Source organism: Equus przewalskii, chromosome 15 (assembly GCF_037783145.1).
Source record: "Equus przewalskii isolate Varuska chromosome 15, EquPr2, whole genome shotgun sequence".
Classification (NCBI taxonomy): Eukaryota; Metazoa; Chordata; class Mammalia; order Perissodactyla; family Equidae; genus Equus; species Equus przewalskii.
Genome location: NC_091845.1, coordinates 81,329,547 through 81,394,350, shown reverse-complemented (window position 1 = coordinate 81,394,350; position 64,804 = coordinate 81,329,547). Strand labels below are relative to the sequence as shown.

Sequence of the window (64,804 nt, the reverse complement as noted above, 5' to 3'; positions counted from 1 at the left end):
AGTCCAAAAGGAATCGAAGGCTGTCAAAAATGGACAACTCCAGGACTTAAAAACAAGCAAACAAAACAAACAGACAAATAAAGCCTTAATCCAGGAGGCACACACAGAAGTCAGGGAGCACAGTCAATTTATTAATTAATGCCTTCCGGTGTAATGTTTTTGGAGTCCTCCAGATACTGCCTCCAGTCAGCCACGCTTTTCCAAAGCCCACACAAGAGCAACGTTCCTAGTTTATGAATGACGATAGTTCTCTCCTTTTCAAAATGAGGAAACAAATGTGTTTTACGCAAAGCACTATTTGGCCGTTGAGCTGTTGTTTAGAATTACACTGACACTACCCAAATTTCCAGCCACATCAAAAGCTGTCCAGAGAAACTGCAGGCAATCCTTCACTTGGTAAAGGGAACGTGTTCCAACCACCTCTTACTAAGGTAATTTTTGGGAATTAGGAATCTATCATCTAGAAATAACATTATATGTAGTAGTTAAGTTCCCCAAATAGCGCACAAATATCCCTTTACTTCCGGGTTCTGGGTAAGGGCCTTAGGTTGTGTAAGATGGGAAGGAAAAGGGTTGCCTTTTCGGGGAGCCCCCACCCTTGGCAGGCAGCACCCACGCTTTGCCTCGATCAGCTGTTAAAGAGCTACTGGTGGGCAGAATAGTTTAAGCGCTAATCACCAAAGAATCACCACGCTTCAAAATCACACACGACCTTGCTCCTAGTCGTCCTATCCTTTCCTCCAGTGTAACTGGACCAGCCGCATGGCGGGAGCAAGGCAGTCGCGGAAGGGAACAAAAGTCCTGCGTGTGACAGACATCACCTTGAGTCTGGTCCTGCAGTGTGCCAGCCAGGCAGCCGTACACCTACGTGGAGTCCTCCTGAACCTCCTCAGGTTACCCATCCATCACCTGGCAGAGCTGTGGTGATGGCTAAGGGGAGCACAGTGTTCCCTGCCTTCCCATTTATCTATTTTAACTAAAGTGTCTGCAATTTACGGCCATTTATAACCAGCTAAAGGAAATGGCACTTTTAAACCTGATGGTTATTAACTAATAAAATGGAGAAAAGTAGCTAAGATTTTCTAAGGGCCTATTACATGCCAGGCACTGTGCTTCATATGAATTCCTGGTGGGTAACAAGACGAAAGGAAAACAAAGGGAAACCAGGCTGCCTGGGAACCTGTCTTTACCCCCTACCCCCCGCACCCTGCTCCGTGTTCCCAATTTTCTTCCTACAGATGATCCTGCTTTGATATCTTCCTCTCGTCCTTTACTTTTGATTTCTACGATGAGAGATTTTGTAACCGATGTCACAACAGCAGTGACTGAAACCTTCACAGTGGGGCAAAAATGGGAAAAAGCAACACCATTTGTAAATACTGCATTTTAATGTGACAAACTGTTTTAGATTTTTAAAAAATACCTAAATGAACCCCAAAACTAGTCAAAAGAGCCACTTAGCACCTACATCTAATGGAGACTCCCTCAAGATAAAAATCCTTCTTAGGGGCCGGCCCCATGGCATGGTGGTTAAGTTCACGCACTCCACTTAGGCGGCCCGGGGTTTGCAGGTTTGGATCCTGGGTGTGGACCCAGCAATGCTCATGAGCCACGCTGCAGTGGCATACCACATAAAATAGAGGAAGATTGGCACAGATGTTAGCTCAGTGGCAATCTTCCTGAAGCAAAAAGAGGAAGATTGGCAACAGATGTTAGCTCAGGGCCAATCTTCCTCCTACATGCACAAAACCCTTCTTAGAAGAGAGCAGTCTAAAGTCTAAGTCTTTAAAGTTGGTTGTATTACATAAAAACCTGCTACAGCACTGGGCTCCTGAATTGGCACACAACAACCAGTCAGGACCCATCAGTCTCCCCTTCCTCAATAAAGGCGCAATTGATCTGTCTATGTCTTCCGTGCTCTACTTTTCCCTTTCCCACTGAACCTGAGTCCATGAGACACTAGCGAGACTCACTTTCCAGTGAAATTTTCAGTGAAAAGCATGCAGCTCTCGAACGAGGCGGGTCCTCCATGCATCACTGTTTCCTGGCTTTCTGTCTTTCTTTGGCCCCACTGCACTCTCACAACACAGACTCCAACTCTGTTTACTCTGAGATGTACTGGAAAAGACTTGACCAGATTCAAATGCCACTCATTCATTCATTCATTCTTTCATTAATAAATACTTATTGACTCCCTCCTCTATGCTAAAAATGGAGGCCCCCTCTTATTGGAGCATACACTTTAGTTAAAGAGATAGCTATGAATCCAATAATGACACAAACAAAAGTTAGATTTCAAACGTGAGAAGTGTTTACAGGGGACAGACAAGGTGCTAAGTCAGTAGGGTTACTTGATTTGGTCAGGGAGTGAGGGAGTGATGGTGGATTTACTATATGAAGAATAAGGAGGAGCAGAAGGAAGAATATTTTAAGTCGCGGTACTAACATTTGCGGAAGTTCTGTGATGGAAGAAGGGGAGGACATGACAATCTCAAGTGACTTGAAGAAGGCTAGTGACTAAAATTCAGACGGTGAGATGGAATATGGTACAAGATGAGGATGAATGGGGCCTGTAGACCATGTTAAAGATTTTAGACTCTGTCCTATAAGCAAAGCATCCAATAAAAGCTTATAAGGAAAGAGTTGGCTGAGTAAAGATTAGATTGGTGAGAGGGCTGGAGAGGATGCTTATGGACCAATTAGTAGGTTACTAAAGTGGTTTAGGTGACAGGTAATCGTAGCTTGGATTAATGTGGTACTCATGTAAAGGGAGATTTAGGAGGTAAAATCACCATTACTTGATGCTGGGTTGAAAACCGAATTCAAGGGAGAAAGGGGATTTCTGGCCTATACCATTTACTGACAGAGAGAACCTCAGAAGGGGATCTGATTTGGGGGTAAAGAGCATGGATTTGGTTTTATACATACAGAATTTATTTATTCATTTATTTATTTTTTAAAGATTGGCACCTGAGCTAACATCTCTTGCCAATCTTTTTTTTCTCTCTCTTTCTTTCTTCTTCTTCTCCCCAAAGCCCCCCCGTACACAGTTGTATATTCTAGTTGTGAGTGCCTCTGGTTGTGATATGCGGAATGCCACCTCAGCATGGCCTGATGAGCAGTGCCATGCCTGCGCCCAGGATCCAAACCAGTGAAACACTGGTCCACCAAAGCAGAGGGCACAAACTTAACCACTCAACCATGGGCCTGGCACCCGTATAGAGTTTATAATGCCTTTGAGCCTTCCAAAAGGAGATGTCAAATAGGCAGGTGGGCATCTTCTCGCTAGTGTATTTCTGAAGAAAGAGATGTGTTTATGAGAATTATATGGACCCACAGAGATCTGAATAATCTATTTTACTTCAAGGATGTCCCTAACAAATATAAAACATGCATGGACGGTGAATTCATTCATTCATTTATTTAACTAGTATTTCATGGAATTACTTCTATGCACCAGGCACTATTTTAGGCAGTGAGGATATGATGCTAAATGGCAATTATTCCTACTCTAAAAGACACATTAAAAAAATATTTGTGATGTTCATATGTGCTAGGTGCCTCTGTCAGCATGAAGTCCCGTCAGTGAACAAAGCAGCAAGGGACCTGCCCTCTTGGAGCTTACATTCTAATACAGATGGATAATAAACAGACAACAAAGATATCCTATAATCACAGGTGACCATCAATACTGATGAAGCATCTGTTACTCAATATCTAAAATGATAAGCTGAATTTATTGCTTGCTGAGGCGAGGGAGAGTTGAGCTCGTAAGACACAGTTAATACGCAAAGAAGAGAGCTTATGTAGGGTTTTGGAAAAAGTGTGGAGTTTAGAAGCTGGCATGTTGACTTTAGCTGTGGAAACATGTTGACCTGAGTAAGATTCTTGCTGACTGGCTGGCTCTCAGAGATCTGTTCCCTGGACTGAAGCTGCTGCTGATGATCCAGTTTTCTGAAGTTGATGGCAGGGGACGTTACTGGTTTTCTTTCAGAAGTGCATGCACTTTTGTCATCAATCACTGATTGATTAAACACATTTAGTCCTGGTTTTGATTGTGACTCACTGCTATGCTGAACGAACTGTCAGTTTTTCCTAGGAGAGTGAGAACTTTATATTCCCAAAACCATGAAGAAAATAATTCAGGATAAAGAAATAGAGAACAAAGGAGCTGTTGTTACATTTGAGCAGAGAACGGAAAAAAGGCAGCAATGCCTAAGAATATTTGGGAAAAGAGAGTTCCAGGCAGATGGAAAAGCAAGATGCAAGGGCTCCGAGTGAAGAGCCTGCTGGGAAAGTTTGAGAAACACAGGATGCCTGTGCAAGTGGAGTACAGTCAACAAGAGGTGTGAGATGCAGCGGGAAGAGCGGCCAGAGCCTAGATCATAGAGTCTTGCAAGGCAAGGTCTGGAGGAGGAATTGACGAAGCGTGGCACTTGGTTGGATGTGGGATGTAAGGGATACTAAGAACTCAAGGACAAAGCTCCAGTTTCTGTTCAGCCCCACTTTCCATTGTGGGAAATGGAAGCTATGACCATGCCGCTCATCAAAACAGGTGCAATTCAGTGCTACAGGTGCTGTGATAAAAGAATGTACTTGAAGGCACGTAAAAGGGAAGCATTCAATACATTTAGGGCGGGAGGTTAGAACCCTTAGAGAGTAGATAACACATGAGAGGACTGTGTGTCCTCCCGGCCAGGTGGGGTCAAAGCCAGGACCTATAGGCCTGGGAGAACATTCCAAGCCAAGAGCGGAGCACAAAGGCATAGAAGAGAGAAACATCCTCGGTACCACCAGGAACAAAGAGGCCACAGGAGTTTAGGACGCGCCTACTGAGATCAGGCTCCTCTTGGGCAGTGAGGCCGTAGTTTCCCACTCTGCTGCGCGCAGGTGTCCTCTAAGCTGTAGCGCTAGATCAGGATTCAAAGAAGAGCTGCTTCTCTCGGATGTATGGAATTTCTCTCTACTTGACGGAAGCATCCTCTGAGGGCTTTGAAAATTGTTTTGAAACTAGGCTGAACTCAGAAACTGAGTCTGAGTGAACCAACAGATGTGGAGGAAAACACCCCCCAAAACAGAAAGAAATCTTGAATATCCTTTTCTATCCACAGTATCCTAGAGGAAAGATACTAACACTCGTTAAATAAATTAGAGAAACCCATATTTCCCTGCAAAAGAGAGGATTTGGGAGGTGATCTAAAGAATCAGAGCATAGCCCAGACATCAGATAGAGCAGCTCACTAGAAACTAAAATTCAGATTTATCTGAACCTTAATTAGAGGTTTATCTACATATACACTTATTTTAGATTTGTTGTTTTTATCAAAATGAGAATAAACCTAGAAAATAACGTAAAATTTGAATACTTTACTCATCCTATTTTTATAGTTCTGTCATAGTGTCTTTAATTGTTAAAATTAGAGGAAAAGGAAATTATTGTTTATACTATTTTGAGTTCTCAAGTTGAGCAGTTTTTCCTTTATATAAACTTTGACTTTTTTCCTTTCTTCTAATATTTTGTTTTGGAATCTATGGATTATCTTAAAAAGAAAAATCCTTTTTAATAAAAATTCTCTAAATTTAAATGGATTTTGTCTATTTCTTATATTATAACATTTTTTGCCATAAAAACAGATGAGTATTGTACTTAATGACACACATTGTAGTTCATCCAACTGTCTAGATGTTAAATTTAGCAATCACAGATTTAAATAATTTAAATTAAAAAATTTAAGGAATCTATGATTTATTTTAAAGAGAAAAAATAATTAAAATCTTGTTAAAGAGAAGGAGAAAACCATGTTAGGATTAGCTGACTGAGCTAGTATTTTATGACTATCTGTCAAATATTATCAAAATAATTGAAAATGCATTTTTCCGAGCATTTTCCATTTAATTATAAATACCTGATTTTTAAAGATCAATTCCAATAAAAATATAAGAAGTTTCAAATATGAAAATTTGGCATTTTGCCTGAAACAAAACTAAACAGGATGAAATGATTTATTTCATGAATGTCTAAAAGTTAGCATTAATGAGCACATTTTAGACATTGTGCTAGACTTCTCGCATACAATTCTCATCTAGTTCCAATGCAACAAAATGATTATAAGCCCAAAAGCACAGATGAGGAAATCAATGCTCAGAAAAGTTGAGTAACTTGCTAAATATTACAGAGCTGTTAGCGTTTTGTCGACCTTCTCCGATGGACATATGAGGAGACTAGAAATGGCGAAAGGAGAAAAACTTCGAAAATCTATTGAATGAGACTTTAGAAACCTAGGAAAGGGGCCAGCCCCGTGGCCGAGTGGTTAAGTTCGTGCGCTCCGCTTCGGTGGCTGGGGTTTCACCAGTTTGGATCCTGGGCACAGACATGGCACCACTCATCAAGCCATGCTGAGGCAGCGTCCCACAAAGCACAACTGGGGCACTCACAACTAGAATATACAACTGTGTACTGGGGGGCTGTGGGGAGGAAAAAACAAAAAAACACTAGGAGAGGTGTGTTCTCAGGCCTTTAACACCTGTGTAAGTAACATTCTCATCAATACTATGCGCTATCTCTATTTGAAAAAGCAACACATAAACAACTTACAATCTTGTTTAAGATTTTAAGACCACTGACAGTCTATCTCTGGTGTCATTTTTGTGTATACCTTTGTGGTTACTATTCCACATAGCAGATTAAGTAGGTAAAGGGTAAATCTGAAAAAAATTTCTTTGAAAAAAAGTTTAATTTTATTGGAGCGGTTTTTTTTTTGAAACTTTCTCAAACATAAATATTTAGAAAATATTTCCTGGTAGAAATACATCATAAAGGCTATCTTAGTCTACCATTTAACTGCTTTTTCAAAATTAATTTCAGCATAATTAAATAATCAATAAGTATAATCTCAGTATTCATTTTGGCACCTATGCCATATTCACAAGTACTTTGGATGTTTTAAAATGTATTACATTTTTAAGTATGTTGAAAGCTAGCGGTAAAAAATACATAGAAAGACAAATAGAGAAATTAGAAAGCTCTTGCTTTTTTAAATAAGCAAGTTGTTCAAATCCCAGTCATACATACAGATAACATACTTTTATGCAGTCTTTCATGCTGCAGATGGCAGCAACACTTCACATTATCAGCTCCGCTTACCTACACCAGAAGACTCATGGAAATACACTTTTTTATTAAGTATTCACTTTGTTCTTTCTGTAATCTTGGAAAGAAAACGTGCTGATTTTGTACGTAAGAGGGTGAAATTTGATGTTATTTTTCTTATCGAACAAGCAACATCCATTTTTATGGATGCATTATGCACAACATAAAAGTTTAGTAATTACTATTTTTGATGAACAGACTGAATAGAATTTCAATCAATTTAATGAAAAGCATTTATTCCTATTTTTCCAAGGAAACTGAGTAACTGTCTCTTATCCAATAGTTAAATAAAAGCAACCATAAAGATTAAGCATATAATGGAAAGTAGATTCCCAAATCTGATTTGCTATTCCTCACATAAGAGCTAGACAATTATTGCACAAAATCTAAAATTATTTAGAATCCTGCAGGAAACCTCTTCACTTTGGCCATTTGTATGTTGCATCTTGATCATCTTCACAGGAAACACACAGGCAAAGCCCCAGCACATCCATGGAGCCAAATCTCTTGCAGATTTGGTGACTCAGGCTCATCAAGCAAGGGTGAGTAGGTCTGATCATGGATGGGAATGCCCCACTATTTTTAAATAGACTTTTAAGATAATAAAGTGATAGGAACACAAAATCCATAATGAATATTCTGTCTAGAATGGTGGGAGGAGGGAGAGCAGAAGCAGGGAAAATGCAATGTAAAATATAGAGAAATCAGCTTTCTCCTCTATGGGTGATTTTCAATCCAGGTTGAATGTTCAAATCATATATTTTTAAATACCAATGGGGAGAGATTTTTTTTTAAAATACCAATGCCCAGGCCTCATTCCAGACCAATTAAGTCAAAATCTCAAGGAGCATCTTCTGAACCACTGAAGTCTTTAGTAAAAACCTGCTCCTTGATACTAACATGCATCCAGTGTTGCAAACACTGAGTTCCTAGTCACTGCTGACAAAATGGTATCAGTTTTATTTTTAAGCACAACTCTCAAAGTAGACATTCAAAAGCTTCAGTGATCTGGCTCTGGTTTACCTATATAGACTTTCCGGCAGTACAGTCATGTCCTCTGGGATTCCTGTGCAGATCCCTAGTCTATTCTCTTTAACTCACATTTCCAATGTACTGAATGATTGCAAAATCACAATAACAGTCGTGCTGTCATCTATATATCGGTAGAATTCTTGAGAGTATTTCCAAGTACTTCCACACATATGAATGACCTGAGCAGGGCCTCACAAGTAAGCAGGATTTCAATGGTGCAAACAATGGAGATGGCAAAGTACAACCTCCAGATAATGATGTCATAGAAAATGAGAAGAAAAATTAAATGACTTTCTTCTACTTTATGTCCACAGGTCTTTTTTACTCTACCAGTTTATGTAAAAATACTATTAATAAGTATGTAAAATGTTCAGTCATGGTGAATAGATGAATAAATTATGGTTCACATATAGGATGTAATTCTCTTTCCTTAAACTTAGATTGTAAGTCAGTTAGATGATAGCCATAATACATAAATATATAAGCAGACAGGATGGAAAATATCTATATTATAGTAGGTAAAAGAAAATCAAGTTTCTTTCCAGAAGTATGAAGAATTATGATCACTTTTTATAAAATCAAAAATAATTACATGTGGGGTGTGCATAAAAATAGAGAAGAAACAGAAGTGCAAAAGGCTAAAGTTCCTATTTGTTGTAACGGAAGTACAGGTATACAATCATAAAGGTCATACAAAACATTTTTAGATGTATGTTAAAAAGTATGACAGCCAGAATGTAGGTCCTTACACAGACTTACTCCTATTCTAAAACGAATTGTTTTCTCAGCTTCTTGTATCTAGGCGTCTCATGTAACTCAGGTCTTGGCAATGAAACATAACAAGAAGTCTACTGGTGTTTCCAGTAAAGCATTTACTTTCCTCTTCTGTTAAAAAGGGAAGATGTAGCTGGCTGTATTTTTCTACCTACTTCCTCCTTGGAACATGAGGCAATACCTAGAAATACAGCAGCAATCTTGAGACAATGAGTTGACAAGGCAATACTCTAAGGATGGCCACTCAAATAATAGCAGGAGCATGGGTCTTTGCTGACATGATAGAGCTGTTGTGCTTGTCCTAGACCACCTGCCTTCAAAGTTCTTACGTGAAATCATAATGTGCTTAAGAGATCATTTAGTTCTTAAGCCACTAGTATTCAGGTAGACTGCAACATGAAGCTGAATATATTGCTATCTGATATAACTATTTAGAAAAATTAAAATATGATTTTAGGTCACATACAAACAGAAATTTAGGTACAAAAATAAAACCATAAAATTCGAGAAGACTAAGATTTTCTGCTGTGCAAAACACAACATGAACTAAGAACATGGGAAAAAAGTTTGGGACATAAAAGAAGACACTGCTTATTCATAATGAGGAAAGAGCTTTTGCCAATATATGAGACAAATATTTTAAAAGGAAACAGGCATAATAATGAACATAAACTTCATTAAAGAGAAAATATTCATGGCAGGTAAAACTAAAATTATGTTCAAATTGTCTATTAAAGAAATTAGTCAGATTAGAAAAGATTCGAAAGTCTGAATTATCCATTGTTATCACAGGCTCAAGAAAGCAGCACTTTTTATACAATATTGGTGGAATATCACATTAATATTAATCAGGAGGAAAATTTGGCATCAAGTGCAAAACATTTTAAATGTACATATTAGCTGAGCAAGCAATTTTGTTTTCTTGGAATTTACTCTATAGATTTAGGTTGTTTATTTGAGATCTTCCTTGTTTTTTAATAGAGGAATTTATTGCTATGAAATTCCCTCTCAGAACTGCTGTTGCTGCATCCAATAGGTTTTGGTATGTTATATTTCCATTTTCATTTGTCTCAAGATATCTTTTGAGATCTCTTTTGATTTCTTCTTTGGCCCATTGGTTGTTCAGTAGCAGGTTGTTCCTGTGTATTCACAACTACCAATGGCAAACTAATTAGTCATTAAATACTATAAATTCTGTCTTCTTATTACCTATTACTTCTCTCTTCTCATCTCCATTTCTACTGTCACTGTCTTATATCTGAACCTGCTTACTTATGTCCCTGGCATCAGCCTCTCCTTCCTATAGTCCATTCTCCATATAATAGATAGATTAACTTTTTAAAGCAAATGTTGCAAAGCTAACACCTCAACAAACCAGAAAAAGAAGAACATACTAAGTGCAAAGTTAGAAGAAGGAAGGAAATAACACAGATCAGAGAAGAAATAAATGAAGTGGAGACTAAATGAATCAAAACAGTCAATGAAACTGATAGCTGGTTTTTTGAAAACAGAGACAAAACTGACAAGCCTTTAGCTAGATTCACCAAGAAAACAATTCTATCTTTTTATTGAAATAAAATCAGAAATGAAAGAGGAGACATTACGACTAACCACAGAAATACAAAAGATCATAAGAGATTACTATGAACAGTTATATGTCAACAAATTGGATAACCTAAAAGAAATGGAAAATACCTGGAAACATACAACCTATCAAGAAAGAATCATGAAGAAATGGAAATCTGAACAGACTAATAATGAGTAAGGAGATAGAAGCAGTCATCAAAAACCTCCCAACAAACGAAAATCCAGGATGAGATGGCTTCACTGGTGAATTCTACCAAAGATTTAAAGAAGAATGAATATTCATGCCTCTCAAACTCTTCTAAAAATTAGAAGAGTAAGGAACACTTCCAAACTCATTTTACAAGGCCACCATTACCCTGATACCAAGCCAAACAAGGACACTACAAGAAAAGAAAATTACAAGCCAATATCCTTGCTGAACATAGATGCAAAAATCCTAAATAAACTATCAGCCAACTGAATTCAACAATACATTCAAAGGTTCATACAACATGGCCAAGTGGGATTTATTCCAGGGATGTAAGAATGGTTCAACATTTGCAAATCAATCAATGTGATACATCATATTAACAAAATGAAGGATAAAAATCATATGATCATTTCAATAGGTGCAGAAAAAGCATTTGAAAAAAATTAACATCCATTCATGATAGAAACTCTCATCAAACGGGATGTGGAGGGAAAGCATCTCAACACAATAAAGTCCATGTATGGCAAGCCCACAGCAAACATCATACTCAATGATGAAAAACTGGGACTTTTTCCTCTAAGATCAGAAACAAGGCAAGGATGCCCACTCTCACCACTTTTATTCAACCTAGTATTGGAAGTTAGAACAATTAAGCAAGAAAAATAAATAAAAGGCAGCCAAATCAGAAAGGAAGAAGTAAAATTATCTTTTTGCAAATGACATGATATATATATAGAAAAACCCTAAAGACTCCACCGAAAAAATGTTAGAAATAATAAATGAATTTAGTAAAGTTGCAGGATACAAAATCAATATCTAAGAATCAGATGTGTTTCTATACACTAATAATGAACTATCAGAAAGAGAAATTAAGAAAACAATCCCATTTACATTGCATCAAAAAGAATAAAATATCTAAGAATAAATTTAACCAAGGAGGTAAAAGACCTATACACTGAAAACTATAAAATATTGATGAAAGAAAGTAAAGAAGACACAAATAAATAGAAAAATATTCGTGCTCATGGATTGGAAGAGTTAATGTTGTTAAAATGTTCATATTACCCAATACGATCTACACATTCAAAATTCCAATAGCATTTTGCACAAACTTAGAATGAATAATCCTAAAATTTGTTTGGAACCACGTAAGACCCTGAATAGCCAAAGCACTCTTGAGAAAGAACAAAGCTGGGAGCATCAAGCCTCCTGACTTCACACTAAATTACAAAGCTATAGTAATCAAAACAGTATGGTATGGGCCTAAAATTAGACACATAGACCAATGGAACAGAATTGAGAGCCCAGAAACAAATCCACACATAATAGTCAATTATTTTACCACAAAGGAGCAAAGAGTATACAACAGGGAGAGGATAATCTGTTCAATAAATGGTGTTGGGAAACCTGGACAGCCACAATGCAAAGGCGTGAAACTGCACTGCTATCTTACACTACACACAAAACCCACTCAACACAAAGCCATAACCTCCTAGAAGAAAATGCAGATGGTAAGCTCCTTGACTTCAGTCTTGGTGATAATTTTTTGGATTTAACTCCAAAAGCAAATGCAACAAAGGCAAAAATAAACAAGTGGGACTACATCAAACTAAAAGGCTTCTGCACAGCCAAGGAAACCACCAACAAAATGAAAAGGGAACATACCTAAAGGGAGAAAATATTTGCAAATCGTATGTTTCATAAGGGGTTAATATCCAACATATGTAAAGAACTTATCCAATTGAATAGCAAAAAACCAAAAAAATCTGATTAAAAAACGGGCAGAGGATCTGAAGAAGAAATACAAATCACCAACAGGTACATGAAAAGATGCTCAACATCACTAATCATCAGGGAAATGCAAATCAAAACCACAACAAGATATGACCTCACACCTGTTAGAATGGCTATTTTCAAAAAGATACGAGATAACAAGTGTTGGTGAGGATGTGAAGAAAAATGAACGCTTGTGCACTCTTGGTGGGAGTACAAATTGGTGCAGCCACTATGGAAAACAGTACAGAGTTTCCTCAAAAGTCTGAAAACAGAACTACCATATGATTCAGCTATCCCCATCTGGGTATTTATCTGAAGTAAGCGAAATCACTATCTTGAAAAGATATTTATACCTCCACATTCATTGCAGCATTATTTACAATTGCCAAGACATGGAAACAACCTAAGCATCCATCAACAGATGAATGGATAGAGAAAATGTGGTGGATATATATATATATACAATTGAATATTGTTCAGCCATTAAAAAAACAAGGAATTCCTGCCATTTGCAACAATATGAATGAAACTCGAGGGCATTATGTTAAGAGAAATAAGTCAGACTCAAAAGACAAATATTCTATGATGTCACTTATACGTGAAATCTAAAAAAAAAACTGGACTAATAGATACAAAGAACAGATTGGTGGTTTCCAGAGACAGAGGTTGAAGGGGTGGGCTAAATGGGTGAAAGTGGTCAAAAGTTGCAAACTTCCAGTTATAAGATAAATAAGTCCTGAGATGTTATGTACAGCATGGTGACTATAGTGAACAGTATTTGAAAGTTGCTAAGAGTAAATGTTAAAAGTTCTCATCACAAGAAAAAAACATTTATAACTACATGTGGTGATGGACATTAACTAAACTTATTGTGGCGATCATTTTGCAATGCATACATACATCGAATCACTATGTTGTACACCTAAAACTAATACAATGCTGTATACCAATTATACCTCAATTGGAAAAAAAGATGATTGTGGAAACTATGTTCTGTGAAGAATGACTATTGGTACATAGCCTCGAGAAGGAAAAATGTGGGTGCTGAAATATGGAAGTATAGATAAGCTTATTCTAAATTGCTCTGTAATACCTCAGATTTCTCACCTGTAAACTGATAGAATGATCGGACATTTCTCACAGGGTTATTGTGAGGCTTAAGTGAGTCACTGTTTGTTGAACACTTAGAATAGTTCCTGGCATATAGTAAGCGCTATAAAAATGTTAGCTACTGTTATCATTTTTCTTCCTCCAAAGTGTTTAACAAGGACCAATGATGCACATAAATAGATTTTTCTCTGTATAAGAAAGAGCTTCATCATAATTAGAACTTTCCAACCTCTCTAAATAGTGAAATGCCTCACCTGTCAACTTATATGCCTCCAAGTCAGAAACAGAGTATTCCAGTCTTGAGAAGGTCAGACCGCATAACCTCCCAGACTAAGGAGGGAACGCTGATGAGCTGACCACGGCCATAAGCATAAATGGCAAAGTGCCTTCGAAAGTCACCCTTGAGCACACTGCACATATTTGCAGGAGTGTCAGGAGCCTTCTTTGTTCCCCTCCCGTGGCTATGAGCTGGAATTACTCATGCATTCAGTCAGTAATGTCTTCACGTTGGTGAGTATGTGTACACGGTGAGATTTATGACCATATGGACAGAATACTGAAATTAGGATTCCTCAGACATAAAGAACAATGAGGGCACAGGTCCAGGAGAAAGCCACAGGAAAACAGTCAGGCATTGACAAAGTGTTCACTTCACAAGTTTGTCTGAAATACCCTCCTTTGTAGAGGCTAAGCAAATGCACTAGTTGGGGAATATGTCACTGAAAGCAAAACATCCCTAATCTGCCTGGAAAGTTCTGATCATCCATGGGAGAAAGCCAACAAGAGTACCTAACAATATTTCATTCCACCTAGAAAATCTACAGAGGGACATAGAGGACTGCTACGTGTGGCTGTATGTCATTTTGTGTGCCTGTATATATTTGGGTTAGTAAGAACTTCGCAGAGACTATGTCAATTTTCATATTAAAACACTTATATTGAAAGGAATGACGTAAGAGACACCAGGATTCTGTACAGCACTAAGAAAGTGAGCCCAAATAATTCTTCACAAAGGAAATAGTCCATGTCATAAATTCAGTAGTTACACTAAAGTTGTGAATTCCAACTTAAGTTAGCCTAAATTTTACTGTCTCAAACTAATCAGTTACTTGCACATGGAAAGCTCTCAAAGCCATTCTCTCACATCCTACATTTGGCAAACACCATAACATGGAACCCAATGATGATTTCTACATGTAACACCTGTAAATTTTCATCTAATTAAACAACATCTACTATATATTGAGTAATGTAGCAGAATCCTTGATTGCTAAAAACAAAACCCACTCTGGACAGTTGACGCGTTAGATAAATATCTTGAAGGACGTGAGGTAGTTTGCAAGGTCTTGGGGAGGGCCAGAAAGTCTGATACACAGTAAAAACAGTGTCCAAACTCTTTGAGAAACTCTCCCCAAAATGCAGGACATGTGTGGAATTGTGAGAGAAGGAGAAAGGCAGGAAGGAAGAATTAGGGATTCATTAAAAAAAGTAGACATTAAGGCATCAACGTTGTGTAAAATGCAAGCTCTTTTCTTCTGCTGGACATTTCATTCATAAACTCAACTGTTAGAGCTGGTGCCTTTGGAAATAATTAAGTTGAAAGTAAAATGTGAATATACCACAGTGAAAGCAAAATCTAAGGAGACGCCACAGCTCCAAGAACGCAGATGCTGCTACACTGAGACACTATCTGAAAACTTCCAGTTTCAATTCAGTCCAGAGGTACAGATAGCTGTGAACAGAGAGTCCATTTGTTTGGGTTGTAATTATGGCTTTTATTGGAGTTTAAATGAGCTAAGCAACATAGACACTAGAATTGTGGCTGTCATTGTAACTGAGAGGCTGACACAACGGACTGTGAACCCGGACTCAAGTGTTGGGCTTAAGGCCTTTAGGACTAGGCTGAGTCAACGCCCCAGCAACATGGATGATACATAAAGGAGACAACACAGAGCTACTCCTCCTTCCTTTGCCTAACAAAGATGAGGGAAGTCATATCATTGCTACCTTCCATTATCAGTTCCCAATTTTCTACAGGAGCTATTTAAAGCAAAAGATAAATCAACGTTGGGATAAAATTAAAATCCTAGCTTTCTGAATTCTTCCATTAGAAACTATGAGTCTTATTTACCATGTGATATTTGCTGAAAATAGGGATAAATTCCTTTTTGTCAAGAGAAAACTGAACATTCTTTCAAAAATAGCTTTGGTGATAACTGATAACTTGTATGTTTTATGTTTTGGTTAAAATATTTTTCAGATAAAAGTAGTTATACAGATGGAGAAAGTATTTATTAGAAGAGGAAAACAGTCTTTCAGACTAAGTGTCAAACATTCTACAGGAAAAAGCAAAGTCCTATTGTTCACCACCCAATTTCCTTAGTACATAATAGCACTTGATGATGCCAAACTTCAATACATGAGAAAAATTAGGAATAAGTCCTATATTTGGAAATAATTTGAATTCTCCATTATTACTATAAATAATAACCAAGTAATACGTTATCATTTCAGAGAATTATAACTTAGATTCTCTCATCCAAGTAATATTTCCAAGGAAGTAATTGCAGAATATTATAAAATCTATAGGAAAGTATCATACAAAATTATAAAGAAAAATGGTCAGGGTTTGCAGAACATTTTATTTTTAGAAAATACTTGTCAACAAAAATAATCCACAACCAGTCTATAAATGAAAATTTGGGTGAGTTTATTCTGAGCTGAAATCTGAGGACCATGGCCTGGGGCCTTTCTTCCTGAAGGAAGAAAGGGCACCAAAGAAGTGAGGTATACAGAGTGGTTATATACCCCCACACAGGATGTTTCACATATGATTGAAATGTCCCTCCCACAATAGTCACAAGATTGCCCTGTCGGCACAGCGCTTGATGGACACAGCAGGTAGTGGGTCTGCTCTCTCGGAGGGCGGGCATAGCAGGAGGCAAGTCTGTTGTCTCGAGCTGGGTGGTCACAGGTGAGGGCAGCAATCAGTTCCTAGCCTAAGGAAAGATGCTTAATCCTTAAAGAAATGCCAACGTTGGGAGGGGGAGGGAAGTTGCACCTTTATCTCAAGGGCCTTTGCTCTTGCCATAGGGAATCTCTAAAGCAGATATACAATGCATGCTCAACAGCCACAGTCAGGCCCTTTTGGAAAGACAAGGTCAGGCCGAATTAGGTTTACACAAAATGCCTTCCTCATATACCCCAACATATCCTATTATTTGCCATTTTTATTTGTCATACTAAACAATCAACTGAAAAACTATCAGGTATTCAATAAATTATGAGATACTTTCCTATAAACCAGCAAGAACAAATTTGAAAGGTCCATGGCAAAAGATCCCATTTAAAATCAACCACAAATACTGTAAAATGCCAAAGAATGAATATGAAAATAAATGTGCAAGAGCTAACCTTCAAAGAAGTTACAAAACTTTGCTGAGGGTCATAAAAGAAGACGTGGATAAATGGAGAGATGTTTTGGTGTATTGTCCACTTGATAAGCTGATTCTAAAGTTTACCAGTAGGAATATACATGAAAAAATATGTATCATTAAGAAAGAGCAGTAAGAGAGGCTTATTCTAGATACCAAAATATATGATAAGGGCCGGCCCAGTGGCATAGTGGTTAAGTTAACACACTCTGCTTTGGGGGCCCAGGCTTCGCTGGTTCACTTCCCAGGTACAGACCTACACACCACTTACCAAGCCATGCTGTGGGAGGCATCCCACATACAATAGAGGAAAATGGGCACGGATGTTAGCTGAGGGCCAATCTTCCTCAGCAAAAAGAGGAGGATTGGCGGCAGATGTTAGCTCAGGGCTAATCTTCCTCAAAATAAAAAAAGTTTGTAAGAGTTTAAAAAATCAGCATAGATATACAACTTGTGTATCCCCGCCACGCCACTAGACTGCACTACTTGCACACAAGCGCCGTCTTTTTCAATTTTTATTCCCCAGTGCATAGCATAGTTCTTGATATCATAGAAGAAGCTTGATAAGTATTTGCTGAATGAAAATCAATCTTAACCTATTTCCCAGAAAACATATGCCAATTTTTTCTTTATATTTACCCCCACGAATATAAATGGAATAAATCCCACATGTAGATTTATTTGAATTATTTAACAGTGAATATATACATTTCGTAATCTTCATACGATTCTGAATACTTGTGAGTAAATTCTCATATGATTTAACACAGCTGTACCTATTAGGAGATATGGATCTATCATTTCAAGTTAATTCTTCGGAACTTCATTTAATACACAGAGGAAATTTGGAAAATTTCTAGGCTGTTAGACTAGTTTGATTAAAGTTGGTACATTTCCTAGCAATTGATTTCTAAAGCACAGTAACAATAAAACAGGAATGAGTGAATGAATGAATGAAATGTGTTCATGTTTATCTTCTACATTGGCCAGATTTAATAAATTCAATATATCAACGAAGAAAACCCAGAAGTCACAGGCAGGAACCAAACCGAAAAAGATAACCAAAGAGCCAGCTGACCTCACACAGAAGTTTGCCAAATCTTTTAGGTTTCCAGCTGGTAGAAATGAATAAGCATTTCTACATTGCAAATATGATATTTTCAACTATAAATAAAGATTGCAGGTAGTATAATTCACATCCTATGTCTGGAACGTGGAATGTCGTTAGTGCATTGTGCTCAGCCTTCCACGGTGATAAATTCTCCTCCTAGTTTGTCTAGTTAGCTGGACTTCTCCCCACTGGTACAAACTGCTCATTTAATCTGGCAAACCTTACTCCATAACACGACCTTAGTGAAAAATGAGAAGGGTCAGAAAGAAAGAATACATTAGCAATGAATCAAAGTACATTATCTACCCCTGGTAGATAATAATGATGACAAAGCTAACACACACCGAGTAGTTTGATAGCTAGTTGTTACTATGTATTAGGCAATATACCAAGCACCATATATTAACTAATTTGACTCCATATAAAATATTTTTATCTCCACTCAAGAGATGAGACAACAGATGAGGAAACTGAGGCAGAGTGGTGGAGCTGGTACATAGCATTTTTTTGCAGAGTTTACACTTGAGTCAGTGCTAAGTCAACGATGCACATGTATCATATTTAGGTGTTTGTGAACAACTAGTGAATGTTAAGAAGTTCGAAACTTTGTCATGGCCCATTAACCAATTAGTTCAGTGAATGTAGCTGTAAATAGCTACACATCTTTATATACCTTTGTGTGTGTGTATGTGTGCGTGTGTGTATCCATGTATGAACGGGGTCATCAACTTAGAAAGGTTTTTCTTTTTGAGAGTGAAGGTGGAGGAGCTAATGATGCTGGGCCATAACAGAGATTAAGGTGTCCGCTGACCGATCTGCCCTATCTTTTCCTTCCCTTTCTGTGTGACGTGCCCCATGTGGCTAAGAAAAGGCCCAGCAGCTGTGCCAAGATGGTGGACTACATTTATCTCACGTAGAAATTATTTTCCCCAACTGGCATCATGAAAGAGGACTTCTTTTTATATTTTGTTGCAGAACGAGTCTTTCAAATGAACACATCTTGAAACTCAATTAAATCAAGAGTATTATATGTTGGAATCATGGCTACTTTCCCTAGTAAAACAGGAGGAAAGTTGAGTTGCTAAGTCTCATAAATGGATATACTAATGTCATCGGAGCCAAGAAGCAACATATCACAATGCCTAAGAACATTGGCCCTGGAGGAAGACAGCTTGGCTTCAATTCTACGAGCTGTGGTCACATCCTTAACTCTGTGCAAACATGCATCATCCATAAAATCAGGGTAAAGTTTAACCTGAAACACAGAGAATTAGATAAGTATACGTATATCTACTCAATATAGCACTCAAATTAAAGCCTGGCATGCAAGACATACTCACCTGCTGTTTTATAGATAAAAATATGCCTACATTTTCCTTTATGGCATTTCTAATCTCTTAACCTTTGTAAGGACTCTGACTGCTCATTAACCTGTAGCCAAGAACCTCCTGAGTTTGGAGATTTGTAAGAATGGAACATTAATATAAAAATTTGAAGTGATGTATTATTTCTATTTGTGTCTGTCATTAACATTCCTAACTTATCCTGAAGTAAAGTTTAAACTCTGATAGAGAATCTTTGAATTCAGAAAGTTTGATATCTAGTTGATACCGAAGACTTTATATCATATATTTACAATTAATGTTTTTCCTAAAATAAAAATATGCTTGTATTGCATTTTTTTTCAGTGTGGGGATTATAGAGAGGACATCTCCATGTACGGATTTTAACTAGCATTTGTATCAAGGAACCCTTAGAAATATTGCCTAGGAAATCTGAGGTTTATTGGGAAACAAATTTAAAATATTTTTAAAATGATCTAGTAAGTTCACTGTATCTCTTTTTGCTTTTTATGGAATTTACATAAAAAAGGATTATCAAAGAACAACTGCCTACAAATGTCAAATATTTAACATATCTGTAATTATAATTAATTCCAACTAAATACCTCACATTATGCACAGTTCATAACGTTCATACATACATGAACATATACAATATGCAGTATAACATGAAAAGAATAGGAGAATTCAAAAAAAGAACCAAAGACTCCAGGTCCAGGTAAGATGCAGTAAACACACTGCACCCTGTCTGCCCTGTCTGTCCCGCTTCCTGTAGCTATAAAACCTGGACTGGACAAGGAGCAGCTTTTATTTATTTTTTTTTGAGGAAGATTAGCCATGAGCCGACATCTGCTGCCAATCCTCCTCTTTTTGCTGAGGAAGACTGGCCCTGAGCTAACATCCATGCCTATCTTCCTCCACTTTACATGTGGGACGCCTCCCACAGCATAGTGTGCAAAGCGGTGTCAAGTCTGCACCCGGGATCCAAACCAGCGAACCCCAGGCCGCTGAAGCGGAACGTGTGAACTTAACCACTGCACCACCGGGCCGGCCCCTAGAGCAGCTATTTAAGGACTCCGAAAATGTCATAGTAGAAGGCAGATTAAGTGAAAACTCCAAGCACTTTTGTTTATGTGGGTTTTATCTAGTGATATTTACCGTATTAAAAATGAAAACTAAGAAATTGTTAAAACAAAAAACACAAGCTCACCTTTCATTAGCTAGCAGAGAGGTGATGTCATCAGCACATATCACAAGCCTCTGGAAATTTCCACCGTGCACTCATTTGAGAAAGAGTGAAAAAGGCAAATAACATCTTAGTAATATAGGCAATCGTTTTGCCCACACTTTGAGAACTACTGCCCTGTGACCAACAAATGAAGGGCAGGTATTGTTCTGATGCACGTGCGAAACAGTCACCAAATTGTAAAACAAAGTATCTTTGGACAAATATTTCAAAAACTAATTTCATACTGAAAATAAAGCAAAAAAAAAAAAATACTCCAATGAAAGGTTAGACAAAAAATGCTTAGAAATTGAAAAGACATTTCTAAGCTATACAGACATGTGTCATTTGATGTCTTAGCCTCAGCCCTGGTTCCCAGCTCTCCATTCACAGAGGACTGTGGCAGAGTTAAGGATACCAGCCTCATGCTCTGCCACTACCCTTTACACTTGGGCTTACATTGCCATTGAGAAAGAACTCACTTTAATAACTTAGGTATTTATATGTAAGAGACTCTTTACATCAAACACACCTAATTTTTGGACCAAATTCAATCCTAGCAAGGCCATACCTGGGATAGCGGAGGTGACCAGCATCAGTACTCAAATTTCCTTGAACAGTCTCAACTCTTCCAGAGTTCCAGAGAGAAACTCTCTGTCAAATTTCTTGTTACTCAAGGAATACTCTGGAAAAGATAAATTGTTCAGCATTCATTGAGGACCATCTGTGAGAAATCATGAGATATTTACAGCTATTAAAAATTATGTACTTATAATTGCATATATTACTCTGTCCAGAGTAATATTTTTGAAACATGTAGGAAAAAATATGTAGATTACCTTGATTTTGCAAGTTAGCACTAATTTCTAATATTTAAAAGACTTTCCAGTAAAAATAATTTACCTTATTTGGCTTTAAACATGTCAGGGCCTGAGAATTTACAACATTCAAATAACAAGTATGATTTTTTCAAAGAAATTTTACTTCATTAGAAAAATATAGGGGCCAGCCCCATGGCCAAATGGTTAAGGTCGTGCACTCCACTTTGGCAGCCCAGGATTTTGCCAGTTCAGATCCTGGGCACGGATATGGCACCGCTCATCAGGCCGTGCTGAGGCGGCGTCCCACACAGCACAACCAGAGGCACTCACAGCTAGAATATACAACTATATCCTGGGGGGCTTTGGGAGAAGAAGAAGGAAAATAAAAGAAGATTGGCAATAGTTGCTAGCTCAGGTGCCAATCTTAAAAAAAGAAAAAAGAAAAATATATAAACTGTGGTTTTAGAATTTTAAAACATATGGACAAATATAACACACATGATGGAACATAAAATGGGTTTGTGCGATACTAAACTGAGGAATTTTAATTTGTGACTTAAAAATATCCAGAGATATTTTAGACCTGGCCATGGACTCCGGCAGGAAGGGATAGATTTGTCTCTTCAATAAACGGTGCTGGGACAATTGGATACCCACATCCAAAAGAATGAAACTGGACCTTTATCTTACACCATACACAAAAGTCAACCCAAAAATGATAAAAGAGTTAAACATAAGACATAAAACCCTAAAAACCATAAAACTCCTAGAAGAAAACATAGAGGAAGAGCTTTGTCAGGTTGGTCTTGGCAATGATTTCTTGGATATGACATCACAGGCACAGGAAACAAAAGTAAAAGTACTGGGACTACATTAAACTAAAAAAGCTCCTGCAAAGCAAAGCAAACCATCAATAAAACGAAAAGCCAACCTACAGAATGGGAGAAAATATTTGCAAACATATATCTGATAAGGGATTAATATCTAAAATATATAAAGAACTCATATAACTCAATAGGAAAAAACCTCAAAACAATCCAATTAAAAAATGATCAGAGGAACTGAATCGATATTTCTCCAAAGGAGACATACAAAGGGCCAACAGGCATAGAAAAGATGCTCAACATCACTAATCACCAGAGATTACTAATGAAAATTCATCCTTTCGGTTAGGCTGCTCCTTCCATGAACCCACTGCTTGCCAAGACCTGAGAAAAATAGGATTCCCTTACCAAGTGGTTCTGAGTCAGGTTCACAGAATAGCATCATCAGCATCACATGGGAACTTGCTAGAAAAGCCAATTCTCAGGAACAATCTTTACCTACTGAGTCAGAAAAAGGTAGGGCTTCACAAATGGAGTTTTAACAAGAATTTCAGGGGATTCTGATGCACACTAAAATTTGAGGACCACTATTTTACCATGTAAAAGCAGATACTGAGTTTTGAGTAGGCAACTAATAGTTTATCTCATACGCAAATATTTTCTAATTAAAGATGGTACTTTTCTCCAGAGATCATAATAAAATGAAAACAAAAACAGTTAAAACAAACAAAAAACCCCAAAGCTGTAAAAATCACAAGGACAATAAAAATATGATCTGTACAGGAGAGAAAGAGATTTTCAACAAATTTGAGAAAATAGAGAGAGATGTGGTAACTATTTTGTAAGACATGGGAAGTTATAAAGTGTTTAAAGAGGGATATAAGAATACAGAAATCTAATTTACCTCCACAGCATCCCAGAGAGACTGAGGACAGTGATGCCAAATGAAGGGGGGGATAAAGTTGAGAATTAGAAATTAAAATGAGGAGTGCTTGAAAGCCTATATCCAGAAGTCTAATCACCACCCTCAACCACTACTCCACGGAGAGAACGCAGCAAAGCTATGCACCACCCTACACAAGCTGTAGGACATTCCTTCTGTCTAAAATGGAACAGAAATGCTTGGCTTTCAAAAACAACATTCACTGGGGAGGACAGATTGAAAAATAATTTTGAAAATGGAAGTTACTGGTTCTGTACAGTTTTCCTGCCACTTCTGCATCAGAAGTTCAGCAAGCAGGAAGCTAAATGCCAACCAGAAGCTTCTATAGGCACTGGTGATCGTGGGCATCTACTTTGACTACTGCATAAGTGTTAAACCCAAGATAAATTTCAGGCCCCTTCAAGAAGGAAAAGCCAAGAGAAGACCTCCACAAAAATCTGGGCTCATAGAGTTACCACCTTGTAACATGAAAGAGAAGTAAACGCCACCACAGAGGAGGCAAGAAGACAGAGGGGACTGGCCCCTCTTGGCCTTGATGAAAGATATATACATTGTTGCAAAATTCTGAACTTGTAAGAACAGCATCGATTTTGGAGAAAATGAAAGCATTCCTAGAAATAAAGAGGAACACTTTATAATGATAAAGGCTCAATTCACCAGGATAATATAACTACTTGTAGATTTTATCTAATCACATAACCACAAAATATATGGGAAAAAGTCAAAACAAGAAAAGATAAATCTATAATTAGAGTGGGAGATTTTAATGTTCCTCTGAATAATTAATAGAACAAGTAAACAAAATATCAGCTAAATAACAGCATGATTAAGAAATTGACTTAATAGAAAAAATAAAATACCATATGCAACAGCTGAGGAGTACATTTATTTTTCAAGTGATTATAAAATATGTACAAAATTGGCTGCGTACTGAAGGGCCATAAAGCAAGTCTCAAAAAATTTCAAAGATTGAAACCATTCACAGCATGTTCCTGAACCACAAAACAGCTATAAATAATGAAAAGATAACTAGAAAATCCCAACTTTCAGCAATTAGGAATAAATTAGTGCCAAGGAAGAAATCATATCGGATGTTCTGGGGTACAGCAGGCTTTCTGAAATAAGATGCAAAGCCCAGAAGTCAAAAGTGAAAAATACAGGAAAAAATGATTAAAAATGAAAACGATGGGGACTGCCCGGTGCCCTAGTGGTTAAGTTCGCACACTCCAATTCTGCGGCCCAGGGTTTCCTTGGTTCCCATCCTGGGCGTGGTCATGGCGCTGCTCATCAGGTCATGCTGAGGCAGCGTCCCACATAGCACAGCCAGAAGGACCTACAACTAGAAGATACAGCTATGTCCTGGGGGGCTAAAGGGGAGAAGAAGAAGAAAAAAAAAAAGAAGAAGAAGATTAGTAACAGATGTTAGCTCAGGTGCCAATCTTTAAAAAAAAAAAAAAAAAAAGAAAGAAAGAAAGAAAAAAATATGTATTGTGGAAACAACGTTAAATAACATACAATCCAGAGACCCACTGGGCAAAAGAATTGTACCTTATTTAATAGAGGAGGGATTCAATCCACATTATATAGTGAGCACAACAAATCAGCAAGGGGAAAAACATCCCGATCCAACAGAAAACTCCGTATTGAATAGTATCAGACAGATAACAGAACAAAATGGTAAAATGTTCAGTAGTCAGATGAAAAATTAACTCAATATCACTAACATAAGAATTAACAGAAACAATAATAGGGTAACATTTGCCAATCAGAGTAGCAAACATATAGAAGTGATCTTCAGGAAGTACCCAGATGTGGTAAAACAAGCATTTTCAAACTTTATTGGCATAAGAACAGAGAGAGGTTTTCTGTAGTGTGTACAGAAAGATGCAAGGATGATGAGCAGAGCATAATTTGTAATTGTGAAACTGGAAACAAACTGCCCCTGGAAGGTTCGATCAACGATACAGTTCTGTATTGAAGACAAGGAGATTGCCAAAATGCATCGTAAGCTCAGAAAAGCATATCAGAGAACAGTTTGCAGAAAATAATCCTATTTATGTAAAAAACCACTATGTACATGTGTATCTACTCACGTATCCATAACAATATTCATTGAGTGCTTACTTTGTGGCAGGCATCACAGAAAACTTTTTGTATATTTTAACTTCCTAATCCTCATAAAAATCCTATGCTTAGGGGCCAGCCGGGTGGCACAGAGGTTAACCGTGCACGTTCTGCTTCTGCGGCCCGGGTCACAGGTTCGGATCCTGGGTGTGGACATGGCACCGCTTGGCACGCCATGCTGTGGCAGGCATCCCACATATAAAGTAGAGGAAGATAGGCAGGATGTTAGCTCAGGGCCAGCCTTCCTCAGCAAAAAGAGGAGGATTGGCAGCAGTTAGCTCAGGGCTAATCTTCCTTAAAAAAAAAAAAAAAAAAAAAAACCTATTTGTAGATACTAACTACCCTCATTAACAGATTAAAAAACAGGCACAGATATTGCAATTGGCACAAAGTCACAGAGATGAGACGGGATTTAAACCAAAGTGGCTTGGTTTCCTCCTTCCTTTTTCCGTCTTATTTTCTGTTTCCTTCTCTATTCCGCTCCCTTCCAACGCTCTTCTCTCCCGGCACCTCACCTCTCTTAGTAAACATCCAAATGTCTGCTAAGTAAAGGGGAGAAATGTAGGGGGTGCAGAAGGTCAGATTCGCTTTCCTCCATACTATCCTTTATTGTTTGGAGGATCTTGTGTTCCTCTCGTAACTAAAACATTAAAAGAAAAAAAAAATCACTGAATCCTTCAGTTCAGTTCCAGTCGAGGGCCTGGAAAAATTAAACACTCTAAACACAGCTGGTCGGTTTGACTCTTAAAAGGGGTTAACATCGTTTGGTGGAGAGACAGAGACAGAGACAGCAAGAAAGCGAAAGAGAAAAGGGACCATAAGGAAAAACGAGCTTGACCCCTGTCCCTTCCGAGCAGCCCACGCCCCCCTGAGAGGAAGAGGAAGTTCTCCGGCTTATAGGGCCGGTAACCCCACCCCACCTTCCCGGCTAGTAATTTCCCCAGGGCCAGGTGCTGCGGCCGTCCAGTGCGTCGCTGCGCTCCACCCAGGACTGAGCGGCTCTTCGCGGGGAGCAGCGGGCGGCGCGGCCCGAGCGCGGGCACCAGGTAGGCGCAGGCGAGCCCAATCGTGCGCGCCCCATCCGGAAACGAAACCCGGAGCCGGGGGCTCGCCCGAGGTCGCTCCGAGTTTCCTGTGGGGGCAATTCCGGGGAAGATCGTGGAACGACCCTCCGGCCCGCCCCCCCCCCCCAAGGCCGCCCGGGGTAGAGGATGGGGGCTGGCCTCGGGGAGCGACCCCGGAAGTGGAGCCGGGGCTCCTCTTAGGGTCCCAGCTGGGCCGGCGGTACCCCTGTCCAGTCCTGGGACCTTCCCAGCGACAAGGTTTGTCCTGCCTGAAACCGCCTTGCAGGCTCGACTTTGCTTAGTACATCTCTTATCGCAGCAGAGAGCAGCGCTGCATCATGGCAAGAACCTGGGCTGGGGGTATCTGCCAGCAGGTTGGGGGGATTAGAAGGGATGCTTACTAGAGCCTGCTAGCTGTAACATCTAACAGTATTAACTAGGAGTATGGCTGCAGCCCAAAACTGTGCTAGGCACCGTGGAACACCAGAATTGGGAAGATACAGTAGGTTTCTAGCAGAGAAGCTGAGAGTGTCAGCTTGGGAGCCCACCTGCCGGAGTTGATTCCTCCCTCTGCTCCTTACTATCTGTGGGCTCCCCGCCGGTTTCTTCCTCTACACCCCTTCCATGCCTGTCTCTGAAGTTGTGGAACGACTAGAAAGAGTTACAAGAATTACAGTCAGATATGTTAGGTTGACATGTGAGTTACAGGAAGATATGCATTAGTGTGATGTGTTTAGAGCCATGACTGGCACTGCAGAAAATACTCAGTTAACTTTTCCTGCTTTGTGACAAAGTTCCTAGTTTCCCAAGCTCACTATCTGGTTTCCTGTGATCTGATTTACAGAGTTATTACTGGAAGGCATGGCCTGGCCACTTCCCAGTTCCAGGTTTAGCAATAGGAGGTACATGGTTAGTACAAGTGTCGCTTGCATCATAGGAAGTGTCAGGTGATTTCAGGTACCAGTTTTTCTTCCTTGAACTTACTTAACAGCAGAACTTTCTCTTAATGCTGCCTTACACCCTTGTGGAAGGAAATGAAATAAAAAGTAAGTGAAAAGGGAAGTGAGTGGATTTCCACAGCTGGGTAGAGGAGTGCCATGTGAAGTGGCTGGTTGTGGACTGAGCAGCCTTTGCATCTGAGGGAGCTGTTCTTTCCAACTGAAAGGAGAGAAATAAACTGTACACACATTGTTGAATCAACGAGCACTGATTAAGTCTCTTGTCCTGGACAAGACAGGCAATGATCTCGCCTTCGAGAGCTGGAGAGCAGGTGGAGAGACATTGATGGTGCAAGAACTGTCCCCTGTACACCTCTCCACCTCATGTCTGATGATTTCTTCCTCTTTTGCTCTTTAACACACAGACCTCCGTTCCCTTGAATGAGTCAGGCTCCCTCTGGCCACAGGACTTCTACCTGTGTAGTCCCCTCTGCCCCTCTGGCTATAATGCCTCCCCACCACGCCACTCCCCCACACACACCACACACGCCTCCATGGCCTGGTTGGTTGAATTTAGACTTCTTTCTGCTCTCAGATCTCTTTCTTGACAAGCCCCCCCATCTAAATTAGTGCCCCATAACTCCTTCTTAAAACATCATTATGATTATTCATCATACTTAGAGTATTGTAATCATGTATTGTTAATTGTCATTTCTGTTCTAGTGATTGTTACAGTACCTTACATACTCTAGGCCTTTAATCATTCTTTGAAAAAAGGCACAAGCTTTATACTGAGTGAATATGTACATACATATTTATATATGTACACATACATTTATATATGTGTGTGTATTGCACTTTCTTGAGTAGTGCTAAATTTAAAAAGCTGAAGCACGGTAGTTACTCAGTACTAACAATTGTGCTTTTCATTTTCCAAATTTTGAATTTAATAAGCACTTAGAAAAAATTTTCGCCTGGCCTAGTAAAAACAAAATGGCCACAAGTAAATTTAAAATTCCATGCTTTCTATGTTACGTAAGATATCATAAAGATAGTTTTTTAACAAGTTTCAAAGAAACTTGACAATTTGGGAAAATGTCTTTCTTTTCCTCAATGGATCAAGGACATGAGTGCAAAGGACCTGAGTCCTGAATCCTTGTAGTTCAGCTGCTCTGAGCATTCAGTGATCATTTATTCTCTGGGCCTTGTTTCCTCACTTATAAGGAGGAAAGGAAACAACGGATCCATGTCAGGGGGCTCTGAGTTGTCAGCAGAGGCTTTTCAGGAGTATAAAGCAACCAGCCTATGATAAGGGACGTCAAGATTCGTTTGTGTTTCCTTTGTCTCTGGGTTACTTGTTAGATTTGTAGACCACTTGACCACCCCTCTCTCAGTTCGTCCCAGTGGATGTAATGTCTACTTTTTTCTCCAAGGTTTACGATAAAATGCTATCCAAATGGTTCTGAGTGTATTTGTTTTGTTTCCATGAGCCTGAAATACAGGCGTGGATTTTACAGGAAGACTCCCGTTACCCGGTTTGCATTTATGCGTTGGCCGCAGCCACCCCACCTCCGCCCATAGCCTTCCTGTCCGGTGGACTGGTGTACTCGAATGCTCACCATCTTGGCCCACCTATTTGTGTAAACTTATCTGTTTGTGGTCTACTTGTCTTTTACCACAACCACAGTTCATCAGATGAAATGTTTTTGTCCTTAGATGTCAACTCAATGTTTTTAAATGCACAAAATTGACCTACATTCATGAGCTGAACAACATGGAAATTTTCTAATTTGTGTCTTAGCTCAGCAAGCGCTGGCTCTCCACATCCTGTGCCCAGTTCCTCCTCCCTGGTCTAGTGCCTCATTCTCACTTACTCATGGGAAGGTAGGGACATAGAATTCTGGGATTGTTTTTAGAGCAGTAACATTTTTGCTAAAATAATTCAGAACATATATCCCCATCTTAGGACTCTGTGAAAAATGTTAACTGCTTTGTTCTTAGGCGATTAAGAAGTAAATTTGGGTAAATAATCCAAATCAACTTTATGCCTAGTTTATAGGCATAGTAGTTTTAGGATCTTCCAAAATTAGGGATGCTTCCCCCGTGGGTTCCAGATTTTATATTAATACTTTTTGGAAGCAAGAAGAGAGAAATTCCAGGCCCCCAAGAGATGGGTGAGAGGGTGTCACTGTCATCTGATTGTGGAGCCATAACTGGATGACCTGCACCGCTTGCCTTTCTTTGTGGTGGTGGAGGTGTATAATTACCAAATAGCCCGGAGCAGGAGGGGACTTATGGTGCCTGAGAGAGTAATTTTAACAGAGCTATACTTATATGTATATAGCATATGATGCTTCAATCTCTTCAGAAGCTCTCACCTAACAGAGTTAATCAGATTATAATTTGAAGATCTGTGTTTGTCCTGAAGTAATGAAGATTCCAACAGTACAATATATAATATGACTTTATTAGAGATTTTTTTTCTTTTAGTACAGGATAAATATGATTTTCTCTTTCTTGGAAGTCTTCTTCGATTTGTTTCCTACTAAGAGTCGTGGAAGGCATTATTTAAAAGTTATCATGTCAGGGGGCTGGCCCTGTGGCCGAGTGGTTGAGTTTGCGCGCTCTGCTGCAGGCGGCCCAGTGATTCGTTGGTTCGAATCCTGGGCGCGGACATGGCACTGCTCATCAAGCCACGCTGAGGCAGCGTCCCACATGCCACAACTAGAAGGACCCACAACGAAGAATATACAACTATGTACTGGGGGGCTTTGGGGAGAAAAAGGAAAAAAATAAAATCTTTAAAAAAAAAAAAGTTATCATGTCAGGGCAGGCCAGGTGGTATAGTGGTTAAATTCATGTGCTCCGCTTGGGGGTTCATGGGTTTGGATCCTAAGTGAACCTGATATGGATTAAGGCTGCCCCAGGTAGAGAAGCCCAGGGCATCCTCACCTATGTGCCGATCTGTATGACCAGATTCGTATCTAAAGTTATACGACCACACAATAACCAGACCCCATCTGCACTGAAACCATTTAATGACTTTTTACATCATCTTTTCTTTTTCCAGTAAAAATAAGTCACATACCCATGCCTTATAAATTTAGCCCTAACCCTCAACACATGGCAGCAGCAGCAGCTCGGACTGCCCATGGGTCCTGTCCCCATGCTATTCCATACTATTCTCTAAATAAAAGAGCACTACTGCCAGACCTTGAGAGTCCAAGAAATCTTTCTCTCGACTCTTCGGCTCGCTGTCCCCGCATCAAACCAACACACTGCTCATCAAGCCATGCTGTGGTGGCATCCCACATACAAAATACAGAAAGACTGGCACAGATCTTAGCTCAGCAACAATCTTCCTCACCAAAAAAAAAAATAGTTATTATGTTAATTAATTCACTAATTAACTTACCCAGGACTCAGCCCAGTCATTTCCAAAACTGAGTGACGTTATGTCTTGTAATAACCCATTGAGTTTGAGGAAATCAAAAGATCCTTAAGACAGCAAGCAAGAGAGTACGGGGATGAACATGGTGGGTATCATTATTCCACACGTGCTTCATTCCATTTGGCACACCTGCAGGTACACCTGTCACTTAACATTCTGCACCAGAGCTTGTGACATAGCATTTTTCATGCTTGAGATACCATGTAATTGCTAGAATTCTAAAACCTGCAGGAAAGTGAGGACCCAGACTTTGTTCTGCAGTGGCTTTGCCAACAGATACTCATCTTCACAAACCTATAGTTTGACTCAAAATATCGTAACCAAATAGGGAGGAAAAGAGCAAAGATGAACAAATGAGTGCTGTTTCAGAGTCTGTCTAGCTCTGCTTCCTTGGATTTCTGTGCAAGGAGGGAATGCTCTCTGACGCCGTGGAAGAGAAATACTCTCGTATGCATGGTTGGTGCTCATTTGGCCAGGACTGGGGAAGTATGGTGAAGTGTCATCACTGACAAGCCTCACCTGTTCCTAATATGATGCATAGAGGCATTTATGAATTTCCTCTTTTTCTGGCATGTCCTTTCTTTCCGACTGGCACGGGACTTCCCAGGCTCAAACAACTAAATACAAGAAAAAAATGTTTTTCAATTAAAAATATTTTAATTTTTTTAAATAAAAAAATTATTTTAATAATTTTACAGTCCCCTCCACATGGAAGAACTTGCCCATGTTCCTTCTCCGGGTGTTACTCAGGATCTGTCCTTGAAATGAGTGCCTTTCTGCCATTGTAGGCTAAGGGAGAATGATGGAAACAATAGTTCTTTAAAATTGCTGTTAAATTGGCTGAAGGCCATAGAATATTTTTTTTAACTAATCATATTAAAGAGTGGTGTCCTAGGAGCAACAGGGGATAGTTAAACTCTTCAGAGATGTTTAGTCCAGTGTATTAATTAAGGGATATGACCTATTTCTACTCCAGAACTTCAGTCTTTTAATGTTATATATCTGTTAAGGTTCTCTTGGCATATTGTGAGGTAATGGGTGTTACTTTTAATGTATAATCTTTGACCATGGAAATGTGAAGTTGACGAAAATAATCCTGGCATTTGGTGTGTATGAATTTACTCTCCTTTTATAGTTCTTCCCATGACAGACCCAATTACACAAATGTGGCCTAGGAAAACTTTTAGCCTCCTTTGGTTACATGTGTTTATTAGCTTACTGAACATCTTATAGATTAATTACAGAAAAACAGAAATTTTAATCTTTTTGCCCTTCTTGCCTGAGGAGGTCCACAGTGGTTGGTTTCTGATGAGTTAAGGAAAACTTGGGTTACAATTATTCTAAGAAAAGCCAAGAAATAAAATCAGTAACTCCACCTTTTTGCTTTATTCCAGGGCCAAGTAAACCCATTCTGAATTATTCAACCATTACTGAACTTCTTGAGTATATATAATTAAGAAGTGACTATAATTGAAATGTTCTTAAGAGTTTTACCAGAGTATGAAATTTTATGCTTAAAGTAGGCAACGATAAAGAAATAAAATTGAAAGGAGAGGCAGGATGTGGTTTCTTCTTGGGAACACCACATTTTAGTTGAGAATATAGAGGCATCTGTTGACTTTTATTTACCAATTCGGGTGACGCAGCAGGAGGAGTTATTAAAGGGGCACCAAGACTGGAGATGGCTTGGGAAGGGCAGGGCTGATTCACGTTAGTGTGTGGGTCCAAGATAGAACAGTCAGGTAACAGAGGTTTTGCCTCATGTCTTAACTGTAATTAACAGGCGTATGGGGGCTGGGATTTAAGGTGAAGAGAGGCAAAAGAGTGGCCGGAGAGGAGTGGGAAAGACTAGGATGGGATCAAGGCTCTCGAAGACAGAAGTACTGAGTACAATGTTTTTTATTATTACTTTTCTTAGAAATAAGCAAACACAAAGTTTCGGTGTGATTGTCATGGTGCTACAGCTGTGACATCCCCTGAGCGTGCATTCCCTGGCCAACAGCATGTCTTGAGGCTTAGAACAAAGGGTCAGGGCTTTTCAGATTCACTGTTCACGTTGGGCAGAACACGTCCACGGGACCTGGAATTCAGAGATATTTGCAGTAGTGTGGCCTGGTAGCTAACCTGTCTGTCCAGTTGAACCGCGAGTGGAGCCCAGCCCTGAGGTTGAGTACAGGGTTTTGGGTCACGTGCTCACTTTAGGTTATGTAGGTTGGAAGCCTCCAATATTTAACTGGATTACCAGGTGGGATCTTCGGCTCACAGTGTTTCCTTCCTGCTCTCTGCCTCCTTGGACCCTATCCTCCCAAGCTTTTAGAAATTGTCCTCCATCCTGGGCTGACCCACAACTTCTAAAGTCCTATTCAGAGCCGCAGCAGTGAGGAATAGGGTCAAGGCCAAAGGGTTTAAGTGACCAGATTCGGGTAGACTAGGTGAATAGAGGAGTATCCTATGTATATGTATAATGTCAGAGTATCTTGTTTCAGCAGTCATATTTGACCTGTAAATTTGTAGACAACGTATTAATATCTGGTCTTCTTTTTCAGACTCTTAAATCATGGACAAACAAAGTAAGTAATTTGCTTTGAGTGTTTGCTTTGCTCCTAACGTTAAGTCTGTTGTTAATGTGTTGTCATAATGTTTTATTCGGTTTCTGAAAGGATGTAATTTGCTTTGTGTTGTTCACGCTCCAGAATCCAGTCTGGTTCACTGCGCTGATTATAGAGATGTACACAAATATCCACTACCACTAATTTTTCCTTTAAAAATAGAAAAGCCTTAGATAAACCTAAGAAATTTTAGGCTTACTATGAAATCTGTTGTATAATTTATGCTATAGTCCATCCAGATCAGTTTTCCCTTTTCTGTGTGTGTTTTATATACATAGCAATTGTTAAGATCATATTAATTAACAGATAATAGATTTAATATGTCAATCCACTGTAATAAAATCCTCAGATACATCCCTGATATATATTTCATAACATATGAATATGTTATGATGGGAATAGATTTAAATCAATACCAATCACTATGTTCTGGCTTTTTTTCTCTCAAGAAAATTCTAAATAAGATGGGTATTTGACCAAGTATGTAATAGAAGACTTTCTCTTTTTAAAAATCTAAGGTTCTGAAGAGAAAAACAATACATTTTGGGGAAAATAAGAAAAACAAAATCCTGTTTTCCAAAGGATTTATATTCTCTCTTTTTCTTTATTTCAATGGTGAAAGAGATGTTTACCTATCACCACAATGTCAGCCTTGCTAGATACGTCAGATAGTTGTTAGGAACAGAAACCTCGGCTTTCCTTCATGAAGTTTCGTGCTCTTCTCTTAATGTTTGCTATATTAGTTTAATTTTATTTACAAAACTCAAAGCTTTCTAAATGTAAATTTATATAGTATTAAGCTGTCTTATTTGCTACATGCTTTAGGATGCTGCAAATCCCTTTAGAAAGATTCCTTTGACTGTGATCATCTTTTAACTCAGCTTCATATATATAATTGTGTGTGTGTGTGTATATATGTGTGCACAAATGGAAATAAAGTGTAAGTATGTATGTAAATATACATATCTATAGAAGTAAAAGTAAAATAGCTTTAAGGCAATGTGATAGTCCTGTGATTTTTGTAAGTTATTTTAAGTTGCATTTCCTGGATTCAGAAATCCATCCATAGTTCACGTACTCTTTGGTCTACTTGACTCCTTGCCCATTAACTTATTTTCTCTCCATGTGAATTCCCCCTGGAATTTCTGAAACCAGGATCATTGCTCTGGTACCAAAACCTCCTAAAATCTTGAATCTGTCAACCCCTTTATGCATATGTGTATTTGGTCAAACAACAGTATCTGTTAAGAGATGCCAAAATGTGACATATCAGTTAAGGTATGTCTTTAAGTCAGACTTGCAGTGTGTTTCCTTGAGATCTGTTGAGTCTGATCTTGTAGTTTCCAACTCAGATTGGGAGTGAGGGATGTGATCTCGAGAGCTAGAAAACCAGGAGCTAGGCCACTACCTGAAGCCCAGAAACAGAAGGGAATGGCTGGGATGGAATGACATGTGGTATTTCAGAGATCTGTGATAATTCGATGCATGTCGCAGTGTCCCTTCAGAGAAAAGCGCTGATTGAAGTAGAGGGTTCACTGTCACCTGAATTTGCAGAGTCTCCGTGGACTCCATTCTGTTGAGGTTATTATGAAGCCAATTGAACGGAGGAGAAAGGGGGCCCACAATCCAGCCTTCGCACTGAAACCACATGCGTTGAGTGGTCTTTGAAGGCTCATGATAGATAAGTATAGAGAAAATGTATTGGATTGAAAGTTTGACACACATTTTCTTCTGTATTGATGCCATGTCCCCATGATTCCAAAAGAAATTATTTTGAATCTAGAGTTAGTGAGCCATGAGGAAAGAGAGGAGAATATGGTATAAGTGTAATGTCCGCTAGACCATAACTTCGTGGAGGCAGAGCCAGTGTAGCCCCAGAGACTAACTCAGGGGTGACACAGGAGGATATCAGTAAGTATTTATCATCTGGCTGGAGTGGCTACTAAATGAATGACTGGAGAAACACAAATGTGAAGTCTAGGAGAGTGAACCATGTACATATATCAAGATTATTCAAAACACACTGATTAGTAGATAACAAAGTTTACTATGTTAGATTGTTGTAATTGTCGGTTGTGATTTTTGTAGGTCAAAATTAGTCAAATATTGGGGATTTCTTATGGTGCAACCTTATTGGAGTGGTTGCAGAGTAAGCATAAAAAGGATATTTAGATACTGAAATGTATGCATTATTTTAAATATTATAAAATAATTTGTATAATGTTGACAAAAATAATCCATAACCAATCTATAAATGAAAATCTGGGAGAGTTTATTCTGAGCTGAAATCTGAGGACCATGGCCCGGAGCCTTTTTTCCCGAAGGAAGAAAGGGCACCAAAGAAGTGAGGTGTACAGAGTGGTTATATACCCCAAACAGGATGTTTCACATATGATTGAAATGTCCGTTTTACAATAATCGCCAGACTGCTCTGTGGGCACAGCAATTGATGGACACGGCAGGTAGGTCTGCTGTCTCAGTGAACACAGCAGGGTGGCAGGTCTGTTGTCTCCAGCTGGGTGGTCACAGGTGAGCTGGGTGGTGAAAGGTGAGTGCAGCAATCAGTTCCTAGCCTAAGGAAAGATGATTATCCTTAAGGAAATGCCAATGTGGGGGGAAATTGCAGCTTTATCTTAAGGCCATTTGTTCTTGCCATAGGAAATGTTTTAAAGCAGATATACAATGCATGCTCAACGGCCACAGTCAGGCCCTTTTGGAAAAAACAAAGTCAGGCCGAATTAGGTTTACACCAAATGGCTTCCTTATATACTCCAATATATCCTATTGCTTGCCACTTCAATTTGTCAATAGCAATGATTATCGAAATCTTTATAATCATAATTCTTCCATTACCATCCTCACCTCCAACCAGTTTCATTTATCTCCTTCACAGTGTATATGTGGTTTCAAAACAATCATTTTCTCTAATACCAACAAAATCAGTGTATGGAAGTAAACGCTCACCACTGGGCATATTTGAAAACTAGAAATTCAGCCCTAGGAACCCCGTTGCCTCATTTATCCGAAAGGGAGTTTGAAATGGGATTCCACTGCCGAGTAACTCTGATGACAGGCACAGCTTTTGTTAAGTGAAGACTTCAGTCTATTTCAATACAGCACAAGAGCGTGCAAATTAAAGCTGTTGAAGGACAATGCATTTTTCTTTCTCTGTATTTCCATATATGTTTCCCTCTCCTTGAATTGCAGACATGCCAGGAAGAAATTTACCAGCTGGGTCTCACCCTCAATATCCCCCGGCAGCATTCCAAGGTAAAACATTTGTTTAAAGAATAAAAAAACAAAATTAATCAGTTATTGCTGTTCTCCAAAGGGTGTCTGTCTGTCTGTCCATCTATGTGTACTTCTTTTAGCAGTGCTTTTTATTAAAAGTGCAATGGTGAACTTGGCAGCCTAATTGTTCTTGATTTTTTTGACTATGTATCATTATAAAAGAAATTTTTATTTATACAGGATAGTAAAGATGTAGAGTTAATAAAAACAATAGAGAGTTTACATTTAGCAAATGAAATACAAGGTTGCACATAAATTAAACCCTAGAATACATCTATTAAATAAAAGATTTTATTGATTCTCCATCTGTTCTGAGCATTGGAATCATGTAATCACATTCAGGAGGTTTGTCCCTGGATGTTTTTGAGTCACGTATGAGCTAAGGTTAATTGTATTCAGTGAAAGTCACCAAAAAGAGACAACTGCTTAAACCTGGAAGCTGTAAGCAGTAGAAATGTACCCACCTGGGGATAATTCTCATTTTCATTTGGTAACATATGAAAGCTTGACTTTTGTATACATGCTGAACTATATCTTGCATTTCTAAGAAAAGGAATTGAGTCATCTCACTATGTACTGGGAGTACATTTTTTCCTGTGAACCAATGCATAAAAGACTTCAGAGATTTTCATTTAGACAAATGGAGTTATCAAATTTACCAGAACTTTCCTAAATGGCATAGTTCATGGTGCACCCAGATTGCAAGTAGGTGAGCTACCCACATCTTGAGAAACCATCCTGGGGACCTAGTATCAAAGGGAATCTGGTTTGGGCAGAAGAGTGTATGCATTTTGCATTCTACTCTGAGCAAGCAAATGTGCTTGGGAGCTGAACGGTCTGTTTAAGTGTCTAGCCGGAAATCTCCCCATGGAACCAGGATCTCACGCAGATGTTTGCAATTAAAAGAATGTGAGCTAGAAAAACGGCAAGGCTCAAAGCTGATAGTTCGCAAGGGTGCCTGCCCTGAAGTATTATTGTGGAAGCTCTTAAAAACGCTAGCACCAGCGCACTGTCTCAGGACAGTTAAAGCAGAAGCTCAGAAAGTGGGACCCAGGGATTGGTCATTTTTTAATTCCCCACCTGCTTCTAATATGCAGCCAGGCTCAGAACCGCTGCTCTCAATTCTTATAGGGTTGGCATTTGGAGAATTATTAGCAAGTCTATGATAGTCACCCAAGGCACTTGGAGAATGATTTAATCCACCCATAGCTAATTAAAAGTAGGTGATACATAATTAAATTGGGTTATAATCAGACTTGAGAGTTTGTGAGAAAAATGGCTCAACTTTCTATCTAAAGTCCAAAGCCACATATAGCTCAAGTCTTATGACAATGATGCTAACAATAGTGACGGCTTCAAATCGAGAGCACCGTGCGTAATGTGGATTAACTCATTTAATTCTCAGATACTCTTATGGAGTAAATACTATTAATTATCCCCATTATGCAAGAGAAAACGGGCATAGAGAGGCTGGGTCAGGCTCCAAATTCTGGCTTCTGTTCTTCATAGTTGTCTGGTGGTTTTAAACAAGTTAGTTGCTTGGAGGTTCCCCAGCCTTCTCCTTAAGTGCCTCTTAGGCCTGGCTCTCTACTCTTCAGGGAGACTGGACTGTTTTCAGATTTTTCAAGGCCCTAATGCTTGTTACTATCCCAGAGCTTCTCTCTAAAATGTTCTTTCTCCGCTGCTGGCCTCAACTTCTTTGCATCCTTTAGGTCTCAGCTGAAAGGTGGTCCTCAGGGAAGCTGCCCCAACTCCTTCCCTTCCTCTCTCCCCATCCAAGCAGCTTCCTCTGGCATGTGTAGTCATAACACCCTGGTTCTTTCCTTCAAAGCACTTGTCTCTGATTTCTAGTTTCACTTCATCGCACTGGTGTTCCCCTTCCTTAGAGTGAGCCATAGGGTCTAACATTCTCGCTCCTGTTAGGCCGTGACGGCAGGGATTGCGTCTGCAGGTCTCATTTTAAATCCCAGTGCTTGGCACTCCGAAAAACCTTGTAGATGTACATCAGATCACGGAACTCACTCTTCTGCTTTGGATCCTCTGAGGCCTGTCAGTCACGCTTGGAATAAAACCCAAACTCCCTTTTAGGGGGCTCCCTAGATGACCTGCTCCTATGTCTTTACTGACAGCAGTTTTTTTTTTTTTTTTTTTTTACGATTGGCACCTGTTCTAACAGCTGTTGCCAATCTTCTTTTTGTTTTTTTTTCCCCCTCCTTTTTCTCTCCAGATTCCCCCAGTATATAGTTGTATATTTTATTTGTGGGTCCTTCTAGTTGTGGCATGTGGGATGCTGCTTCAGCATGGCTTGATGAGAGGTGCCGTGTCCACGCCCAGGATCCGAACTGGTGAAACCCCAGGCTGCCAAAGCGGAGCGTGTGAACTTAACCACTCGGCCACGGGGCCGGCCCCCCGACTATGGTTTCTAGTCTTCCTCTCCCTGATGGGGTTCCTTTCTTTCTCACACATGCCAAATTCATTCCAAAAGTCAGGGATTTTGCATTTGGGTTTCCCTTTCTTCTGGAACATTTCCTACCAGATTTTCACATAAAGTTTTTCCCTTCTCATCTTTTAGGTCCCCATATAAATTCTTTTTTTTTTGGTGAGGAAGATTGGTCCTGAGCTATCTGTTGCCCATCTTCCTCTCTTTGCTTGAGGAGGATTGTTGCTGAGCTAACGTCTGTGCCAATCTTCCTGTATTTTGTATGTGGGATGCCACCCCAGCTTGGCTTGATGAGTGGTATGAAGATCCTCGCCTGGGATCTGAACTCGCAAACCCCAGGCCACTGAAGTGCATGAACTTAACCACTACGCCACTGGGCCAGTAACTATGTGATACTTTGCCCTCTCCCCCATGTATTTTCTCCCTCAGATCAATCTGAAATCTTTTTTAAACATTTATTTTCTGTCACCCAGAAGTTGCCTGTCAACTCTCTGAGAGCAGGTTGCCTTGTTGATAACTGAATCCTCTGACGCTAGAACAGAGCCAGTCACATTATAGATCATCTGTAAACATTTATTCATTTTAAGAAGGAATGACTTATAAAAGCTATATTTAAAAGACATTGAGGCTTAGTCTTTTTTCTGTCTTTTTAATCATGTATGTATTTTTGTCATCAGTGTTTCATTAAAAGTATTTATAAATTGCCTACTCTGGGTATTAACTTTTGCATAGCCTTTACTGATAAAATATTATGAAATACAGTCCTTTGAAATTGTATTCCGTTCCTATGGAATTACTACCCTGTGGGCCATTCATATAAGCTTATGAAGCTTCGCTGTAATCACAAATTCACATGGAATACATAGTATACGCTTATTAAATTTCTTTCTCTACTGTGCTTATTAAATACTAAAGACAATTTTGCCCATTATAACTTTTTACCTTCCTTGGTTCTCAAATTGTATTGTCCAAAGAGCTAAAGGTGCTAAATTGTGAAATTTCAATTAGTAACCTAAGTATCACAATGGAACTTTTTTTTCACGTAGAGGGTCTTAGGAATGGGTTACACCATAGCTTAGAACTTCAGGGAAACTGTTAACCCAGACAAGTGTCTGGAGAGGCCTGGAAGGAATGACATGCTCTTTACCTCTACACCAGGCACCAGGGTTTCTCAACAGCAGCACTGCAATATTTGGGGATGAATAATTCCTTTTGTCCAGGGTGCTCTTCTCAGCATTTAGGATATTTAGCAGCATGCGTGGCCTCTATCCCTCAGATGCCAGAATCACCCTCCCCTCCACTTGTGACAGCCAAAACAGACCTTGCCAAATACGTCTTGAGGGGGCAAAACCACCCCCAGTTCTACACATAAGGAGATGTCATTTGTTAGAATTCTAGAATTATCATTTTTTATAGACTCATTTGGTCCTAGAAATGCTGGCTCAAAGCCTTTATTTTGGGCCTTCTCCTCTATGTCATCTCTCTTTTCCATGAAAGCACTCCAGAATCTTTATGTAGGTGACTCAAAATCATTGTTGATTTTCTTTCACTTTCTTAGGTTTCAAGCATATTTTCATCTAAGTTTTGAACGATAAGGTTAAGGTTGTGGGCCAACTCTATACACAGTCCCAAACCCTCAAAGTAGAAGTGGATATGAAACAGATATTTCATTGAAAAATTGCTGAAAGGTAAAAACACACACTTTAAGCTTCATAGAAACAGGATTTCTGAGCTGAAATTTTACTTGGTAGATAACTGGGGTAATCCTCAAAGAGTTGATGTGTCCGCTTTTCTGTGCAGTTACAAATTATTTCGCTTGTTCCTATTTTAGGACCTCCAGGACCTCCTGGCTATCCTGGCCCGCAGGCTGGCTATCCTGGCCCCCAGGCTGGCTATCCTGGCCCGCAGGCTGGCTATCCTGGCCCCCAGGCTGGCTATCCTGGCCCCCAGGCTGGCTACTCTGGCCCCCAGGCTGGCCTCTCAGTCCCACCAGCTGATTATCCAGGTGCTGGCCCAGTGGGCTCTCCTGTCCAGCAGCAGCCAGTGTATAATCATCCAGGTAGACCTGGAGGGCTACCATGGATGCCAGCACCAGCACCTCCATCAGACTGTCCACCTGGGTTGGAATATTTAAGTCAGGTAATTTCAAACACATAAAACAGTCATAAAAAAATAAAACCGTGCTTCCACTCTACATAATAAGATTAATAAATGACTGATTCACAGAAGTCCAAAATGGTAAAACAATATTTTTTGCCAACAAATTACTCTAATTCTTCTAGGTCAGGTTTAATTTTAAAGCAAAATGCAAATGTCTTAGAAAATTGTGTTTTCCATGATCTTGAACAGAATCTGTGATAATAGCCAATAGCAAATCTTTATTAAGCACTGTTTTCCAGCCTCTGTTCCTGAGTGTAATGCATGTATTAACTGGTTTAGAAACTCTATGATATATAGGTGCTATAATTATCACCATTTTACAGAAGAAGAATCTGAGGTCCAGAGAAGTTACACAATTTGCTCAGCATCAAAACACTAAGGAAGTGGGAATGGCTTTTTATTCTGGAATCTTGGTTCTGGATCCTGTGCTCTTATAATTACCTAGGAGGTGGAAAGAAACGTCAAACTCAATTTATTTTTCAGTTCCAATAAGGGGTACCACAAAAGGAGTTAATGTTTTGTGTATAATGTGACTCACTTTTTTATTATAATTAACACAATTACATTTTTATGATGATTTTGTTCTTTGAAGATCCAATTTTATTAAGCTATCAATAAGGGAAAACATCCTGGATTTTAATGTACTGCATGTGAGGTTTCATATTTGTTTGCTGTTAGAAATCAAGTAGGGAATGTAGAAATACGAAATTCTTTGTGTCTAATCTATAAACAAATAAATGAATATTCCTATGATATTCAATTAGTTTTTAGTAAATGAGTTGTCTCTCTTGTACTCTTTGCATTAATTTAACTTCCCACAATGCACTTGGACAGCATATACTGTAAGAACTTTTAGTTGTTCATTAATTCTCCAAGAAATACCCTAAATCAATTTTTTTTCTTAATTAAGATTTTACAAAATATGTAGGAGAAGTTATCACCTACTGCAAATAATAATAAATATCAAGTATAAGTAAAAAGAAAAATTTTCATATTTATAGGAAAAAGCTCTTTAAATGAATAAAAAGGTTTAATATTTTTTAATCCTTTTCTAGAAGGATCTTTTTTTCTAATTTCTATAGGGATTCCAGTGTAAGTCAATTTTATTTGACCTGAATTTGCCCACATTAATAGTGAACACATTCAATGGATATTTTTTCAATTAAAACTATATTAACTTTGGTTACACCTAGTACTAATATAAACCATGATTAAATATTGATAATATTGGTAATTGGTTATATGCATTCTTTAAAATATAAAAACTAATGTTAATTTGGTTGGCTTAAAAACATGTGATATATACTTACAGATTGATTCTTTTTTACTATAATAGATAGATCAGATACTGGTTCATCAGCAAATTGAGCTTCTGGAAGGTAAGTCTTCAGCGTATTGATCATATTTGTTGAAAGAGAGGACATTTATGCAGATAAAGGCATATCAACAGCCACCAATATAACACTGTCCCTGCTGCGGAACAGTTAAACCTGGTCATTTACAAATGCCTCTCTTCATGCTAATGAAATAATGATTAGCAGCAGCTGGTTTCCTGAAATTAAGAGTCAAGCGGTGAAATACTCTTATGCTGGGCATCTGTCCTCATGGTGCAGACCCTAACTTAGAAGGAAACCAATCAAAGCTACTTTGTCACTTCAGTGGTTTCTCTCTTTGCCTGACTTCCATCACTTCAGCTGCTTTTTGCCTGGTTTCTGATTACCTTGAGATTGGCACAGAGCCAAATGCAATAGTTCAGCTACCTGAGTAGATTTCTAAAACCAATAAACATTTTGAATTTGGATGGATATGTTTTGGAACATCGTATTCCTGCCCACAGTTCCTCTTGGGAGCTCAGATGAACCCTATAACATTTGTTCCATGGGCTGAGGAGCATCCCCCTGGATCTGGGGCCACTGAAGTGTTGGAGGAGGCGGACCAGCAGGCCTCAAGGCCTGGCTTCCCAGAACAGCTCTCCTGCTCCTGTGAATGGGGCATGACTCCACCCTGTGTCTGCTTGGGCCCAGCATTCCTCAGGTGCAACATAAACTTAGGAAGCCGCTAGATGTTTCAGAACTCCTGCCAGGGGAAAGAGAGCCTGGGTAGATTCATGAACCGTAGTGTCTTCCTTCTAGATATAAAGAGTCTAGTGAAAACTTTGCTAGTTTTTAGCAGCTATCTGTCAAATCCTCTTCACCTCTCTGCAAAGTACCTTTCCACTGGTAGAAATTATAACATGAATTTTACTAGTATAGTAATAGACTTGGTTAGAATATATAATTGTCACCTCTTACATTTAGATTACTTCTAATTTACATTGTTAGATATTTATAATGTTCTCATTTTTGTTTGTTTATACTAAGTTTTCTCTGGAAAAGTTCTCTTTGTTGTTTGATAATTTGTATTCTAAATTTTTTTAAACGTTTCGTTCTAAAGAATTTATTTTTGAGATTATAAAACCCCCAAAACCAGACACTATACATTATATATACAAATACTCTAAACTGTATGTCTGTAGTTTTTAGACTTCTAAGTTTTATATGTATTTGTGAAATATATATGTATTAATCATGAAATATAAAGTAAGTTCCAAATTTAGTAGTTAATCATTCTTTAGTTTTAAAAAAGGGATGTCTTTAATTTTCTTTTTGTCTCAAATTGAAAGTCTATATTTTTTTTTTAAAGATTTTATTTTTTTCCTTTTTCTCCCCAAAACCCCCCCAGTACATAGTTGTGTAGTCTTCGTTGTGGGTCCTTCTAATTGTGGCATGTGGGACGCCGCCTCAGCGTGGTCTGATGAGCAGTGCCATGTCCGCGCCCAGGATTCGAACCAACGAAACACTGGGCCGCCTGCAGCGGAGCGCGCGAACTTAACCACTCGGCCACGGGGCCAGCCCCTGAAAGTCTATATTTTAACATTATGAGTAATATAAAGAGGTGAAGATTACTCAGTTTATTTTTAGCATCTGAGAGTACGACAAGCACTTGTAACTTTCCCAATTCAAAACTTAATAGACAATAAAGACAGCCATAGAATTCATATTTTTATTTGTTTTCATTTTTTTAACTAGAAGGAAATTATAGATTGTAGAAGCCCGTTTACCTCATTTTATAGATGAGCAAGCTGAACATTTTTGAGGTTAAGCTACTTAATGAAACGGTTAGATAACAGATCCCATCTCGTGAATCAGTTAGTTTTTTTCTCACGAAACAATAGACCTGCAGATGTTGAGGTCAAGGGCAGTTCTTATGAAGACAGAGCAGGCTTGTCTAAGTCAGAGAAAGACACTTAAGGGAGGTCATGATGATAGAATTTGTGAAGGACATCTCTATCTGACTAAAAGTCCATCCACACAGATATTAGAGAGTAGCTTTTGTCTCCATGTATTTCTTTTAATCACTCATTATTTTGGTGGCCTCTGACATCCTATGACCCAAGTTATTGAGGGCTAGGGACAAATGGGACCATTAATTGCTCCTTCCTGGCTCAAGCAAGGAGAGATTTCCTACATGTGGGTCTGTATGGGAAGCCCTTTGGTAAGAAATGACGTGAGTGTCAGCCTTGACACTGCTCTGTGTCCCTGTGGAGAGGTGAACCCTCTAAGGTGCAGAGCTCACTTAGGATGCCAGTGGTCCAGATGTTCTGAGCTGCAGCCTTGGTTGCCAAGCACCTTTCCCCCTTGTGTAATACCTGTCTCCCCCTCCTGAACAACTGCTGCTGAGCTAAACACAGGTGCCCTGGGCCCACGTGATGTTCTAATCTACCTTCCATTTCACTCTCTCCCTCTTCACATGGAGAGTAAGTAAGGTAAGTACATTACTTTCCCTCAAACATGGTGCAAAAAGATAAGCCATCAATATGGTATGTAAAATAAAATCTCAAACCAGTTCTTGGCTATATTTCATAAAGCAGAAACATAGCAATCATCCTATATTCTCCTTCCTAACTGAGTATATGAAAACGACACCGAGCTAGTGGACATCTTCTGCATCCACCTCGCATGGCTTTGACCATCTGCAGCATCGCACTATCTTCGGCAGCTGAGTCTGCCTTTCTGACGTGTGCCTACGGAATTACGAGGACAGGAGTGTGCTCCTCCAAGTCTCCCAGAGGGACTCTTAATGTCTCTGTGCCTTAACGCCCTCCCCTCCTTCTTTCCCTTTGCCGTTTTTTCCTCTGTCTGAATCATCTCTAAACACCTTTCCTTTTCTTTCTTCTTGTGTTACTTGAAGTATCAACTAAACATGGCATAACTAGATGTTATAGTATCTTGGGGTAAATTCAATATTGTTATAACATCATGGTCATAATGATTCCCTCTTTTCTGTTTTTAGTCATAACAGGTTTTGAAACTGAAAACAAATATGAAATTAAGAACAGCTTTGGACAGATGATTTACTTTGCAAAGGAGGATACTGATTGCTGTACCCGATATTGTTTTGGGCCTGCTCGACCTTTTACCCTGAGGATTGTTAATAATCTAGGCCAAGAAGTCATAACCATGCAGAGACCGCTGAGGTGTAACAGCTGCTTTTTCCCCTGCTGCCTTCAAGAGGTCGGTGAGCAATTACAAGGGTACTTTGTAGGTAGTTTGGTAAGAGTTTTCATCCTTTTGTTGAACCCGTATAATCAAATTAGACTTAAAGGGAAATTGGCCCATAAATTATTGGTTTATGCTTGAGAATAAATTGTGCAGGAAAAGGAGCAGGTGTCAAACAGTGAGCAGTTAGCCCCGTATCCCTGAGCAGTGTGTCTCATGGGATTGAGCATCCACTCAGAGACCAGACTTCTTGACCTTTGGGAGAACTGGGAAGGTAGGGCACCTTGGTCAAATCCCTTATCTGAAATGACCGTGAGAGGCCTGACCAAGACCAGAACAGGGGCACCGTAAAGAATATCCTGGAATACCATCCCAGGAACAAGTGGACAGAAGAATGAGGAAAGAACAGATGTATTCATCTCACAATTTTGGCCAACCTACTAAGAAGCAAACCTAGGAGAGGCCCCCTCTGAAAAATCTCAACTTCTGTGTTTTTCATTTTGCCATTTAAAAAATTAATATATTTGAGTCCTCCGTAAGAGGTAAACACTAGTATGAGAACCATTAGCTCCGTAAACACCAGGTGTCTCCTTCCTATTACTTGACAGCCCATTGGTGGAGAACATGGATCTCAGGGGAGATGCCAGGGCACAGAGAGTTTATAGGAAAGTTGGCCTTTGCCTGTGTCCCCATTGGTGTGAGACCAGCCCTGCCCGGGTCACTTAGTCGTTGCACATAGGTAGCTCTGAGAGCATGACACAGACAAAGATACAAGCACACAGATACTGGAAGTCCAATAGTGCGTTTATTTTAAAAAGATAACTGAAGTTGTTCATGCTGAATTATTTTGTTTTCTATGTCATTTAGCTTAGGAATAATATCTATCCTGGGAATACCTGAGGAAACACTGAGAGTTTGGTGGAATGCGCGCTACAGTATAAAGCGCACATTGACGTGTTATATTGTCTGCTCATACACAGTGGGCCTGGGAAGCCCTCATTTGCGGACGAGCACACGGAGGCATTCTCAAGGTGCCCAGCTGAGTAGCAGAGCCAACATTCCAGGCCCCGTTTTCTTTCCATGATCGCACCGTTACCACTCCTGTTTGAAAACTGCACCACGGATCAGAGCTGTGTTCCTACATCTAAACTACTGCTTTTAAAGGAGTTTAAATTTTTAGACATTTTTCATAAGGATGGAAATTAAGAAGTATGAGACCACTAGAGCAGAGCTTAAGAGTGAAGACTCTGCATACAGCCTGCCTGAGTTTGTGTCTCATCTTTCCCACTTTGTAGCTGGAGAATCTAGTACAACTTAATTAACCTCTCTGTTCCTCAGTTACGTCCTCTATAGATAGGGATAATAGTGGCAACCCAGTAGGGATGTATTATGAATTGAGTGGTGCTTAGAACAGTGTCTGACACTTAGAAAGTGTTCAAGGGGCCAGTCTGGTGGCATGGTGGTTAAGTTCGTGCACTCCACTTTGGTGGTCCGGGGTTCACAGGTTCAGATCCCAGGCATAGACCTAGCATGACTCATCAAGCCATGCTGTGGTAGCGTCCCACATAAAATAGAAGAAGATTGATAAAATAGAAGATGTGAGTGCAGCAACAGTCTTTCTCAAGCAAAACAAAAGAGGAAGATTGGCAACAGATGTTAGCTCAGGGCCAATCTTCCTAACCAAAAAAGAAAAAAAAAAGAAGTGTTCAATAAATGAGTTATTATTAGACATTATGATGATGATGATTTTTATATATAACTTTTTGCTTTTATAGCTAGAAATCTACGCTCCTCCTGGTGTACCAATAGGTTATGTGACTCAGATGTGGCACCCGTTTCTGCCTAAGTTTACAGTTCAAAATGAGAGGAGAGAGGATGTACTAAAGATTATCGGTCCGTGTATTGTGTGCAGATGTTGTGCAGATGTTGAGTTTGAGGTAAGAGATGTGATAGTGTTCATAGGCGTTACCTTCCTAATATAAGAATAATATAATTTGGGGGGATGTTACAAACATATTAAATAAATATACGTATTCTGATATCTCAAGAGGAAGATAATGTGCTCATATATTTACCTTTGGTCAGAAAGATGGTTGTTGCTCTGATTAAGCATCTGTGTTGGTTATGCTAAATGGAAAAAAGAGAAGCAGAGCTTTGTAGTCAAGAAATATAAGCAAAACATCGAACATTTAAACATGGTGGTTTCTGTGTATTCTCTATTTGAAATACGACATTAACCTCGTCATCTGAGTCTGACTGCAGAGCATATGGACCCTCGCTAGTCTGCAGTGCAGGCTGCCAATGGGCTAGATCCTCTTCAGAAGGTCTGACACCTTTAAGTTCCTACAAAAAGCCAAATTATGCAAAGAGAGTTTTCAGGAAAATAGCATTAAGACCTACTACCCAATTATGCTTCTCTAAGGACGCTCCTTTACCCTTGTATTAAATTCCATCCTCAGAAACCATGATATAGCTGTGTATTTACTACAGGAAGGAATTTGATGACAGCAGTTTTCCAAGAGATGGGCCAGCCTTGTAGCCCAAGTTATTTAGTGACAAATCTTTAAAAATCAGGATATTTCATAACTTAATCTTGGTTTTCTCATATTGTTAGGCAATCAGAAAATCTGGTAAATTGAGCCTACATTTTCATAGAAAAGGCACAAACAGGCTGAACCTGGGTAGTGCTGCCCCCTTGTGATAAGAAATGGGAACTCTGTCACTGTCCCTTGACTTCCTAAGGTCTTTCACTATCCAGCTTTTCTTTTACGTGATCTGCCTGGCTTCTCTAGTCACATGATTTGCAATTCCTGTTAGACCCTGGTTATATAAAGATGAGTCCTTCCCCTCATTGACTTCAGAGCCTCATGAGGGAGAGGTAATTCTAAGAAAACACGTGATGTAACAGAGACTTTACAAGGACTCTTACAAAGCGATATGCATAGTGTGTGGTGGAGGGTTGGGGGGCTGTGTACCATGTATGTGTAAAGACTTTATGGGTTTATGTATAATAGTTCTCTGTGTAGGGCTTATCATTCCTATCAAAGACGTGGAAGACTAAAAAGATATTTGTTCTTTAAGGGAACATTAACAGAAGTTTGGCTGACGTATAGTTTATTTGTGGAAAATAAGTGAAAATACTGGTGAAGCAAGTCAGACTGTATTGTGAACCTCCTATATTTAATGCTAAGGGATTTAGAAATCATCCAGCAACCCTTCTCAATGGATGCCTTAAAGCCCCCAGTTTTTGTAATGAGTTAACTTTTCTTGTGTACCTATAATGGTGTTAACTAGGTAGCATCTTTGAGGGAATTGAGAAAGTAGTGCCTTGAATCACTTTCTGTAAGCTAGAAAATGGAGAATTTGAAAGCAGAAATTATCAATATGAGGGACTGTTATGGAATGTGAACTCCATTTGAGTGCCAACAGGCATAGCAACTTGGTGTAGAAACACAGCAGGAGCAAGAGTCCTTCTAAAGGAAAGAAGAATTCAAGAGGCATTTAATAAGTGTACTGAGTAGAACTGATTCATGGATTTATGTCAGTTGAGGATTAAAGCAAATTTGGAGATGATTCTGATATCTAATGTTTGGAAAGCTGAATGAATAATGATGCCATAGGCTGAATTAAGAATATTGGAGGACAAACAGTTGTTTGTGGGAAGCTAATGATTTGTATTTGAGTCATGTATAATTTTAGGTATGTAGAGGAAAAGATTGGAGAGTTTTCAGCATACAGATGGTAGTTGAAGCCATGAGCAGACTATCCCAAGGGTGAGTAGAAGGAAGACAAGTAGACTTTTTATCCCATGGAGATGATAAATCTGTCTCTTTCCAGGATTCTTGGTAGGGGGTGAAAATATGCCTAAGTGAAACTGTTATCTCCCCAATCCAGCCTCATCTATGAGTTTGAAGTCTGAATTCATACCACTGTTGTGATTCAGGAATCTCGAAACATAGAAGTTGATCCCCAGTGGTATACAGATGGCAGAATCAAATGCTAAAGCACACTATAAGGACATTGATCTCCAAGGGCACCCTCTATTCTCACAGAAAAAGCCTATCTTCATGTGGGCAGATTCAAAAACTACATAATTCTCTAGAAACTAATTTACCAGGAACAACTGCATGTAATAGAGCAGTTTGCAATCATACAAGAAATACCTCAATAAACATTAAAGAGACAAAAGATAAAACAAAAACTGTCATAAGGGAAGAATGAGACTACTAATAAAGGACAGGAGGATTTGAAAACAAGCCAAATAGAACTTCCAGAAATGAGGAACAGTCCTTGATAGATCCTCATTGGAAAGTTTGAGTTGCAAATTAGATGCATGTGAAGAGAGAACTAGTGAACTGGCTGATCCATATGAGGAAAATAAAAAGGAAGGGGGGGAAAGATGTAAATTTGAAGGGACAAAAAAAATTGAAGGGAACGCAAGCTATAATAAACTAGTCTTGCATATACCAAAGAGGAGTTACAGAAAAAGAGAAGACAGAGAATGTGCTGAGATAATATTCAAAGAGATGAATGACTAAGAATCTTGCAGACTTGATGCCATGGATCCTTAGATTTTGAAAGTGCAAGGAGTTCTGGGTAAGAAAAAGAAATGGCACCTACATACAGCTTAAATTGCGAACTTCAAACTAAACAAGGGAATCTAAAATCAGCAAGCGGTAGAGGGAAAAGATTACCTCTAATGTAATTCCCTAACCATTAGGGATTGTGAGCATTTTATCTAGGTTTACCAGCTACTTATATTTGCTCTCATGGAATTGTCCATTCATATCCATTGCCTGTTTTATCTATTGGGTTGTTTGCTTTTTTTCTTGTCAATTTATAAATATAATTTTTGTGTTGAAGACATTGACCCTGCGTCTGTCCTCTGATTTGCAAATATTTTCCACAAATAATATATATATGTATAGCAATATAGAAATTTTAAATTTTACGTAGTCAAATATATGTATTTTAATAGTTTCTGGTTCTCCTGTCTTAGTTATGTTCTCCTCAATGTTATATTTTATCTACTTTTTTTTTTGTCTTCTTACATTTAAATGTTTAACTCACATGGAATTTTATTTGTACAATATAAGATCAAACTTTTTTCTTCCAGGTGGCTAGACAGCTGTGTCTTCACAATTTACTAAGTAGACTATTCATTCCTTCCTGAACTGAAATACCATCCATTAAATTCCCACAAGTAATGGGAGCTATTTCTAGATTCTCTTCTCTGTTGCATTGATCTCACTATCTGTCCTTACAGCAGTGCCTTATGATTCAACTGTAGTGACTTAATGATACATCCTACATCTAGTCATAGCCAAATGGTCATCGGTATCCTTCTTTATCATATTTTCTTGCTATTATCAGATGCTTTATTCCCTGTGAACATTAAGGTCATTTCATTCAATTTTTCAGAAGTTAGAATCTCCCTGGTATTGTATTAATCTGTTTACCATCTTTTAAAATTAACATATTTGTGATGCTAAACTTGTCTCATCCTAGAAGCATTCTGTCTTTTTATTCATTCGTTTCTAAGTTTGTATTCTTCATGAGACCAAATAGGTTTATTCATAAAGAACCTCTATCTTTTTTGATAAATTTATTCCTAAGTAACTTATAGGCATTATCACTATTAGGGAGGAATATTAATATTTTTAGCTACTTATTATTAATATTGAGAAAAGCTATTTATTTTTGTTTACTGTATATCCAGTCATGTGACTGGACTCCAGTATTAAGTTTAGAGGGCATTTTTGCTGCATTTACTTGGTTTTCCTAGGTATAAAATCACAGGGCAAATGAAACTATTTTAGCTCTTCAAATGTTTTAATGTTTAATGTTTACCAATTAGCTCATTTTCTTTTCCAGCCTACTTCTACAGAAAAACTGAATAATGCCAATTGTGGGAATACCTACCAAGTTGATGATTTCCATTGAAATAGCAGCAAATATTTCATTATTTAGAAAGATATTGGCTGTCATTTTTCACAGTATTTTTCTATTCTTATTTTACCTAGAGCAGGAATCAGCATACTTTTTTCCTTTTATAAGGAATAAGAGAAAACATTTTACACTTTATGGGCCATATACTCATTGTTGTAACTACTCAGCTCTGTCATTGTAGCATGAAAGGAGTCATAAACAGTACATAAATACTGCGTGTAACTGTTTCCTGACAAAACCGTTTACAAAAACAGGGGGCAGGCCAGATTTGGCCCATTGACCTTTGTTTGTCGACCTCTGACCTAAGTTTTTATTAAGAATTGATACTTAACTTCCTAAAAGGCAGAGTATCATGATTGTCACAAATACAGACACTCTGGAGCAGCAGGCCTGGGCTTCAGACCCATCCCCATGACTGCTTATCCGTGTGAAATTGACAAACTACTTACCCTCTCTTTGCTTCAGCTTTTTCACATGACAGTTGTGTGTAATAATAGTACATATCTTAGGAGAAAAAAAATTACTTCATACTTGTAAAGCATTTAAATGCCTTGCATATACTAAATGTTATATAAAGGCTTAATTAGTAAAAATACCTTTTCAGCCTCTATGGATATACTCATATGTTTTGAATTATATGATTTTCTAGTATTTTACTCTTTATGATAGTATATTCTTTTGATACTTACCTAGGTTCAATATGCTAATGTTGTATTTGGATTTTTTGCATTTATATTTATATTGTGAGATGAGCCTATAGATTTCTTTTTAGAATACCTTTAATAGTGATATATCAGTTTATTTCCAGAAGTTTAAATCTTTTTATTACATAGATTTTCTGTTTTTAAAATATTATCTAGAATTTAGCTAAAAATTATCTAATCCTGTTGCCTTTTCAGCAGTAACTTCAAGTCACATGTGACTTGACTATTCACATTTCTGAACTTTTCCATAAAAAAATTATATGTTCTACTTCCTACGTAAATGTTGGTGAATTTTTAAATTTCATGCTGTAGGAGTGAGAAAGGGGAAAGTTACCGTCCGTTACGTCTAGTGGTGAGATTATGGTGGTTAGTACGTTATCTTTTGTACATTTCATTTAAAAATATTTCAAAAATTAGAAATAACTACATTGAAAAATAAAATGTAAGATTTTATTACCGGCTTGAAATCCTTCGATGAGAGCTATTAGCAGATAAAACACTACAATGTGCAAGAAGGAATTTGTGTTAGGCTATTTTGCCACAATAGTGTTGCATAGCTTATAAGCCCTAGAGCTCAGTGGCTTAAAAAAAACAGGCATTTATTCCCATGCTCACGGGCCTGCTGGTCAGCGGGGCCTCAGGGCACATACCTAGGCTTACCTAGATGGCTCTGATTCGGGCTGTAGGTTGGCCTCAGATCTGTTCCAGGTATGTTCGTTTTGGAGCTGTAGCAACAGCAGCCCCCTGGGTCCTGCTTTCCTCGTGGCTGACCCCTGGAGAGCAAGAGCCAGGCTGACCCACTTAGCCTCGGCTAAGGCCTCTGCTCCTGTCACAGCAACTAACATTCCATCGGTCAAACAGGTCACGTGGCCAGGACGAATTATCAGTGTGCAGAGAACACTGGCCCTATAGAGAGAGGGGGGATGTTTGATGAACATGCTATCTATGCTCCCACAGTTTTCATATTAGAATTTATTTCAGATTTTTAAAGAACTCATCTACCCACACCCAAATAAAATGTCAACTGTTTTCAGTTTCCCTCATTAATTTAGCTGATCCCAGCCTGAGGCAAGGGTGTTTCTAGCACATATGGTACCTCATGTACGTTTGAAAAGGACGCTTCTCCTCCTGGGTTGATGCAACCTATGTGTACGTACTTTGGTGGGTGTGGGCTAAATTCAGTCCCTGCATGCCCACTTGGTGAGGTGCATTTGTCCGGCCACAATCTGTTCACTCTTTGTGATGGCCCAGGGCTATCAGGCAGAATTGTAAGATTAGAAAAATTTTACTTTGGAGCCCTTTTTTTCGTACACTCTTCCTCTTTTGCTGTTTACCCCCCTCCTGCTGTCTAGTCTTACCCCAACTCTTGACCCAGGGTATACCATCAAGTTACTTCGCGGTTACTTTCCCTCTCTCAAAACTGCCAGTCCTCTTTCCCAGGTTCTTAGCCATTCACATTTTCCTACTGACAGCGGGTAGTAACAGGTCCTCCCATCCCATTAAACACTCTGCCTGTGTAAACGCCCTGTGCTTCTCTTAAAGCAGAGGTCACATGGGGTTTATTTATTACTTCCTGATGGCTTCTAGAAATTTCATCAAAGAAACATTTCATATTTGTATCTTTTCTTATTTAAATTTTGTTTTAGATAAATTCAACTCATTTATTACTGTGTGTCTTAATGTAGAATAGAAAATATTTCAGCACAACTTCTTTCATATAAGATCTCTGTAGCAAAGAAACAGTTTTTTTCATGTATCTATAAAAAGATCCAGGTTTTTACATGCGTCTGATGAATGATATAATGTTCATAGTTATGTATGGCATATAATTTTAGTAGAGTATTTGTTTAATTTTATTCCATCTTTGGAAGTAGCCTTATTATTGGGTTTCTAGAATTCTTTAAGACTGTCTTTTTCTTTTTCAATTTAGGTTAAGTCTCTTGATGAAGCAAATGTGGTTGGCAAGATTTCCAAGCAGTGGGGTGGTTTTCTGAGAGAGGCATATACAGATGCTGATAACTTTGGGATCCAGTTCCCTTTAGACCTTGATGTGAAAATGAAAGCTGCGATGCTTGGCGCATGTTTCCTCATTGTAAGTGTATTCTGGTTCATCTGGAGTATAGATGGTCTCTCAATTCTCATTCTGAAATGATTCAGTAAATTGTACATTTTAAATGATCTTCTTAAGTTTATAGGTTTTATTTAATCCTCGTTTTGAAATTCCATTTTCTCCTGAATCTCTGGATTCACAGGTGACTAGTTTCTCTCTGGATGGTCTGTGCAGTTTCACATGGTAACAGCAGGACTTCATGTGTTAGGGAGAGGCCCTGGTCTTTGGGGTTTTTATTAAAAAATGGAAATTGGTGCTTTTGAGTAGACTTTGAATCTGGATTTACATGGATAAGACTTAGTGAAACAAGGAGATTTCCTCCGGAGTCATTATTAATTCATCTAATACAGGAGTGTAAACTGCAGTAACAGAATACATCCAATCAAGCCCTTAAATGGCACTGCCAATCAAGAGGCAATACATGGGCTAGAACAGTGATTCTGAGCTTGTCTTCACGTTAAATAACCCAGGGAGCTTCTCAAAAACCCAAGTGTCAGCCCATACTCCAGTTTACCTAAATCAGAAGCTCAGAATGAGGTATGTATAGCTCCCCACGTGACTCCATACGCAGCGAAGCCAAGGACTCCTGGGACAGAGCAGTGGTTTTCAACCATAGCTGCACAGTGGAAACAGCTGGGTAGCTTTCAAACTCCCCATGTCAACACTGCACCAGATCGTAAATCAAAATCTCTGGAGAGGGGACTAGCCTTCAAGCTGTTTAGAGCTGTTGGGTGATTCCAATATGCAAGCAAGATTTGGGGCCATGAGATGAATATCTTAAACATTGACTTGGGGGCACAATCAGAAAAAACTAAAAACTAAGAGAATTTATAGAAAAAGGAGCTAGTTGCTTCAACAAATACATGTCAGAATAATAAGATAAAAATAAAATAAAAATAGAGAGACCTAAGAAACATCGACTTAATGCAGTTTGTATACCGATTCAAACAAAAAACATAAAAACAAACAGTATAAAAAGACATTTACAAGGCATTCAGGGAAATTTGAACATTGACTGGCTATTTGATGATATTAATTATTAAGTTTTTATTTTTAGGTAGGATGATATGGTTGTGTAAAAGCAGAACAGTCCATAATTTTTAGGGGCACATACTGAAGTATTTCAGTATAAAATGGTATGAAATCACAAATTTGCTTTTAAATAATGGGGGGTGAGGGCAGGGGCTCTAGAGGATGGAGTGATTGCTGAACCAAGATTGTCATGTTAATAATTATTGGAGCTGGGTGAGGGGTCACTGGGATTTTATTAAGCTATTCTATTTAATTTGGGATGGGCTCAATATTTTCTATATGTGTTTTCAATGAGTGTTTATTTCACATAAAAAGTAACATTTAATCTTACCCTGGCGTGTTTGGATAGATGAAAAATGGATTGGGGGTGGTGGTGGGGTAATTATGAAATGACGATGGGGTAGATTGGGCTTCTTCTAAAGGACTTTTAAAGATTGAGCAACTTCTTTTAGACATCGGGAAGATATTGAAAATCATTTAGTTAATTAGTTAGTTTTGCTAGATATAAAGAAAATAGTTATAGGACCCGCCCAGTGGTACAGCAGTTAAGTTTGCACGTTCTGCTTCTCGGCGGCCCAGGGTTCGCTGGTTCGGATCCCGAGTGCGGACATGGCACCGCTTGGCATGCCATGCTGTGGTAGGCGTCCCGTGTATAAAGTAGAGGAAGATGGGCACGGATGTTTGCTCAGGGCCAGTCTTCCTCAGCAAAAAGAGGAGGACTGTCAGTAGTTAGCTCAGGGCTAATCTTCCTCAAAAAAAAAAAAAAGAAAAGAAAAGAGTTATAAATCCAAATTTTAGAAAAATAAATCCTGGTGACTATGTGAGAAATAGATTGACGAGAGGTAAAATTGCAATAGTGCAATTGCAAGTGAATGGTGACAAGGATTAAATTATTTCTTTGTGAACTGACAACGGAAAAGATAGATGTGAGAGACATAAAAATCTGTGGTTTGGGCAGAAGTCATAGGCAAGAGTGTGTGGTTAGACACGGAGGGAGTGAGACAAGCTGGGGAATACAGTGGACCAGTTTGGAAGAGAAATCATAAAACTGGGCCAAAAAATGCTGCGATACATTCTAACTCTAAGAGGGCTGTCATTCTCCTGAAAAAATCTAAAATTTGTGTATGGAATTCCAGTCACAGAAAGAATTATTTAATTAGAGGAGTACAAAAAGATGAGGAAGAAAGATTGAAAGAGGAACATTCTGAGAGGCATGAGAAAAAGTGAAATTTAGAGAAATTACCAGAGGATTAATTAAATTCATGCAGGTATCAATAAGTGAATAGAATTTTAGGATTGAGTTGCTTTAAAGTGGAAAGCTGAAGCTATCAACTTTTCCCAGATTGACTTACTAGGGTCCGTTTGTCTTGTTTAGCAGATATGTCATCATGTTTCATCAGATCCCTTAACATTTATGCGTCTGAAAATTGATCATTTTTTTTAATGAAAACTCATTTCTGTATTTTTGTTTTTCTCTAGGACTTCATGTTTTTTGAAAGCAGTGGAGGCAATAAGTAGAAAGCAGGAATGTGGTAGTGGATTAATGATAGTCTCCTCAGAAAACTTGAAGCCTGTATTGATTGGGATTACGGAGAAGAAAAACTCAGTGTTTTTTTTTTCTTTATTGAAATGGCTTATAGCGTTTGAATTACACTATGATGCCTGAAGCTCCAGGTATATGATTTCACTTTTCAAATTATAGAGTTTATTTTCTGTATTACTTATAAATGTTTTTATACATTTTCTTTTATTTTATACATTTTCTTTTTCATTGTGTATTTCAGAGAAAGGATGTAGGAATTTTTACATTTAAACATGGAATTTCCTATGATAAATTCCTTAGAACTATAGTCTCTGCTTTATTTTCAAGTTTTATACTAAATTAAAGACTTACTAGACTAATTTTAATATAAAAGTATATATTTTATAAATCTAGTTGCAATATATTTCATCTGTAACAACTAATGTTATTTTGCAAATACTGTATATGCAAAAAATTAAAAATGAACACGATTTCAGTTTCCTGTGTAATTATCTTCTGATAATATTCAATATACATATTATAAAAGAAAAGTAAAATGTGTATTTGTGTTTTATTCAGCAAATCACACTATATTTTTCTCCCCTAAGCTAATCTGCTACTGTAGATAAAATTTCAATATTGACAAGACAATAAATTACCAATTTTTGATGGTTTTCAGTAAAAAAAGACATGATTCTGTCCCAAAGAAGGACACGTTTAAAGACATTCACTGTAAAACTGGAGTATTGTTATAATTTTTGAAGTAATTATTTACACATGGACTGGCTAGCTCCTGTCTTCTCTCATTCATAGGACCTAGTAGTTCTGAGATCGTGCAGGTGTTAATTAAATAGAACATAGATATTCCGTCAGAGTATAAACTTCAATAATAGTCTCGTAGATTATTTATACCAACACTCAAATAAGTGAGCTAAAAACCGTTGATATGTTTCTTTGCATATTTGATTTTTATTTTTAAACAAACTGTGAATAATCAATTCAGATGATGTTCTGAACCTTACACATGGACCCCCTTCCATTTCAAATCTCTGTTAAAAAGAGCAAAAGCATATAATAATCTTTAGTAAAATCCGTTTACTAATTTCCAGTGCTGGAAACTAGCATTTCTACCTGTCAGAAATGGAAAGGAATTTTTATGCTCTATCTTGTAGGGAAGATTGGATTGAGTGAGTGGGGATCCAAACCACAAAGGAATTCATGCAAAGCAAACGTGTGCTTAGGAAGCAAGGGCTTAGAGGAGCGACTCCCTTTCCTGGTCAGCAGAATTCCAACAGCACTGTTCCTAATGTTGGGAACACTGGGATTGGAAAAGCGAAGACCAGACCACCTCTCATTAGCCTTAATAATTCACCAGATGCCAGATTCCAATGATGAGATGTAATGGGCGCTCACGTTCAGTTTATGGTTGGCACAGATAGCATGCCAGGTAAAGTGGGGTACCTGCACAGCTGGATCCTGGTGGCATTAATTACACCAGCTGGAGAAGGAGAGGGCTTTCCAAGCCAGCTCTCAGGTACCAAAACCAACCCCAAATGAAGCTAGAGGCACTGACGTTTCTCTCTGTGACAGACACATCTTGCTTTCATCACCCCCCACCCCCACCCCCTGCCTTCTTTGCATAGGATTTAGGATCTGTGGTGAAGCAAAGTAAAGCTGCAGTTAATCTGAGCAGTTCCTTCCTTTTTCAGCCATGCGAGGAAAAGCTGAGCAGAAACCCACACACTTTCTGCAGGATGCATTAGAGCTGAAATATTAAATACCTCCTCATTAAATATTTACAAAGAGAAAAATCATCAAATATGAAAAATTAGAAATTTAAATGAGAAAAATACCATGAGTTGCTGCAAATGTCTTGATTTGTAATCTCAATGAGATTTGAGGGAATGATGCATATTTATTTCTGGAAGAGGAAGTAGAGAAAAAGGAACATGGTGGTGAGGCAAAATTTTAATAAAGTTGAAAAATATGATGACCACATGTTAAAGTATGATGGAGAAAGTGCAACAGTAGATTGCATAAAGTAGAAAGATAGCACAATAAAGTAAAAAACAGATTTTAGAAATTCTCTGGGAAATCAGATAAATACAAAGTTTGAGAGAAAAGGTAATTCCTGAGGAACAGATTCATCAGCTTCAATTTATGCACAACAGGAATTCCAGAAGCAGAAATTAGATGGAGCCAAGAGAATAATGAAAAAAAAGTAAGAAAATTTATTTTCAATCAAGATAGGTGATTCCAGGTGAATGGATTTACTATATATCAAAAAAATTCATGAAAATGCCCTACTTATGAGTATATATACGCAAAACAATTACTACACACCTGCACTAGGGCAGACGTTAGGCTGGAGTAGAATGGGTTCTGTGCCCTCAACGTCCAGGATATTCCCAGAGTCTAGCTGACTTTTTCTTACTTCACTAGGGTTCAATCAATTCAGTACTCCTTAATCACAGGCATTTAAAAGGACCAAAGCGTGTGGAAGAAAAGGAAATCCTAGAAAGGTATTTGTGGCCTTTCCCCCATTTTCCCATGCCTTTGAGTAGACTCTCTCCCACAGGATGATGTGATATACAGAGATGTGGTGTCATGGATGAATTCAGAACGCAGGCTCCCTTTGCCTATTTTTTTGACCCTGAAGAGAACAAAGGAAAAGCATCACACCTCAGGTCATCATTCTGCCACCAAGTGCTAGATCTTGGCTTCTAAATACCATCCTACACTTAAACTGGGCTCTTTGAGAAATGACTCTACCCAGAGCCGTGGCGGGAAAAAGTACAAGATGAGCCTTGAACGACTTATGGTAAATCAAGGAGGTGCTCAAGGAATAATGGTGGCATGTCAAAAGGACGAAAGAACCAAACTGAAAGGGCTCCCACCAGCAAAATTAAGGACAATTTGAGCATCAAAATATTTATATAAGAGATTATTACCATTGAGTAAAATAGGGCACCACGCATCCCTACAGATGTACCTAAAGTTTGGTAAGGAGGAAGATGCACATAGTTTCAACTTTCTTTCCCGTGAAATCCTTTTAATTTTGAAGGAGGAAAGAGTAATTTATACAGCAGGGCCTAGCACCCGCCACAATCAAGTGATCAAAGTGATCACCATCAGTAAAGGGACAAAGTGCAACCGAGTGTCACCTGATGGATTCACTATGACACAGCATCACAGGAATCTTGACATGTTGTTTAGGACAGCACATAGTCGAGTAATTTTTCCAACTTTTGCGGAGGTATAATTGACATTGTATTACTTTTAGAAGTACAGCATAATGATTTGATATATGTATATATTGCAAAATAATTACTACAATAAGCGGTTAACATCCATCATCTCACATAGCTACAATTTTTTTTTCCTTGTGATAAGAACTGAGATTTATTCTGTTAGAAACTTCCAAATATACAATAGAGCATTATTAACCGTCATCAACATGCTGTACATTACATCCGCAGGATTTATTTGTCTTACAACTGGAAGTTTTTACCGTTTCACAACTCATTTCTCCAACCCCCCGCCCATACCACTGACAACCACCCTCTGTTCTCTGTATCTATGGTTTCAGTTTTTATTAGATTCCACATATAGGTGAGATCATACAGTATATGTCTTTCTCTGATTGGCTTATATCATTTACAATAATGCCCTCAAGGTCCATCTATATTATTGCAAGTGGCAGGATTTCCTTCCTTTTTATGGCTGAATAATGTTCCATTGTATATATACCACATTATATATACCACATTTTCTTTATCCATTCATCTGTCAGTGAACACTTAGCTTGTTTCTGTGTCTTAGCTAACATAAATAATAATGCAATGAACACGTGGGTGCAGACACCTTTTTGAGATGGTGATTTCGTTTCCTTTGGTTGAATACCCAGAAGTGGAATTGCTGGATCACACGGTAGTTCTATTTTTAATTTTTTGTGGAATCTCCATACTGTTTCCCCTCATGGCTGCATCATTTTACATTCCCAGCAAGAGTGCACAGCGTTCCCTTATCACCATATTCTTGCCAGCACTTGTTTTTCTTGTCTTTTTGATAGTAGCCATTCCGACCAGTGTGAGGTGATACCTCGCTGTGGTTTTGATTTGCATTTCCCTGATGATTAGTGATGTTGAGCACTTTTTCATATACCTGTTAGCCATGTGTATGTCATCTTTGGAAAAATGTCTACTCAGATCCTGTGCTCACTTTTAATCAGATTGTTTTTTTCTGTTGAGTTTTATGAATTCTTTATATATTTTAGATACTATCCCCTTAGTAGATATATGATATGTGTAAATATTTTCTCTCATTCTGGAGGTCGCGTTTTCATTTCATTGATAGTTTCCTTTGTTGTGCGTAAGCTTTTTAATTTGATATAGTACCACTTGTTGATTTTTGCTTTTGTTGCCTTTCCTTTTGGTGTCAAATCTAAAAAAAATCATTGAGAAGAACAATGTCAAGGAGCCTATTGCCTATGGTTTTCTTCTAGGAGTTTTATGGTTTCAGGTCTTACATTCAAGCCTTTAACTCATTTTCAGTTTATTTTTGTGTATGATGTAAGGTAGTGGTCCAGTTTCATTCTTTTGTGTAGCCATCCAGTTTTCCCAGCACCATTTATTGAAGATTATAATTTTTTATATAATTCCCATTATATTCTTGGCTCCTTTATCATAAATTAAACATTTAATTAAATGTCATAAAACCCATATTTATGGGTTTATTTCTGGGCTCTCTATTCTGTTCCACTGATGTATGTGTCTGGTTTTATGCCAATACTATATTGTTTTGATTACTAGAGCTTTGTGATATAGTTTGAACTTGGAGTGTGATGCCTCCAGCTTTGTTCTTCTTTCTTAAGACTGCATTGGCCATTCTGGGTTTTTGTGGTTCCATGCAAATTTTAGGATTGTTTTTTCTCTTTTGGTGAAAATTACCGTTGGAATTTTGATAGGGATTCCATTGAATCTGTGGATCACTTTGAGTAGTATGGACATTTTAACAAGATTAATTCTTCCAATCCTTGAGCACAGAATATCTTTCCATTTATTTTTATCTTCTTCAATTTCTTTCATCAATGTCTTATCGCTTTTAGTGTACACGTCTTTCATCTCCTTGGTTAAATTTATTCCTAGGTATTTGATTCTCTTTGATGCAGTTGTAAATGGGACCATTGTCATAATTTCTCCTTCTGATAGTTTGTAGTCAGTGTATAGAAACACAACTAATTTTGTGGGGGTTTGTTTGTGTCTTGCAACTCTAACAATACACTGATTAGCTCTAATAGTTTAGCGGTGGAGTCTTTAGGGTGCTCTTTGTATGATATTATGTCATCGGCAAGAGGAGATAAGTCTACTTCTGTCTGATTTAGATGCCCTTTTTTTCTTTTTTTTTTTTTGCCTAATTGTTCTGACTAACTTCTAGTACTATGTTGAATAAAAGTGACAAAAGTGGGCATCCTTTTCTTGTTCCTGATCTTAGTGGAAAAACTTTCAGCTTTTTGCCATTGAATGTGATGTTAGCTGTGGGCTTGTCATATATGACCTTTGTTATATTGAGTTACATTCCTTCTATACCCAGTTTGTTGAGACTTTTTATCACGAATAGATTTTGAATTTTGTCAGTTGCTTTTTTGCATGATTTGCTGATGATATGACTGTTATCCTTCATTTTATTAAATTGTGTATCACATAGATTGATTTGCACATTTTGAACCATCTTTGCATCCCTGAAATAAATCCCATTTGATCATGATGTATGATTCCTTTAATATATTGTTGAATTTGTTTTGCTAATATTGTGTTGAGGATTTTTGCATCTATGTTCCTATGGCTATTGGCCTGTAATTTTCTTTTCTGCAGTGTGCTTGTCTGGTACTTACCCTGGTATGCTGGCCTCTTGAAAACGAGACTGGAAGTATTCCTTCCTCTCCTATGTTTGGAAGAGTTTGACAAAGATGGATATTCATTCTTTTTAAAATACTTGGTAGAATTCACTAGTGAAGCCATCTGGTCCTGGACTTCTGTTTGTTGGGAGGTCACTGATTTAATCTCCTTCCTAGTAATTGGTCTGCTCAGATTTTCTCTTTCTTCATGATGTAGTCTTGGAAAGTTGTTGTTTGTAGGAATTTATCTGTTTCTTCTAGTTTGTCTAACTTGTTGGCATATAGTTGTTCATTGTAGGCTCTTAGGATCTTTTGTATTTCTGTGGTATCGGTTGTAACATCTCCTCTTTCATTATTTTATCTTATTTATTTGAGTCCTCTCTCTTTTTCTTTGGTGAGTCTCAATAAGGTTTGCTTATTTTGTTTATCTTTTCAAAAAACCAGCTCTTAATTCCATTGATATTTTCTATTATTTTTAGTCTCTAATTTTTTATTTCTACTCTGATCTTTGTTACTTCCTTCCTTCTACTAACTTCCAGCTTAGTTTGTTGTTCTTTTTCTAGTACCATTTGGTCTAAAGTTAGGTTGTTTCTTGGAGATCCTCCTTATTTTTTAATATAAAGTTTATTAATATGAAATTCCCTCATAGATCTGCTTTTGCTGCATCTCATAAGTTTTGGTATGTTGTATTTCCATTTTCATTTGTCTGAAGATCTTTTTTATTTCTCTTTTGATTTCTTCATTGACCATTTCGTTGTTCAGTAGTATGTTGTTTAATTTTTACATACAAAAATGTGAATTTTCCAGTTTTCTTCTTGTAATTGATTTCTAGTTTCATACCATTATGCGTGGAAAAGATGCTCGATATGATTTCAATCTTCTTAAATTTATTAAGACTTGTTTTGTGGAATAACACATGATCTATCCTGATAACACATGATCTATCCTGGAAAATGTTGCATGTACACTTGAGAAGAATGTCTATTCTGCTGCTTTTGGATGGAATGTTCCGTAAATGTCTTAGTCCATCTTGTCTAATATGTCGTTTAAGTTCAATGTTTCCATATTGATTGTCTCTCTGGATGATCTATCCATTGATGAAAGTGAGGTATTGAACTCCTATAGCATTATTGTTTTCTGTCTATCCCTCCATTTAGGTCTATTAATATTTACTTTATATATTTAGGTGCTTCTATGTTGGGTGCACAAATATTTACAAATGTTATATCCTCTTGTCAGATTAGCCCCTTTATTATTATATAATGACTTTCTTTGTCTCTTATTACAGTCTTTGTCTTTAAGTCTGTTTTTTCTGGTATAAATATAGCTCCCTCTGCTTTCTTTGGGTTTCTGTTTTCATGGAATGTCTTTTATATCCCTTCACTTTCCATCCGTGTGTCTCCTTAAAGGTGAACTGAAGGGCCCGCCCAGTGATGCAGCAGTTAAGTGCACAGATTCTGCTTTGGCGGGCCGGGGTTCACCAGTTTGTATCCCGGGTGTGGACACGGCACTGCTTGGCAAGCCATGCTGTGGTAGGCCTCCCACATATAAAGCAGAGGAAGATGGGTATGGATGTTAGCTCAGGGCCAGTCTTCCTCAGCAAAAAGAGGAGCATTGGCAGCAGATGTTAGCTTAGAGCTAATCTTCCTCGAAAAG

The 64,804-nt window shown here is 38.4% G+C and overlaps 1 protein-coding gene and 1 long non-coding RNA gene across 4 annotated transcripts; one reads left to right on the top strand and one right to left on the bottom strand.

Moving 5' to 3' along the window:
* Nucleotides 1-16,242: 16,242 nt before the first annotated feature.
* LOC103553811 (uncharacterized) lies at nucleotides 16,243-22,876 on the bottom strand. Its single transcript, XR_545554.2, has 4 exons — nucleotides 22,786-22,876; nucleotides 21,304-21,417; nucleotides 20,718-20,787; nucleotides 16,243-16,618 (listed from the first exon to the last, which is right to left on the bottom strand). It is a non-coding gene; the product is annotated as an uncharacterized lncRNA (long non-coding RNA).
* Nucleotides 22,877-26,200: 3,324 nt separating this feature from the next.
* Nucleotides 26,201-57,803, top strand: PLSCR1 (phospholipid scramblase 1). 3 transcript variants are annotated; one of them, XM_008524536.2, is made up of 9 exons: nucleotides 26,201-26,490; nucleotides 33,444-33,467; nucleotides 36,714-36,776; nucleotides 41,069-41,376; nucleotides 42,734-42,776; nucleotides 45,730-45,950; nucleotides 47,711-47,872; nucleotides 54,519-54,680; nucleotides 57,210-57,803. In XM_008524536.2, the coding sequence occupies exons 2-9, from the start codon at nucleotides 33,455-33,457 to the stop codon at nucleotides 57,246-57,248; spliced, it is 1,011 nt and encodes a 336-aa protein (XP_008522758.2). In that variant the 5' UTR covers nucleotides 26,201-26,490; nucleotides 33,444-33,454; the 3' UTR covers nucleotides 57,249-57,803. The 3 variants fall into 3 exon arrangements, with proteins under 3 accessions (XP_008522758.2, XP_070433699.1, XP_070433698.1); XM_070577598.1 differs by lacking the exon at nucleotides 41,069-41,376 and having other exon boundaries at nucleotides 26,287-26,490; XM_070577597.1 differs by lacking the exons at nucleotides 41,069-41,376; nucleotides 42,734-42,776 and having other exon boundaries at nucleotides 26,319-26,490.
* Nucleotides 57,804-64,804: the final 7,001 nt, after the last annotated feature.

Bases quoted from the DNA above. Each gene is read 5' to 3' on its own strand.
- PLSCR1 (XM_008524536.2), top strand. The intron at 41,377-42,733 runs GTAATTTCAAAC...TTACTATAATAG, and splicing joins GGTTGGAATATTTAAGTCAG to ATAGATCAGATACTGGTTCA. The intron at 54,681-57,209 runs GTAAGTGTATTC...GTTTTTCTCTAG, and splicing joins TTGGCGCATGTTTCCTCATT to GACTTCATGTTTTTTGAAAG.